General features: G+C 38.0%; 8 protein-coding genes across 10 annotated transcripts; 5 read left to right on the top strand and 3 right to left on the bottom strand.

The window, feature by feature from the left end:
• Positions 1-1804: 1804 nt before the first annotated feature.
• LOC118820522 (olfactory receptor 1-like) lies at positions 1805-2752 on the top strand. Its single transcript, XM_036588891.1, has one exon. The coding sequence runs from the start codon at positions 1805-1807 to the stop codon at positions 2750-2752; it is 948 nt and encodes a 315-aa protein (XP_036444784.1).
• Positions 2753-10379: 7627 nt separating this feature from the next.
• On the top strand, positions 10380-12334 carry LOC118820521 (putative olfactory receptor 52P1). The gene is made up of 2 exons (XM_036588890.1): positions 10380-10393; positions 11341-12334. Exons 1-2 carry the CDS (start codon positions 10380-10382, stop codon positions 12332-12334), a joined length of 1008 nt encoding a protein of 335 aa, XP_036444783.1.
• A 3716-nt stretch (positions 12335-16050) lies between these two features.
• Positions 16051-21181, top strand: LOC118820309 (carbonyl reductase [NADPH] 1-like). 2 transcript variants are annotated; one of them, XR_005008249.1, is made up of 5 exons: positions 16051-16482; positions 17520-17700; positions 18065-18188; positions 20164-20733; positions 20833-21181. XR_005008249.1 is itself a non-coding variant. In XM_036588599.1 (4 exons), exons 1-4 carry the CDS (start codon positions 16194-16196, stop codon positions 20401-20403), a joined length of 834 nt encoding a protein of 277 aa, XP_036444492.1. In that variant the 5' UTR covers positions 16051-16193; the 3' UTR covers positions 20404-21181. The 2 variants fall into 2 exon arrangements, 1 of the variants encoding a protein (XP_036444492.1); XM_036588599.1 differs by having other exon boundaries at positions 20164-21181.
• Positions 21182-21708: 527 nt separating this feature from the next.
• LOC118819847 (carbonyl reductase [NADPH] 1-like) lies at positions 21709-24731 on the top strand. The gene is made up of 4 exons (XM_036587790.1): positions 21709-22102; positions 22283-22463; positions 23057-23180; positions 24167-24731. Exons 1-4 carry the CDS (start codon positions 21817-21819, stop codon positions 24404-24406), a joined length of 831 nt encoding a protein of 276 aa, XP_036443683.1. The 5' UTR covers positions 21709-21816; the 3' UTR covers positions 24407-24731.
• Positions 24732-25735: 1004 nt separating this feature from the next.
• On the bottom strand, positions 25736-37167 carry tgfb1b (transforming growth factor, beta 1b). Its single transcript, XM_036587787.1, has 7 exons — positions 35760-37167; positions 30935-31198; positions 30447-30524; positions 29325-29475; positions 28996-29146; positions 27303-27413; positions 25736-27169 (listed from the first exon to the last, which is right to left on the bottom strand). Exons 1-7 carry the CDS (start codon positions 36091-36093, stop codon positions 27122-27124), a joined length of 1137 nt encoding a protein of 378 aa, XP_036443680.1. The 5' UTR covers positions 36094-37167; the 3' UTR covers positions 25736-27121.
• Positions 37168-37354: 187 nt separating this feature from the next.
• On the bottom strand, positions 37355-40866 carry b9d2 (B9 domain containing 2). 2 transcript variants are annotated; one of them, XM_036587789.1, is made up of 4 exons: positions 40728-40866; positions 38898-38993; positions 38644-38769; positions 37355-38554 (listed from the first exon to the last, which is right to left on the bottom strand). In XM_036587789.1, the coding sequence occupies exons 2-4, from the start codon at positions 38983-38985 to the stop codon at positions 38241-38243; spliced, it is 528 nt and encodes a 175-aa protein (XP_036443682.1). In that variant the 5' UTR covers positions 38986-38993; positions 40728-40866; the 3' UTR covers positions 37355-38240. The 2 variants fall into 2 exon arrangements, with proteins under 2 accessions (XP_036443682.1, XP_036443681.1); XM_036587788.1 differs by having other exon boundaries at positions 37364-38554; positions 38898-39050.
• A 3978-nt stretch (positions 40867-44844) lies between these two features.
• Positions 44845-45792, bottom strand: LOC118820520 (odorant receptor 131-2-like). The gene has a single exon (XM_036588889.1). It carries the CDS (start codon positions 45790-45792, stop codon positions 44845-44847), a length of 948 nt encoding a protein of 315 aa, XP_036444782.1.
• Positions 45793-53884: 8092 nt separating this feature from the next.
• On the top strand, positions 53885-58870 carry diablob (diablo, IAP-binding mitochondrial protein b). Its single transcript, XM_036588760.1, has 6 exons — positions 53885-53968; positions 54378-54507; positions 55521-55640; positions 55824-55934; positions 56121-56217; positions 57452-58870. The coding sequence occupies exons 1-6, from the start codon at positions 53931-53933 to the stop codon at positions 57652-57654; spliced, it is 699 nt and encodes a 232-aa protein (XP_036444653.1). The 5' UTR covers positions 53885-53930; the 3' UTR covers positions 57655-58870.
• Positions 58871-62107: the final 3237 nt, after the last annotated feature.

The raw sequence follows: 62107 nt of genomic DNA, 5'->3' as shown, positions 1-62107 counted from the left end.
AAAAAAAATAAAAGACATGGGGTATGAGGAGTAAGATATTCCAATAAGGAAAAAATATATATGCATGTGCATATTTTTTGTTTGTAAGCAAACACATTTTGAAGAGCAATAAGATCACAGCATAAAAAAAATCATTTAAGGAAAATGGCCTGTTCAGAGGTCTAGCATTCACATCACTCATAAAACGTTGTCATGATAAAAAGCAAGACCAGTTTACTTCCTAATAAATTAGGCCACCTTGAATTCTAGATTATATAATCTTGTTTGTAAACACAATATTGTTGGGACATCTGCCTTTTTTTGTGAATCACCAAACCAAGGCACACGTCTAAGAATTCAAACGTGGGTATAAACTCTATTGGTAAACATGTAAAATACCTGATTTTGCTGAGCTCACTGAATTAATCAGACCTCGGAAAGGATGCACCCTAACTCATCTTTTAATATTGTGGGAATGTTTGTATTGTAGCAAGGTGAAAATGGAGCCACTTGAATTGTCCCTTCAAATTGCATCTGTTGGCCTCTGCATTTCAGTCTGAAAAATTAAGAAAAAAAAAAATTGTCAAAAGTACTGAGACATTACTGAATAAAACTTTACTTAAACACTGATCAAATGCTTTGCTTGCTTAAGAGCAGACTAGAGCAGCACTACTGGCCTGGAGGCCGTGTTCATTCCCCAGCTAAGGAGGGCCATCAAACACATTTGTTTTTTGCTAAATAAAAATCTATTCCTATTTAAAACATATAAATTCAAAAATCAATACATTTGATTCAACACAGCCTAATCCCATAGCTTTGTTATTGAACCAAATGAGCTTTCAAACCCAAATACATCAAATCTATGCAGCAAAATAAACATGACTAGTGAAAAGATGTTGTGTCAAACACTGGCAAATTGTAGATGCAGGATCTCAGGATCTCAACAATTGTCTTCTGTTAGGAACTGATCAACAACAGCTGTTTACATGTACTGACATATTTCAATAATAAATGTAATGCACAAAGAGAATTGGACCAAGGGATGTTTATCAATTCAAGAGCTTCAAACTTCATAGACCCTCCCATTTCCCAGAGTTATAAAAGTCAGCTTGACAGCAAACCATTTCATTTGACCATCTCTTCTCCTGTTTGAACAACAGCTGTGCAGAGTAAAATATCTCTTGTATTCTATTATCATATTAGCTCTGTTATGTATTACTCAGGTTTAGTTACTTTGTCTAAGTAATGTTGGTGATTTAGTTGATATTGATTTAATTGATTAATTGATATGTTCTTCTTAAATTTAAAGAAAATGCACTACATGTTTGTTAGTTTAGCATAAATGTAGAAATATGCAGCACAAATCTTAATATGTTACAGAGAATTACAAGAGTCAAGATCTATGTTTAAGTTGAGATGCACTGTTTCTTTGAAAATGGAAAGAGTCAGAGATATATAACAGTGCTGAACATAATTACCAGTTGTATTAATTAGTTCACACATGTCAGATGTATTAGCCTTACAAGAAATAGTGCTTAGGGGCAGAAAATATCTAAACAACAATGCCTTAAAATGAGCTGTTTGTAAAATATCTTGAATATCTTTCAGTACTCTGCTGACAAGTGTTCCAAGTCTGCAGCTTCAGTCATGCAGATCTAGAGCACTTGGATTACCTTGCTATAAAGTACCATATGTGCAAAAGAGCAACTGAATATATATGCCTAGATATATTTGATGTGTCTAGATGCATTTATGTTTAAAAAACTGCAACATAATGTACTCATTTTTTCTTTTTTTCAGAAAAATAGAAAAATTACAAACTACTATGGAAAACATATCAACTTTTACAACATTCATTCTGGATGGTTACGCTATCATGGACCAGCAGAAGCATTTGTACTTCATTGTTTTCCTTTTTCTCTATGCTGCAATTTTTCTACTGAACTCACTTCTGATTGTAGTCATCTACTGTGAAAGGACATTGCATGAGCCTATGTATATCTTTGTGTGCAATCTATCATGTAATGCCTTCTATGGTAGCACAGGTTTGATTCCTCATATTTTATTTAACCTCGCTACTCAGCTGCATAAGATATCTCTGGCAAATTGTCTAATACAAATATTCTGCCTGCACACTTTCAATATTATTGAACTAACTATATTAGCTTTTATGGGCTATGACCGATACATTGCAATTTGTCACCCACTGCATTATCACACCATTATGTCTCAAAGAAAACTTAAGATTTGTGTGATATTTACCTGGGTTTATCCTTTCAGTTCTTTTCTGTTATATGAGTTGTTAACAATTCGCTTGACCTTCTGCGGTGCAGTTATAAGCAAGACACACTGTGCAAATTTTGAACTTATTAAACTCTCTTGCACAGACATCACAATTAACAGCATAGTCGGGCTTTTAACTATGTCTATTTTTATGTTTCCTCAGATCCTCATGATATTGTTTTCTTATGCACAGATTTTGCGAGTGTGCATTTATTCTAAAGAATCCAAAATAAGAGCGATTCAAACCTGTACACCTCACCTTCTCTCTGTCTTGAATTATTTTGTTGGAATTTTCTTTGAAATTATACAAAGTCGCTTCAATATTAGCTATTTGCCTCATGACTTTCGGACGTTCATGTCTCTATATTTTATGTTATGCCCACCTCTGTTCAATCCTATTGTTTATGGAATGAGTGGTCGGTTGATAAGGAATCATGTTCGTCGAATTTTCTTCTGTAGAACGGTGACTGTGTTAAACATCAAGTATTGAAGTTAAATATTTTTTAAATGTTATGCTTATGCTTGGTAAAAATAGAGAGACCCAGCTGAGTGTCATCTCCTTTATCAAACTCTTTATTCAAAACATGTTTAATTAGATATGTTACATTTTAGTCTTTTAAATAAACAGTAGTTAAATTTGGATTTATTTTTCTAAACTGTTGTTAATTTCCTTGTAATTGAAAAAATAAAGGACTTGGGGTAGCCTGTGCACATTTACCATTCATAGACAAGCAAATTTTAAGGTATGATACTATCACAGCATGTTTTTCATAAAAAACAAGGTCTAGCTGGGCTATAAAATGTGGTCATGATAAAAACCAGTTCACTTCAAAATAAATTAGGCCACCTTGAATTCTAGAGTAGATAATGCTGTATGGACACCTACCATTTTTGTGAACCACCAAACCAATTCACAAATGTGAGGATTCAAACATATGTTCAACATCTATTGGTAAACATGTAAACACCTCATTTTACTGAGTTGATTGAAATAATCACCTCAGGAAGGACAAATGCAAACTCATCTTTTAATTTTGTAGTGAACAGGGTGAAAAAAGAGCCACTTGATTTGTCCTTTCAGATTGCATCTTTTGGCCTCTGCATGAGTTCTAACAATTAAGAAAAGTATCAAAAGTACTGAAACATAACTAAAACAACTCTATATTCAAACACTGACCAAAGGCTTTCCTCGCTGAAGAGTATGCTAGAGCAGTGTTTCTCAATCCTGGTCCTGGATGCCCGCTGCCCAGCTGTTTTTAGTTTTTTTTCCCTGCTTCCAACACACCTAATCCAACAAATCACTTCATCAACAGCACAATACTGAGTAACAGTGGCTGTGTTAAAGCAGGAAAAGCAGTCAAATGTGCAGGGCAGTGGGTCACAAAGACCAGAGTTAAGAAACATTGTGCTAGAGCAGCACTATCGGCCTGGTGGCCGTGTTAATTCCCCAATTACGGAAGACAATTAAACACATTTGTTTTTTGCTAAATAAAAGATATATTAATATTTAAAACATACGTTAAAAGAATCAATAGAGTTGATTCAGTACAGCTGTATTATCGAAATAAATGAGCCCCAAACCCAAAAGAAGAAGAGAGAAGAGGCTGTGTCAAACATTGGCACGTTTATACTGGACCACAAAGGGTACACACAGTGACCCGACACTATCCAGATTATGGCTCCTGCATGTATGCCTGGCTGGCTCCTCACTGATGACGGACTATGGCATTGAAGCTATATGCAAAGTGCACCGATATGCATACCTTGCAGCCAAACAGAAGCTCCTGAATGGTAGTGCTGCATACCCACAAAATTAGTGGCAGATGGTGGTCCTATTCTGATGGGCAGCTGCACGGTCAGGATATGGTTAAAATGTTCCATTATAGCTCTGGAAATGCAGATGTGGTTGGTTCAGAGAGTGATATCAGCCTCACAGAGTTAAGCCCTGCTACCACTGCCAGGAGCTCTTGCTGTGAAACACAATAGTTTCTGCTTTGCTGAGCCAGTTGACTCTCTCTATCTTCGTTTTTGGACCTGTAAGAAAACAGTGTAATGCTGTTATAAATGGCATCAATGTCGAGATTTAAGTGTGGTGAGGGAACACCAACAACACCAACACAGGACCTCGCTTCAGGAGTGTTTTTTTACATTTCATATAAAACATGAGGCAATAGGATGGTGTGACAATGTTGGCAAAGCCCCTGATCAATCAGTAGTACTAAGATGCAAGACCCAAATACTTCACTTCAGTGGTGACCAGAGACCCGGTGACTTCTACCTTTTCTGAGTGTGTGGTGACAGATGGGTTTGTTAAAGAGGCTAAACATTATCACTTGCATGTGCTATAGGCCCCACTCAGGGTGAACTTCTCCAATGAGAGGTCAGTGGTGTTGTTATTGCAAGGTGGTGGGTAGACGTCTGTCTTGGTGACTATGTTGAACCGCCTGTAGTTCTCACAATGATGAAATATATCAATAAAGAGTCCTTATGGATCAGTATTACATTCTGAATGTGTGTGCACGCTCGCTCAGAAACGACACTGCCTCCAACTATAAAGACAACATCATGCTTATTTTATATAGTGATAGAAAACGTGGTGTGGACATGCACACATTGCAACTACTCTTTTATTTTTGGTGAAAGGAAACATTGCTAAAGTCTCTGAATGCATTGCCAATGAGATGTTAGGTAAGATAGGATTAAGGCCCACCTCAACTTCTTTACCTACCTGTATGCTGTGCAGTCCTCACATTGGACTGTATACATAAACAAACATCAAACTGATTCCACTGAGGACTACCTGTGTACAGTATGTCCTAGTTCAGTGAACTTGGGGTGGGGCCCTGGAGTTCTTGCTTGGAGTTATTAAAGCGAAAGAATGAGTCTTTTTACAGAATAACTAAAGGTTTATTACAGCATAAAATAGGATTTTATTATAGTTTGTTCTATTTGCAGGGGACCGTAGCATGTGCAACAGTCTTTATTGAGTTGTAGGATACCCTGATGGCAAACCTTATACTGGTGAATCCACACTTCTCAAAATCATTATTATACATAGAGGCACTGGGGAGTGGGCCTCAGTGCTGTGCTGCTGCAGAGGGATTAGGAAAGAAGACCCATGCTTTTTATCAGCTAAATGCTACTTCCTCATGAGCAACGTTACTGTGCATGGGCATAAAATGGGACATTTCTGGACCAGAGAAAGACAATAGCAAAGCTGATTTAGTTTTGTTCAATAAAGCTCCAACCAGGAGAGGGTGCAACACATGGAGACGAGTGATGAAACCAAGTTTGCACTCATCACAGAAGTGTTGCCACCTTCTCCTTTTCCACAATGGCAACAATTAACATTTGACGCTACAGACTCTCGTATCATTTTAGCACCACAAGTTGCTACTAATAACTGCAATCAAGCAATTTAAAGCATTTGATTTTGATAATATTTTTTTGATTGGTGAGACCAGGCACTGGTAACCTTGGTTAAATTCAAAATTACACATAATTAAACCAATCAAACAAAAAGTAGTAGAGATCAAGTACTGTTTATTTTATTACTCTGATTTTGATACATGTAGCTGTTAAGTGGTGCATTTTTCATGCAATATAATGGGTGGGATTAAGGGGAGATTTTGACACAGTAGCCATACTTTCACTTAAGAAGTCTTTTTGCACTTTCTACACCCCTGGCAGTACTTGGTATTTTATGGCCTCTGCTGAATTTATAATTTTCTTCATGCATCTTTCTATTAGTGATTAGCTTAGCCCAACATGTTTGTAAGCTGTATACATTGTCTGAGAGCCCCCTGTGGTTGCAGTGGAATCCAGAAGACTCCAGTGTTACAGTATGGTCCAGTTTTTTTGTGCCTGTGTCATGGACATGATTTCTATGGCTTACAAGCCTGTCCAACAACACCAAACCTGATATCTTGTCATTCCTTCTCGCTGAAGGAGTTTCACTGGCGGATTTCTGTGAGTGGTCATCAAGCTCCACACAGAGCTGTCAGATTTTCTAAACTCAGCATGGCCTCCACCCAGACTGAAAGCTTGACTATGCTAACTACCTTGCACTTCAAAGCTTTCTTTTGCTCATGCTTTTTCTGGCATTTAATGGCACCATAATATCTTCTAGAAAGAAAATGTTTATTATTAGGGCAGTTTTTTTAGGCATGCCTACTTTGTACCTGCACTGATTGCCCATTTTATTAGACACATCCAGCAGTAGCTCATTTTGTACTGGACCACCATAGGGTGTTCATCTGCTGCTGTTTCTGTAGTTACTGCTGAACAGTCTCAGGCAGATTCTTCATAGTGTCATAATATACACTATACGGACAAAAGTATTGTGACACCTACACAAGCTTATATGACATCCCATTCTAAATTCATAAGCATTAATATGGAGTTGCTCCCCCCTTTGGAGCTATAACAGCTTCCACTTTTCTGGGAAGCTTTCTACAAAATTTTGGAGTGTGTCTGTGGGATTTTCGTCCTTTAATCTTGAACAGCATTAATGAGGTTCTAGTTCATCCCGAAAGTGTTCAACAGGTTTGAGGTCAGGGCTCTGTGCTTGCCAGTTCTTCAACACCAAACTCACCCAGCCATGCCTTTATGGACCTTGCTTTGTGCACTGGGGCACAGCAATGCTGGAACAGAAAAAGGACCTTCCCTAAACCGTTCCCACAAAGTTAGAAGCATACATTTGTCCAAAATGTCTTGGTATGATGAAGCATTAAGATTTCCCTTCACTGGATCTAAGGGGCCTGCTGATGTAAGGCTTTCATGTGGTTACCCAGCCACTGAAACCCATGTCATGAAACTCCCGGTCCACAGTTTTTGTGCTGATGTAAATGCCAGAGAAGGTTTGGAACACTGCAGTTATTGAGTCAGCAGAACATTGACAACTTTTATGCACTTTGCGCCTCAGGCCTCGGCGACCTGCTCTGTAACTTTACGTGGTCTGGGTTGCTGGGGTTCAATGAGCAATGAGACTGAACGAAACACCTGAATTCAGTGATTAAGAGGTGTGATCCACATAGTCCATATAATGTATGTATATTTTTTTAACAACAGGTGGCAGCAGAGGCATGTTAAAATGACCAGGAATAGGGCTTGATCATTGAAAGCCATTAAGCCATGTTAATCTCTGACATTAATCACTAACATTCAGTTTGGTGGAATCACAGATGGGTTTGGTGGAAACTCAGCTTTCAGGCAAATACAACGTAACACACTGGCCATTATTCTTCATTCATAAAAATATATTGTGAATTTGAAGTAAATAAATAAATTGCCAATAAATTATGCATATACCATACATGTAATTTAATGTTAAAGTTCATTTGATTAGTTCACCTCAATTGTGTTGCACTGGTATGAGTGAATCAGACACAGCAGTGCTGCTGGAGTTTTTAAACACTGTGTCCACTTATTGTCCGCTCTATTGGACATTCCTACCTTGTCGGTCCACCTTGTAGATATGAAGAGATCATAGCTCATCTGCTGCTGCACAATTTGTGTTGGTCATCCGTAGTCCTTCATCAGTGGTCACAAGACACTGCCCACAGGACGCTGTTGGTTGGATATCTTTGGTTGGTGGACTATTCTCAGTCCAGCAGTGACACTGAGGTGTTTAAAAACTCCAGCAGCACTGCTGTGTCTGATCCACTCGTACCAGGGCAACACACACTAACACACCACAACATCAGCGTCACTGCAGTGCTGAGAATGATCCACCACCCAAATAGTACCTGCTCTGTGAGGGTCCATGGAGGTCCTCACCACTGAAGAACAAGAGTAAAAGGGGGCTAACAAAGTATGCAGAGAAACAGATGGACAGTCTGTAATTGTAGAACTACAAAGAGCACCTATATAGTAAGTGGAGCTGATAAAATGGACAATAAGTGTAGAAACAAGGAGGTGGTCATAATGTTATGCCTGATCGGTGTACACTCCTGTTTTGTTCCTACACTCATTGGCCATTTTAATAGAAACACCTAATGAATAGATGCACTTCTTAGGTTTACAACTATTAACTGTATGTGTTGCTGCACAATTTATCAGCCCCACATGCCCTGTCCATTAACTGAAAAGGACCATCATAAGACCACTGCTGACCAGATATTATTTGGGTAGTGAACCATTCTAGACACACTGACTTGTTAGTGTGTGGTGCTAAAACCAATTTTGCATCAACAGATGGGCTTTCTCTGCACACCAGCAAGGTGATGCTACAAATTAGTCTAAATGTTTAATAAAGTTGCATGTAAGCATACACAATGTTTAAAAACCCCAGCACTGTTCCACACTGTGCCAATTACAAAACACTTGTACCAGCGGCTCACATACTCAAATGCTAATTCCATGTCAGTGTCAGTGATGTTTTGAAAATAATCTACCACTCAAATCATATCTGGTCATTGGTAGTCCTTTCAGAGTCCTTTTCCATTGATGGATGGGGTACAGAAGGCTGTTATATTGAGCAGCAACAGATGGGCTACAGCTAGTGACCATAAACCTGCAAAGTACCTGTATTCTAAATGTTTTTAACAAAAATGGCCAATGAATGTAAGTATATGTCGCTTTGCAAAATGAGAGAAGGAAAACACTTAAATTAACCTTTGTCAGTGTTACTACTTTTACCTTATGGCCTTTTCTCTGTTTTATCACAGAAAAATACATTTGACATAATTTATCTTCACTCTAAATGTATTGATTTTTGCAGTGGAACTAGAAATTTATCTCTCCTCATAAAAAATAAGGTGACATGGAAGACCAGACTCCAATCTGTTTGAATGGGGAAAGACCTAAAAAACCAAAACTGAAGGCCAAATTAAGGTTTCAAAAACATACTTAAAATCACTCGTGAAGTCTGACAAAAAACATTTGGCTCAGTAATACACAAAAAAATGCATTTTCTAAGGTTGTTCTGGCTACTGAGCTCGCACAGATCTCCACAACTGACGGGAGGGTTCTCCACTCACGTCATAACCAGCAAGCTGATTGGCTGCAAACAGTTGCCATGTCAAAATTTATGAGCTTTTCCATTCATATTTCAACCAGTGACCTTTTCTCCTCCTTTATTACCTCTTTAGTGACATAGACTTCCATTACTCGTTAGCTACATTAGCCTTGTAGCACCAGTGCAAAACCATAGAAGCAGACACCAAAACTTCCTTTTGAGCATGTGCAGACATAATCAATGGTTTTCTGCCTGAGAACCTGTAAATTGTTTTGCTTTGGCTGATAGGAACAACAGTCCTGTTCATTACAGTTATTATGAAAATGAAAAACATAACATATATGACTATACTGTCACATTTGATGTCACTGTTTAATGCAGTGATGTTGGCTTTTCATCACTAGAGCAATGGTGGCAGATTTTAAACTTAATCTGTCTGTCAATAGGTTTGCAGATATATTTGTAAAACAAACAGTACACAAAGAAACTTGGACACAGAAAACACACAAAAACCTTGGCCTGCCCTGTTGTAAAACATTATTTTACATTTCTTGACAGCTTCACTATCACCAATTTTATATAACAATACAACTTCCATTTTGCAGTTCCTACGACTTCCTTCCTGCAGTTATTATACTGAGGACACCAGCAGATCTAAAATCTAGAACTCTACATTGCACCTGTTTTTGCATTGACACATTCACACATTTCATAAGTATGAGCATGAATTTGAATTTTCTTTGTTTTTAGCACTGACATTGAGTTTTGTTTTAATTTAGTGAATCTGTATTGTTGAGTGCTTCTGTTGAGGTATAGAATTGAAATTAATGAATGATGGTTTTTATAAGCAGGCCCCCAGTAATGAACTTTCCACTGATCCTAATAAACAGAGTGAAGAGTCAATATAAATTGTTATTTGAATTGTGACTTTTTCAACTTTCTGCATAGTTCAGTCATTGACATGTAAACAAAGTCATTCAGAGTGGTTTGATGTGAAATGATTCACTGCAGAGAACCTTACTGACCTTGATTTCTTCACAGTGGTGGCAAAAGGAACCAGGGCTTGTGAAGTCTGCAAACAAATATAGCCATTTTATTTACTACCCAAAACCAGCAGGAAACCTACATGTCTTCTGAGTTTTTATGTGTAATGTTGATGATGGTAGAAAAGTGGTAAATCTGTTCTTTGGAGACAGTTTTGCCTTACAACATTCTGCATGTACCTCTCTCCCATTAATGGACTTGAAAAAGATATTTTTGGCCCAAACCTCCTCAAAGCTATATTGAAACAGCATCTCAGACTTCAGACAGTGTATTCATGACAATTTCATTAATAAATGTCTGTGAGGGAGCTTTTGGAACATTAAACTCTTCAGACGTCTGGTTCCTATCAACACAACTTTGAAGAATTCTGACTTGATAAGTTAGTCTACAATGGAGCTTCTTGCATCAAACCACTCTGAGTGACTTTCTTTACGTATAAAAGATTTAATTATAGAGCAGTTTAGAAAAATTGGTGGGATTCCCTTTTAAGTAAACAGTGCGCTTATACAATTCTATGTAAGTTTAGTACAGTCCTATATCTCTAAATGTAATATCTACCATTTTTATGAAGATTAATATCTTACAGTAAGGCTGTTTTCATTTGATGTGTACTTGAGAATTCAGTTCTGTTTGTTATGTCTCTTGTGCTAAACATTTCATTAGAAGATTCAAAAGTAAACCTAACTAAACCGCAGGAGAGCAATGAGGCATTAAATTTTGCTCCAATTAGGAGACCATGATTTTAACTGTCCAAGGCAGACTGCGTTTAGGGAGTTGAAAAGCTCATTTAAGAGGACTGTTTCAGGCCAAGGTAAGAAGACTGATAGGAACAATAGTCCTGTTTATTACTGTTATTATCTCAGCTGCTTTTGATTTTGTCTTATAGTAGAATGAGACATCACATGGAAACATTTCATGTTGTTGGCATTATTTATTTCTTGGCTAAGACTGCAAATGCACACTGACCTGTGAGGATACTGCACTGTAAGTAGTAAGCAGATCATATATTATTGTATTAACAATGAACTGAAATAGACTTCAATGTGTCATTTTTGTGCACTTTCTTTATCTTTCAGGTGTTTAGTCTTCCACCTGCATATCCCCTGGATCACGATGGAATTTGGGCCTTCAAAGAATTTCTCCCATAATGTATTCTTTTTAACAGGATTTACCTCACTAAAAGAGTACAGAACACTCCTTTTCATTCCCTTCTGCATCTTGTTCATCTTTGCGATCTTGACTAATGCTGCCCTTGTATCAGTCATTGCAAAACAGAGGACACTTCACTCTCCAATGTATGTGCTGATATGTTTCATAGCATGTGTGGATATATGTGTCCCAACTTGTGTTGTCCCACGAATGTTATTTAGCTTCGTATCAGGGATCAATGCTTGGCCTCGCACGTTATGCCTCATCCAGATGTTTCTTGTTCACTATGCTTGTAGTTTTCAGTCGACTATCTTGTTTGGGATGGCTGTAGATCGCTACTTTGCCATCTGCATGCCACTGCGGTACAATGATGTCATGAACTTCACAAACTGTATGATAATCACGGGTGTCATTGTAGTGCGTAACACAATCATTATAACAGCCATGATTGCGCTGGTTGGAACACTTACGTTCTGTTCTTCCAATGTTCTCTATCATGTTCACTGTGAGCATCAGTTGGTGGTCACTTTGGCAATCCCCTGTGAGGACACAACAAAGAACTACTTGGCTGGTTTGATCAGTTTCTGTGTGCCTACTATCGACTGTGTTGGAATCGCTTTGTCTTATATAACTATATTTGTCATAATTTTTCGGTCTGCAGCTGGAGAATCGCGCTCCAAAGCCATCTCGACTTGTACCACACATTTAATAGTCATCTGCATCACTTACTTCTCCTCCATGGTGGCCTTCCTGGCCTACAGAATCCAGTCGGGCCTTACTCCCGACCTGCGTGTCCTTATCAGTCTCATGTATCTTCTTCTTCCTGGTGTCTGTAATCCAGTCATCTATGGCATCAGGACTAAAGAAATACGGGACCAATTTATTAAACTTCTTCAGGTTAATAAAGTTAGTGTTTCCTGATTACTCTCATAGGATGACACCAAGAAATCCATGTATTAAAGTAAACAAAGCATGATATACAAAGTGCTATTTTTTTAAGACCTTGGATCAACGAACATGTTAATGATTAGCATAAGTAAATCTTTGATATACATTGTGCATTGAGAGGATTTTTTTTGGCCAGTAGTGTCTAAACTTTATGTTAGAGCTGTACTGATCCATCACAAAGAGTTTCAGTCATATGCAAATGTTTGAGTGGCTCTGCTCCCTGGTGATGACATGTTTTCTTGATTTTCTAAGTGCAAGTAAGTTAACACATCCTCTACAAAGAACACACACTTCTGTGCATCTTAATGCACAATTACTGTTTATTAGCTGAATTTAATACATTGGAAAAAAGTAAAAAACATAAAACATTGTATGAGCAGAACTTATAGCACATTTTAAATTAAACAGCAAATAAATAGAAATTGTGCACTACAATTAGCAGACAAATGTCATATGTGTGTTTTCTGTAGAGCATGTTAACTAATTTGCACTTAGAAAATTTTTAGAGCACTGGTGTTCAAACTCAAATGTACTGTCTAACTGCACAATGTAATAAATAAGAGTTCGATTAGAAATTTGCCTCTAGATGTAAAACTCCACTTTGTATGATTTTAATTTCCAGTTTCAGTGAGAACCACTGATCTCATTCACACATTTATGTGCATGCCTCTATTACACATTAAACACTGATGGTATGATATTATTTGACAGCAGTCACTGCTAGCTCACTGCAATGATTTGGACCTTTTAAAAAAATAAAGAGTGGTGAAAACTGTTCATCTTGAAAAAAAGGCTTTTATTGAAAGGATTTAATGCATTTAGAGCTTCAGTAAGAAAGAAAAGACATTCTGAGGACAAATAATATACAAAGTGCTGTTTTTAAGACTTAAGATTAACAAATATGTTAATGATTAGCATAAGTAAATCTTTGATATACATTGTGTATTGAGGGCAGTTAAACCGTTTTCTCTGCACAGTAATGTCTAAACTTGATGGTGGATCTATATTGATCCAGCACAAATATTTACAGTCGTATCTACTCAGTGAGGCCAATACACACCTGACACACATTCTCACCTGACTAGTCCCTACAGTGATAATGTTCAGAAATAACATTTAATAGCATATAACAGTTTCACTGCATGTAAATCACAGCTGAACGTACACAGTGCTCAAAATGCATACCATAATATCTACACCAGCACATCTACACTAGTTTAATCAAAGCACCCTGTCACTGCGAGCTTGAAACATGAAGCCAAAGACAGTATCTGTTACTGCTTTTGAAGCAGACTTAAAAAACCTTATTAGATCCTTAAGATACAGCACAAATAAGCATAATGACTGATTGAGTGCTGTTCAGCTTCACCTAAAATAACAGCAACACATTATCTGAACAGCCCCCTGTAGATGCTTTGTAGAAGCTGACTTTGCCTTTAACTTGCATTAAACTAATTATCGATAGATTTACCTTAATTTCTCCCAACCCTAAACCTAACATTCACTCTAACTCTGACCTTAACCTCAAGCCAAAACCTAAACCTATCCCCAGTCCTAAAGCCTAATCCTAACACTGCTGAGAAACAACTGTTTCACCACGCAGTTTATTAACACTATTTTTGTGTTTGAACAAAAGAAAGAACAAAGGAAAATAGCATAAAGTCCAATGTACATAAAGTCCAATGTACAACCAAACACAGGCAAAAATATCATTATTATATAATCTTCCATAAATGAGAAATTTTCATTGAAAAAGTTAAGTATTTGCAGCGCATCTCACAATGTTTATCATCACCCTCTCCAAGATTATATGATGAATTTATAAACTATTATCTATCGATTATCTTTTTTGCATCCAAACATTGTGCAGCTCACTATAAATATGATAAATAATCTAATAAATAAGTGTCAATCACTGAGGAACAGGTTACAACGCTACATTTTTGGAGGAACATGCATTAAATTGATTTGTCATATTAACTTCTGACAAATATCTGACTAGGTCCTTGGGTATCGACAGACATTCTTCCATTTCTGAAACAAGATCTATCATATAATGTATAACCAGTGCTGAAATTCACTGTGGATGTTGGGTTCTCTTGGATTTTAATTCATCTAACAAGCTCATTAAATGCTGGCACCTAATTAGAGTGTATCTCCAATTTAGTCTGCCTTTGGGGATAAATGTTGTTATCCCCGAAGGCTTAAACCAGAACAAACACTTCCTATTTGGATTAAAATGGATTAAAATGCATTTTGACTGGTTCTGTAAATAATGAGTTAATTTAATTGGTTCCTTATGGTATGGTATAATTGAGCTTTCTGTAACAACATTTTTCCCAGAGGAAAAGTGATAACATGCACCACATCATGAAGCTGTCTAAGTTTTAATTACCTGTTGTCTCTTTTGTATCAGAACCAAAGACTCTGAGACTTTGTAGACTTACTGATTAACAGACATTTAAAAAATGAGTACATACAATAATGTGAAACACTGGAATACTGATCATTGTTACTAAAACTCATTTCTCAAATGATGAAAAACTACTTTAGTGATAGTGTTTACATGGAGGATAAAAGAGAGCTCAGAGTCTAAGATTACACCCAGGTTTTGTATATGAAGCTAAAGAACCAAGCTTCTCTCTGGGTTTTAGTACCAAGGATCAGTATTTCAGGTTTTTTTGTGATTTAGCTGTAGAAAATTTTGCAACATCCACTGAGAAATATCTGACACACAGCTGATAAGCCTGTCTTGCTTATCAGAAGGAATGGAAATGTATAATTGTGTGCCGTCAGCATAGCTATAAAAAAATTGATATTGTTTCCTAGTAACATCACCTAGAGGCAACATGTACAAAGAGCAAAGGCCCTAAAACTGAACCTTGTGGGACTACACAAGAAATGTTACAAATTCTTGATGAATGAAGAGAAACCATGTACTGTTAACAAAATTTATACACTAAAATAGTAAAATTAAATACTAAACTTTAACTAAATATGATGGCATACTCAGTATTCAAGACAGTGGATGAGAACCATGATCAACAGTATCAAAAGCGGTACTAAGATCCAATAAGGCCAGAAGAGAAGGATTTTGTGCATCAGCGCTGAGCCTGGGGTCACTCACAACACGAATGAGACCAGTGCTGTCTCAGTACTACAGCTAGAACAAAAACCTGACTAAAGCTTCTTGTGAAACTTGTTTGATATTAGATATGCTTTTAACTGTGTGAAAACTTTTTTTTTTTTTCTTTAGAAATTTCACTAAAAAGGCAGGTTTGAAAGGTCTAAAATTATTTAGCAGGGAAGGATCCATGCTACTCTTTTTTAGCAGAGGCTTCACCAGGGCAGTTTTAAGCGTCTGGAAAAGCACCTGTTGACAGAGAGCAATTTACAATAGTTAAAACATCTCTTTGAACATGATTAAGAAGAGAAGTAGGGATAAGGTCAAGATCATAAATCAAAAGTGTGAGTGTCTACGTTATGCAACGGTCAGGCTAACGTGACTTTGCACATTCTTCTTTTTTCCTTCTGCTGCCTGCGAGTCCGAAGGAGGGCGGAGCTGAGAGCACCGTGCACTTTTACACTGATCCAGGATCCGCGACTCCAAACCCCAACACGCCTGAACAGCGATTAAACAAACTGCCTGGCTGATCTCAGATCACCCAAGATGGGTCGGTTGTATCAGCGCCGCATTGTTCACACAACAGGGTGCAGGGTCAGGTCAAATTACACTGAACACTGGTGATAACTAGACCAATTTAACTTCTGCTTTTCCCGTGCAATTCCGTGCATTTGGTCTAAGAAACTCGGCCACGACACAGGAGAGAAAATGTCGAAAAAGGTCGCTGTAGTCACCGGAGCAAACAAAGGCATCGGCCTCGCTATAGTGAGAGGGCTCTGTAAGGCAGGATACAGCGGGGACGTGCTTCTCACTGCCCGCAACGAAAAGCTGGGGCTCGAGGCAGTGGAGCTGCTGAAAGCAGAGGGTTATAAAAATGTATTCTTCCACCAACTCGACATCTGCGACCAGACCAGCTGTCTGGCGCTTAAGACTTTTTTGGAGAAAAGCTACGGAGGCCTGGATGTGCTCGTTAACAACGCGGGAATCGCATTCAAAGGTCGGTTTTAAAGGGAATTAGGTAGATTTGTCAAAATGCCCGCACAGGTCAGCGCTGAGCGGTCCAATAAACGATTATTCACTTGAAATGCTGCGTTTCTCGCGTTTGCTACTTCGCTGACTCCACAGTATGCAGAGAAAGCCATTCAAAGCGGTTTGATGTGAGAAACTCAGACCTCTTTACAGTGGTTGTGATAGGAACCAGACGTCAATGCCTCTAAAAGCTTCCCCATAGAAAGCACAGACTGCTATTACCAGCTATTACGAAGGGATTACGAATAGCTTGCAGTTTAGATATTATTTTAGTTTTACGATAAACGTTTGGCCTAAAACTTATTTTAAGTATGCAGAGTGAAGTCACATAAGTCAAAATAGCCATCACCACAACTGAAAAGAAATTTTCACTCGGTACGATTCTCTACAATGCACTATTTCAGCTCAATACAATGCTCAAAAATGAGTTTTTTTTACCTCTCAATGACTGAATTAAGCAGGAATTTTGAACATTTGCCGGAATTGCCCTTTACGTGTTGGACAGAAGCTGTGCAAGGAGAGGCCACATATGTCCCACATTTTCATTCATATCTTCCCAGTTTAGTATAAAAGGTGTCTTGCATGTTTTTAAAGGCCTCATATTCTACAGAAATCCTCGAGTTAATGTACCAAACACAGTCATAATTCATATTCACATCACCTTTCCAGCCTCTCTTTCTTCCTTAGAATTAAATAGATTGTTTTTGTGGTTGTGCACTAAAGGCTGATATATGTAAATGTTCTCTGTTCTAATTGGCTGTCCTGTATTCTGCCTCATTTAAAGGTCTAGACTGAAACACCACAGTAGGCCAAATAGGCAAATATATGTAAATGCATTTATTTTCACAAAACAGTCAACTTGATACAGGCAGTTTTTGCAGTTTCGCTTCTGTATGTAGCCAGTATAGATTGCAATAAGAACAAAGCAGGCTATTACTGAATTGATGCGCAGTTGTTTGTCAGAAATGAATGATGTTTCTTTCTTGTTTATTGTCTGCCTTTTAGTAAAGGCACCAGAGCCATTTGGGGAGCAGGCTGAAGTCACCATGCGCACCAACTTTTGGGGAACACTTTGGGTGTGCCATGCTCTCTTGCCTCTGCTGAGGCCCAATGCCCGCGTGGTTAATGTATCCAGCTTTGTCAGCAAGCGGTCACTTAATGAATGCAACCCTGAACTGCAGGCAAAGTATGACTCCAGTTAAAAATTCACAGTTATTAATTTCTTTTACCTTTTCCCATTCAAATGGGAAATCTCAAAAGGCCAAGACACGTTTGATGTCTAGTTTGCCTTTTTATTGTTGCTCTGTAGTTAGGAGGCTATGTAGCTAACAAGTAATGGAAATATATGGCACTCAAAGTATGTTTGGGTGACAGACACTTCTTTTATATTATATAGCTCCATAGCAATATCAAAGAAGCAGACTTTACACACCAAACACGTCTTGACTGGTCAACTTCATTTGGGACAAAGGGGATCGCCACGTAAATTAGATTTTTATAGTGAATCATTCCTTTAAGACCCAGTGTGGTTGTATTGTTTGTGTTTTCAGGTTTAGAAGCACAGAGATTTCAGAGGAGGAGCTTTGTCTGCTGATGGGGGAGTTTGTTGTTGCTGCGCAGAATGGAGAGCATAAGGCTCAGGGATGGCCAAGCACTGCTTATGGCCCCTCCAAGGTACAGTTCATCTGTAGATAAGACTGTTACAGACTTGTTTTACAGAGTAAGCTCCAGCTAGTTCAGAATGCTGCAGCCCATGACCTTATCAGGATAATGAACATATTACATTGATCTTATTCAATGTACACTGGCTTCCTATTATGTTCCATTTTGAAGTTTTTCTAATAATGTTTGAAGCTGATTCAGGATCAGATTATTTTTAATCATCACACAGCCATTAAATATTAATTATACATTAAATACAATACTATACAGACTGTCTTCACAATCCACACTGCTCACTTTACATTGCCACAATAATTAGAGATGTTGTACAATTGTATGCAAAAGTTTGTCTACCCCTGGCATTTTTTTAAAGTACAACCTCTGTAGCAAACTGTGTGTAAAATAAAATTTTCTGTGGATGTCAATGCACACATGTTTGATTAACTGTATTTAATACACTAGGTACAAATAAAATAGTGATTTTGGCATGTACAGAAGTTTAAACACTCTTCCAGTTGTACAGTCTCAGCACTTAACTTCCAAAAACTCAAAATCCACCATGAGCTACCTCAGTCTCCTGACTTGAACTTCATTAAAAGTTAGATCTTAAACTCACTGTCCATGTTAGACACAACTAGAAGAATTCTACAAGGAAGAGTAGGTGAAAATTCCTAAAACAAGAGTAGAAAGATTTTTAGTTTGCTACAAAAGCTGTTTGCAAGCTGTGGTACATGCCAAAGGGGGTACTGACTTAGCTGGGTGTCCAAATTTTTGCACATGCCATAATTACTGTTTCAGTTTTTTTAAGTTAATCAAATAAAAGGTAACTAAGCATGAACATTTGCTGAAAATGTTGCTATTTAAAATGAGCAAAATAAAAAGTTTGCTGCAGAAGTTGTTTACTTCTTTTCACTTAAAGTCAACAAAATATGGAATTTGGCCAGGGGGGCCTAAACTTCTGCATACAACTGTAGATGACTTAGTCAAACAAATAATATGACAAGTACAGTTCATCCTTGATGCGTAACACAAGCCATAAATTCAGTTCATAAATTAAATTATCCAATGAAATTCAGTGTATTGCAATGGGAAGGAAGCTGTTTTTAAAACAAGTTGTTTGTTAGGCAGAGTTTTAGATCTGGCACATATTTCCAATCTTGAAGCACGAGAGCCCACCCAGACCATGTCACAGAGCAGAGGCTGGCTCACTACCCTCTGGTATAGTGTGCTAGAGAATATTATGAATGCAATCTTTAAAATCCGGATCAGAATATATTTGTTTAGGCTAGCATATGCCTAGTTTAAGAAGTCTGTTTTATGTCCTAGAATTTGTAATTGTGCTTTTATTTGACGATAAAAGGCTGCAGTTCAGTTCCCCACCCAGATGAGCACTACACACTGTCGAATATGAGTCATAGTGATGTTACACTTGCATACCTCTGTAACATGATTAAAATTGAAAGCGTTTCTGGATAAGAGCACCTGCTAAATGCATAAAAGTAAATGTCCGTCTAGGTGCTCATGCACAGGTACTGACAGATGGGTTTTCCATTTCTGAAACAATGTTCAACATATAATGAGTAACCAAGGCTAAAATTCACTGTAGTGTACTGTTATTTTAATTCTTGAGCTAACAAGCTCAAGCTCATTAAGTGATAGCACCTAGTTAGTTGATCCGGTGTAATATACATTATGGAAAATTGTAGTTATCCCTAAAGGTTTAAACCAAAACACTCACTTCTGATTTGACTGTTTAATATAAACTGTTTAAAATATTTTTTTTTGCCTTTCCAGCATTTTCCTTATCTCCCTGTGGAAGAAACATTGAGATTTTTGACTATTATTATTAGTAGTAGTAATAGTATTATTAGTATTGTTATTAAATACTTCTTTTTGTTGACATCATTGATATAAAACTGTCTACAGAAAACTGTCTGACAGAAGGACAGAATAAAGAATGGATAATTTGTTGTTCTGATTCTTTCAGATCGGTGTGACGGTGCTTTCAAGGATCCAGGCTCGTGTTCTCAATGAGACAAGACCCGGTGATGGAATCCTCCTCAATGCATGTTGTCCAGGCTGGGTCAGAACAGACATGGCTGGACCGAATGCCCCAAAAAGCCCAGAGGAAGGAGCTGAAACTCCTGTCTACCTGGCTCTGCTGCCAGAGGGAGCCAAAGAGCCACATGGACAGTTGGTTTGGGACAAAACAGTGCAGGAGTGGTAGCAAATGAGAAAATGTAGTAACAGTTATTCAGGAATGTTAAACTGGCCAAAATAACAATACATGCACGTAGGTGTAACCTCTAGACCCAGCAAGTGTGAAATTCACAGCCTCCAAACTTTATAAATTCACTGGTAGTGATACGGTACATTTCCACCATTACAATCATTAGTAACACCAGCAGTTTATCCAGTTTTGATTTTCTTTACTGTGATATACTTCTTTAGTAATCTTTTTTAATTATTTCATACAGAATCATGAATGTTTTTTACTTAATTTGATAACAACAGTATTTCTTACATAGTTAAACACACATACAAACAGTGTCAAATGGTCAGAGAGAGAGAGGGAGCAGAAAAAAATCTGATTATGTAATATTATCTGTAAGATGAGATCCTAATGCATTTTAAATAAGTTCCAATTACTTTTTAGGCTGTAGGGTGTAACAGAATTATTGGCCAGAGTTAATGGAAGTTTCAAGTATCCCAGGATTAAACAATGGTATAAACTCAAAAATTGAGACAAACTGTATTTTATATGGGTAAATCATATGGGTTCACACCTATGAATGCAGTGTGTATGAAGTAAACCTGAGTATAGCTGATCCTGCATGGAATGAATCCTCCTTTTCATTAACCATGCTGGAGATAATATTCAGAATGAATCCATGAAAAGTACTAAAAACAAAATTATTTGAGGATGAACAGCAATAAAGAGATAAATTAATTGCTCCAGTACCTGTTGTTATACAAACGTTTAATAATAAAACATTTGCATCTAATCACCAATGTCTCTGTTTATGATTTGACCTGGTTTCATGCAAGCTGATCATTGACTCAAGCTTCCAAATGCTGAGTCAGCTTACGTGTTAAGCAATAAATTCTTTTTGTATGCTACAGTAGGCTCCACAAGCTTCTGATGATCAGTTATATTATTTGATGCAGAAGTCTTTAAATCCAGACCTTTAATTCAGATTCTGGTCCTTTGTGATCACTGAACTGTTGATGTAACTGAATGGCTAGCTTGTGTCATACTTATCAGCGATTACATACTTATCAGAAACTAGATTCAAAGTCTGGGTGTGAAACTGGTCTATTGCATCAATTATTATTATTATTATTATTATTATTACAGAATAAACAGAATTTGACATGAATGTGACTTATTTGCGCAGCCCTAGAGCAGTGAAATAACTGGCAGTGCAAGATGGCTGGATCTGCTCCATGTTTTACACCACACCCATAACACTCCTCAATGACTTGCAGGTATTCAAGTGTTATGTAACGTCTGGCTGGCCTATAACAGCTAAACAGAAACTGACAGAACAGGAAGTCTGCGCTGTTCGAACTTGGTAGTTGCAGTCTTTTTTTTCCTTTATTACATTTGACAGTTAAAGGAGCTGCATCTTTTGGCACCATGTCTAAAAAGGTAGCAGTTGTTACTGGTGCAAACAAGGGAATAGGATTTGCGATTGTAAAAGGTCTGTGCGAGGCTGGATTTGCTGGAGATGTAATCCTCACTGCACGGAATGAGCAGCTTGGAAGAGAGGCAGCGGAGAAAGTCAGATCTGCAGGACATCATGCTGTTTTCCACAAACTTGATATAACCAATCAAAGTAGTGCTCTGGAGCTGCAGAAGTTTTTGAAGGAGAACTACGGAGGACTTGATGTTTTGATAAACAATGCTGGGATTGCCTATAAAAGTAAGTGAATTTCAGTCAGCAATCAGCTTTGATGTATGTAGAATTTTATTTAATTATAAAAGTATTCTATTATGAATTAATTTGATTGCGTGAATCTAGGTTTATCAGAACAATATTCAGTCTTTTTATGTATCTCTTTTACCTTCATCATGAAATAAATTATATGTTTTTTTTTGTTAGGTAATGCCACAGAGCCTTTTGGGGAGCAGGCTGAAGTCACTATACACACCAACTTTTGGGGAACACTGTGGGTGTGCCATGCTCTCTTCCCCCTGCTGAAGCCCAATGCTCGGGTGGTCAATATGTCCAGCTTCGTCAGCAAGTGGTCCCTTGCTAAATGCAGCCCTGAACTGCAGGCGAAGTATTCAAACTTTTAACATCATCATTTGGCAGCATCTTGAATTTTTAAATGCAGTTTTAGTATGATTATTGTAGTAATTGCTGCAGTTATTTATATGGAACAAGGACAGGCAGATAAAGAGCAGAACAGAATGGACATGTTTGAGCAGTGGTCAACAACCCTAGTCCTTAAGACCTACCTGCTCCAGAAGTGCTTAATTGGCTGGTTTAGATGCATTGGTATTAGGTAAGGACTTTTACAGCCATGTGAAAGTCACTGTGTAGATGTACTTGGCAGCAGAGGGCAGCAAAGGACAGACACTACAAGTATTTGCTTTGGGAACTAAAATGGTATTTATTGGAAAACATATTTATTTGAGGATGTTATGACACTGTTGTCTGTTTGTTCACTGTGATTTCACTATTGAATAATCTTGGGATATGGCTAATAATTTTAACTTTGAAAATGTCTCACTCACATTGTCACATTGACAAAGCTTCTTTAGCCGACTCATGTTGACTATAATTGCTACATCATAATTATTGTAGTATTTTGTAATATTTGTAAGGATTTCACTAACAGTGTCACAAACTGTTTTATTATTATTACTCTAGGTTCCGTGACCCTGCATTGTCAGAGGAAGGGTTGTGTTCGTTAATGGATGAGTTTGTTGCTGCTGCACAGCGTGGAGACCACGAGTCAAAGGGTTGGCCAAACACTGCTTATGGCACCTCAAAGGTACTATTGAGAATTTTCTCTATCTGTGCTAATACAGACAATACAGAAATACTGTCACTTTCTCTCTCTCTCTCTCTCTCTCTCTCTCTATGTATAATGTTATGTGTTTATCTACCTATATACATACTGTCCCAAAAAGTTGGTATTCTGTTTGTCCTGTATTTAACTGAAAATGGTACAAAAATAGAATATTTGATGTTTCCCCTTATTAACTTCGCTGTTTTTTTTTATAACTATATGCGCATTCCAAAATAGGAGCATGTTTACCACTGCGTTACATCACCTTTCCTTTTAACCACACTTAATAATCATTTGGGCACTAAAGACAACAAATGATCCAGTTCTGAAAGCATAATTTTTTCCCATTCTTCTGTTATACAGATCTTCAGATGTGCAACCATACAGGGCCTTTGTTGTTGTATTTTGAGACCTTTCAAATAGGAGACAGGTCTGGACTGCCGGCAAGTTAGTCTAGTGAATGCACTCTCCAATTATGTAACCATGCTGTTGTAACACCTGCAGAATGTTTCTTGATGATGTCATAGGGAAATATGCATTAACATCCCTGGTAAAGACGGCATCTAAAAGGCAGCATGAGTTGCTCCAACATATGTTCAGCATTAATGGTGCTATCACAGGCAAGCAAGTTACCAATTAATACCCCTCAATACCATGACAGACCCTGGCTTTTGAACTTTATGCTGGTAGCAGTCTGGATGTGCATCAGTCCATTTCAGATGAGTTTGAGCCCAAAGACATCAGCAGTGTGTCTAGACACTGTTGATATATGACTGCTGCTGTGCACAGTACAGTGTTTATTGACCACAGCTTTTCAAAGTATTTAAGTACTGAGATGGTTTTTTGAACATTTCACAATGTTTCCCCTTTAATTGAGAAAATGTAACATTCCTTTTAAATGTAAAAGTAACATTCAGCCTAAGGCTTTAAAGTCTCATTGTTATCTGTTTGTTTTTTAATCATTACAGATTGGGGTGACTGTGTTGTCGATGATACAAGCACGTGCACTTACAAAGGCAAGAGCAGGTGATGGCATTCTTGTAAATGCATGCTGTCCGGGCTGGGTGAGAACAGATATGGCTGGCCCAAATGCTACGAAGAGCCCAGAGGAAGGAGCTGAAACTCCTATGTATCTGGCTCTGCTGCCAGAGGGAGCAAAAGAGCCACATGGATGTTTTGTGTCAGAAAAGACTGTAGAAGAATGGTAGCTCTATTGTTTACACCGTGGGTAGAAACTCACTGTGACTTTGCAGTTCTCAGTAAACTCCCTATGACTGGCAGGTACCTTTTATAGTTCAGTCACTGCTGCTGCTGTCTCCTGGATAGCAATGGATGCCTTTGATTTTTACATGATCACCTCATTAATTTCAGCTAAATGTTTTTTTTATTTCAGAAATAGGGGTATAATTGTTTGAGTATTGATTGGGGTATGAATAATAGGTGTATTAGTTGTACTTTTTTTTGATTTGTTACACTACATTTGAATGGACATCTGCCTTAGAAGTAGAAATAAAAGTCTGGTTTTTAGCCATATCAGGTGCAGTGGCTCAATTTTAATATTATGAATGAATGAATGGTCAAATATTACCTTCAGTATGTGCATTATGGTAAAAATAATAATGTGGTGGTCCAGGCAAAAATCAACCCCAAATGTAGTCAATCAGCGAAAACTTGTTTGGTGTCCAGAGTTTTTATCTTTAGTTTTGCAGTGGAGCTACAAAGCTAGTGTAGCTAACAAGTAAAGAGCCTTACAGCTGCCAGGTTAGCATAGTGTAAACTGTGTGCTTAATCTTCACATATTTGTGTCAAACCCATTCAAGTTGTTGAATTAGTTTCTAACACTAAAACTACTATAAATGGACAAAAGTGCATTGCTTAGCTAACAATAATAGCAGCAACTATCATGAGGCCTGAATTTTGCCAACACTTGTGTCAGTTTTTATAGTTAGCAATATGCCATACTGTACCAGAAACCACACAAACAAGTCAATCTGAAACTACTTGATGTGTAAGTGATAATTTATTCATGCAGTTTGCCGGAAGCCAATATGTTCACTTCTGTTAACTACGTTAGCCTCATAGCTCCAGTGCAGAACTAAAGAAGCAAACTTTGGACACGTCTTGATTAGGTACATTTGGGGTTAAAAGGAAACTTGTGTACATTTGATTTTTTGCCAAACCATCCCTTTAAGGAAAGCCCCTTTCCATTTGTCCTTGGTTATTTAAGCACAGCACGTCCACCGCTGTGTGTTTGCTAAGTCTCCAGTCACAAGACAACATGTTGACAGGATATTTTCTTTCCTGAACACCTGGAACAGACGTAGGGATGAGGAATATAATGCTGTTTGTTTATGATTCTCTACAAGATGGTTCTCCAATAACATAACAGCACTCCCTTTGATTGCTTATGTAATATGTCGGGTGGATTTGATGAATTATTCATGGAGTTCATGAACCATCACAAAAACACCAGTTTGAAAAGGAAGATGGAGTACAGTGAGCACAGCAAAGAAATCAGATGATGAAAAGAACCTCAATTAGTGTGTGTTTGTTTATTTTACTCGTATACAAATTTAGCATGTGGAATGGCTTTAATGAACATGTGTCTGAGACCACTGCCCCAAGCAGAAAAGCTTTGGTCAAAATCAACAGTACAACCACCTTTCAAAGAAATGTTTCTGTGGTGTTGTTATGAAGTATAGAATATTATTGCTTACAATGGCTTCAAAAAAAGGTAATATCCACATGCAAGCAAAGACAAAACACTTAAATGGGAATTCTACTGATTTTCTAAATTTCTCCATAATTCAGCGGCTGAGATGTAAACAAAGCCATTCAGAGTGGTTTGATGTGAAATGTTTCATTGTAGGGAAAAATACAGACAGACAGGTTTATTTACAGCGGCCATGATGGGAACCAGGGCTCATGATGTCACACAAATGTAGCCATTTTATTTAGCATCCAAAACCACCAGTGAACTCACACATCTTCTCATTTATTATAAATAATGTTGATAATGGTAAAATAGTGATAAGCTATTTTTCTTTGCAAATCCCTGCATGTACCTCTCCATGATAAATTTATAAAGAAGGCTTGGACCAAAACCTATTATCTAACCTACCGTAAAATAATGTGTCAGGCTTCAGGCGGCATACTTGAAACCATTTTGTGTGATAACTTTCTGTGAGCTAGCTTTTAGAGACATTAAACTCTTCAGACATCTGGTTCCTATCATCACTACTGTGAACAATTCTGACTCAGTAAGTTTCTCTAGAAAGAAGCATTTCACATCAAACCACTATAAATGAGTGTGTTTACATCCGAATCATTAATTACCCAGAAAGATTGTAAAATCAATGGAATTCCCCTTTAACTCAGCTAAGCACAGAGCTGCAAAAACAATAATCTCACATATGGGGGAGTTTTCTGTTTTTGCTCAAATCAAACACAAGCAATTTGCTTTGATTATGCAAACACAAATGCACTCTCAATGGCGTAATCCCTTTTAAACATACATTTGAGTGCTACCAACAGAGTATCAATATATCAGGTCCAGAACCATAAATTCATGTTCATCTAAATAGTTCCAATTATTAAGATAAACATAAAGTCCAGCATTCAGAGAATTCTTCAGAGATGGAAAACATGGAGACAATGAATGGTCCACATGGACAAAGTATACATATGACGATAAGATAAATTTTCACTTTATTACCTCTATGGGTCATAACTGTCTAGAAAACACTGAACTCATAAACTGAAAGCATAAAAATAAAGTCCATGGAAAATAACACAAATGTCAGACTTATTAAATTGTCCATAGATTAATGCTTTTCTCTTGTACCTATGGCTGCCTTCTCAGTATGGCGCTGTCTCCTCTCCACTCCGCTCAGCAGAGAGACTGTGAAAACCATGTGGTCCATTCAGCTACATTTGCAAGTCTTCACAATCATATTTGACAGTTGTTCTACCTGCGGTAATACAGTTTGTGTTTCAGTCAAAAAGCTCAAAATGAAACCCACCAAATTTACATTTTTATTTTGTTAGTGTAACTAAATGAGGAGGGTACTGTAGCAGTGTGCCATATTGTGTTGTGGTACTAACCTTATGTTGCCTCCCCACATAGTACAGGATGGGTAAAGGATCCAGGACCTGGGGCACACAGCAGGGCTGGGCTGACGCTCCAGGATTATGATGTTTGTACAGTGCCAATACCTGTCACAACCATATAAATGCAGTGTCAAACGTGCTAAGCGGTGGAACTAGAGAAAGGTTTATGCATGTATGCATACACCACTGACTTGTTATATCAAGCTATTATCACAAACCTCAATTCAAAAAGAATAGGACAGTATATGAAATACCAATAAAAACAGTGATTAGTAAATTCTGATTGACCAACTTGAAAAATTTGATGGTTTACCTTATGAACTTTATTGTTATTATATTTTTTAGTAAATATACCCTCATTCTAAATTTGATGCCTGCAACACGTTCCAAAATAATTGGGACAAGAGTATGTTTGCCTCTGTGTTATATCACCTTTCTTTTTAACAACACTTAATAATCGTTGAGTACAGGGCTTTTTTTATTGTATTTTGTGCTTCATAATGCACCACACTTTCTCAATAGAAGACGGGTCTATACGCACATTCTCTGATTACACAGACATGCTGTTGTATCATGCACAAAGTGGTTTGGCATTGTAATGTAGAAAAAAGCATGGCCGTTCCTGAAGAAGAGGTCATCTAGAAGGCAGCATATGTTGCTCCAAATCTATGTATATATTTTTCAGCGTTAATGGTGCCTTCACAGATGTGCAAGTTACCCATGTCATAGGCACTAATACACCCCCATACCATGACAGTCCCTGGCATTTGAACTTTACGCTGGCAACAATCTGAAAGGTGCCTTTCTTCTTTACATAAACAATCTAAAATTAACTCAGTAAAATGCAATTCATGTTTCCACTGTGGTTTCCACTGTGCATCAGTCCATTTCAGATGACCTCAAGCCCAGATACGCTGGTGGTGTTTCTGGACATTCTTGACATATGGCTTCCAGTACAGTTTTAACTTGCACTTGTGTATGCTGCAACCATAGGTAATTATTGATAATGTTCTTTCAAAGTATTCCCGAGCCCACGTGGTAATATCCATAAGAAACAAAAAACAATTAATACAGTAAAACATAAAATACCTTGTTTTTGAATTGTTTTCAAATACAAATCAAAGTGGGTTCGCACTGCTTTTATTTGCATTTCACATACTGTCCCAACTTTTTGGAACTGGCGTTTAATTTGTAATGTGTAGTGTGTAATTTACCAAACACTCCTGATAATCAAATCCTGTTACTACTGTGGAAATTGGCTGTTCTTTCAGTCTATTCATTGATCACAGTTACACCTTTGACCCTTTGGGATTGGTTTCCCAGACATGGATTAAGCCTACTCCTATAGTACATATTTACTTTAAACATTACGTTTATGACATTTGGCAGACACTTTTATCCAGAGTGACTTGCAATTTGATCATTTTTTTACACAGCTGGGCAAAGGCAGTGTTAGGAGTCTTGCCCAAGGACTCTTATTGGTATACTGTAGGGTCCTTGCCCAAGCAGTCTACAGTATAGAAGGCAGAGATGTTAACCACTACTCTATACCAACCACCACATTAACAATGTACTGCCCAATTTCAGCTATTTTACGAAGCCCGGACCTGTAATATTTGTATATTAATAATGATATTTCATATCTTACTTGCTAATGCAAATAGAGTACTTAAATAAGCTACATTACCTGTGAATACTTATTTTCTGCGTTCCACACATAGGAGCAAGAGCCAATACAGTAGTTGGCATAATAGCCAGAAGGTTCATGTATCCATTTCCAGCCTAAGTCCTTCCGAAAGTCTATATAAAGTCTCCTCACACAACAGTTCTCTGACTGCCTGGATGAAATATAGAAATGTTACATGTAAGAAACAGTGAAGCTTCTAAAATGAAGAGAACACAGTTGACAAAATGCAATACAGAACAGAAGAGATTAGACAGAAAATTAGCTTTTGTTTCTTTGTGGTGTGATATAAGTACGTGCATATTTTTTTAAAGAAATTAAAAGGCCTCAACTCAGAACAAACTTCTTCTGCTGCAGCTTGCCGCTTCCTCCTTGAGGTAAGCTGACTGTGGCGCTCCACAGGAAGTGACATCACTAGAATGTGTGGCTTCTTTTGCATTCTGGACTGTAGGATTGCTCTGTCTCCCCTTTCAGTGGGTATGCCTGCATGTGCATAAGTCAGGACTGGTTAGTGGTTTAAGGCTATTAATTGTAGATTTAAAAACTTTTTTTAAGAACTTAAAAGTAAAGGTAGGCGACACGGCAAAAATGTAATAACGTGATATTTAGCAGCGACTTCACGATACACAGTACAAAATGTACTCTATATTCAAAATTTTAGTTTTTCTGAGGTTTGCTGATAAGTTGGACAAAAGGCACCAACAAAATATTAATGCCAAATTAAAATGAATTAAGTAAATAAACAATTAACTATGCTACAAGTACACCAATTGTTATATTTTATTCAATGTAGCGAGAAACAGGAAGAAAAATCAGGCAACTAATCTAAATCAGTCACTATACAGTGTTTATTTTAGAGTGGTTGTTATGTACAAGCTCTGTATAATCGGTCTAAACCTGTATTTTTTTTATTTTTTATTTTTTTTAGATGTTTGCTACTAGACCTGAGCCTGATGCCTACTGAGGCCTAAGAAATGTATCTAGTAGATTTGTTTTTTTTTATTCAAGGGAATATTTCTAGTATGTGTTCAACAAAGCCTAGCTAACAAAGTCTAGCTCACTTGCCATGGATGAATTCATTACATCAAATAAAAAGCATACTGGTCAGCTAGTGATAGTATTTTGAGCTATGATAGAAGGATGACTAGCAAATTGTCTCTTTGCAGCCGTTATGCAGCAGAGCGAGCATGTTCGGGTTGACTTCCAGTCTCAAATTAACCAGTCGGGTTAACCAGTTTCAAAGTAGCAGGTATGGGTTGGGTTCACGTTCAATTTCATGCCAAAGCAGACCTCTTTTTTTTAAATAGACTAGTGCTCTAGAAATATTCACAATCCCTGCCATATGCTCAGAAAAGTGTATTATGTCAGAATACATCACAATAATGACAACATATTGTCATATCACCCACCTTTACCTAAAATTACTATTCTAAATGTGACTTCCTATCACAAACCTGATATTTGGAGGCGAAAGTCTTTGGCGGGTTCACCACAACCACAGTGCAACTTTACCTGGAATGCTTGTTCCTTCTCTGTGTCAGAAACAGAAGCATTATGAGGATTTCTTCACTAAATAATTTTACTGCTTTTTTCATGGCATTTTTACTCATTTCTGTAAATAATTTTGGAGATTGGTATAAAGCAGGGCTGCTCAAACTGTGGCTCATAGGTCAAAGCTGACAAATGAGGATGTTTTATTTTACCATAAAGTAACCCCACCCCCTCACCCGATGAAAGAACATACATAATTTTAGAAAGCTACCTACTGTATATTGTCTTGTTGGTTCTCAGCCTGCCACAAACATTGGGCATTGGCCCCCAAAAACAAAAAGTTTGGGCACCCCTGCTATATAGCATTAGCCTCTTGACCTTATAGTAGTTTGTGATGAAAACTAAATATCACATACTTGATGACGATCTTCCTTTAACAGTTGTAACTCACCAGGTTTTTTGAGCCAGTCTTTTAGAGTATGTGTTACATCAAAGGACAGCCACTTTCCGTTTAACTCACTGGTAATGAAATGTGAATTCAGATAGCGAGCCTTGTCTCCGGCACCCTGGTACAGCTCTAACCTCTGCTCTGTATCAGGAGGTAATTTAGTGTCCCTCATATGAAGACGTAGCTCAGCTTGGGAGACCATACGGTCTAGGCCAAAAACGTCCTTCATTGCTGTGATGTTGAACAGCATTACTGTGTTATTTGGATCTGAAAAGACAGCAAAGAGCAAAGTCAACAAGTTCCTTACTCCTAATGACGCACTATGTGGCAACAATCTCAGACACTCCATGTAATCAAGATCTTAAAGCTATACAGTTACAGTTACTGTTTCAACCCAAAGCCTTTTAGTATGACTGCCTCATCTGATGATCTCAGTGTGTCTTTCACTACTCTGCAAATCTAGAAGACCTACTGCAGAATTGGCATCATTCACATTGCATTTGATTCCATGTATTTAGTGTAATGCTTAAAACACTACCACTGACTTCCAGACCTCTGTTATTACTGCTTCTTAGTTCAGCAAAACTTCAATCATTCAGCCATTCATGCTTATTTTACATAATTAAGCTGACAACAACCCCAAGTAGGCCTACTGTGCATCCAGAACGGGATGTCAGAAAACTGTATAAACAAAAACAGTTGTCTTAAAATGGAAGACATGGAGTCTGCCAATGTAGAAGCAAAAATACCAGAGGTTTCAGCATTTGGTGATGCGTTTTACACATTACACACAAACTTCAGCAACTCCCTCTATGCATGAACCTCAGCCCAAAGCAATGAAAGAATGATCCATTCACTCCAGGTCAGATACAGTAGAGCTTTGGGTTTAAATTTAGTATAATATATATAATATAACTTTAATTTCATATGAGGTCATTGTGGGATGTTCTGGTAGTCATGAAAGTTATAAGATTCAGTTTCCTTTCTGCTTGATTGTGTTTAATTGATTCTCAGTTTGAAAAACCATGTATGAAAGACGAGATTATTTTGCATAAACAGTGAAAAAGAAAATGGGTGAGGTGGGGACATCAGCATTAGCAAGCGGAGAGTGGAGAGACAAATCTACTAGACATGTTTCATTTTGGTTTGTTGTATTTAATTATAGGTTATGGCTTACATTGTGTCATTCATTGAGTGCTGTACAGAGAAAAGGGACTAAAAGAGAAGTGAGAGAGAAGAAGGGAAGAGAGAAAGGAAAGTCCTGGCTTTGTTCATTAAAGGCCCTATAACACTGGAAAACCATTTTTGTATTTGTGGTATGTGTTTTTGAAAGATATACAATACATATAGTATGTAAGCAATGTTAAAGTTCATTCAACCTTGAGTCTGTACATATGTGGAAACTAAGGTGCAAAATCGTCCCCATTTGAATTTGATGTTTTTGTGATGTCACCAAAACCAATAGATAGTTGCATGCAAAAGTTTTGGCACCCCATGTCCAAATTACATATTTTGTTCATAAACGCAAAAACTGGAAAAAAACTCTCAGATAGAACCGGTTTTATGATGGCCAGAAAGGCAAAGCAAAACCCCCATATGACAGCAAAGTACCCGAAGGTGCAAAATATAAATTGCATGAAAAAGCCGTCAAAAGGAAACCTTACTTGCAACCTTTTCCAAAAAGTCAACAGTATGCAAAAACACCTTCTAGATAAGCCAAGAATAAACAAAAGTATGCCTGGAGAAAAAAGGGAACAGCAATTGATCCAGAGAACACCTTGCCAACTGTTAAGCATGGGGGTGGATCTATTATACTTAGCTTGGCAGCTAGTAGCACTGGAAACATTATATGAGCAGATGAAAGAATGCATTCCACTAAATATCACCAAATTCTGAAAGCAAAAATGATGCAGTCAGTCAAGAAACTTAAGCTAAAATGAGGCTGCCTTCTATCACAGGACAATAATTCAAAACATATCTCAAAGTCAGAAGATGGACTACTTCATGAAATGCAAGCTTAGGCTTTTTTTAATGGCCCTCACAGTCACCTGACTTCATCTTCAAATCTATGATAGATCTTAAACATCAGCCCAAGAATTTCACAGAAGTGTTGTGCACGGAAGTATGGGTGAAAATTTGTAAAACAAGAACAGAAAGAGTGCTAGCTGGTTACAAGAGGTGTTTGCAAGTTGTGATATCTGCCAAAAGGGCTGTTACTAAGCACAGACCAATTTTTGCACGTCACAATCACTATTTAACTTAATCAAACAGTAACCATGCATTGAAATTTGTTTGCATTGACAAGTGCATTTTGTATGGATTTTTTAGATTGTTGAGGTTTTGTTTACTTCTTTTCACTTTTAAAATCTACCTATTCAGGTTACAACAGTTTATCTGTACCAAATTATGTTGAAGTTATAAGGAGTGTTTCAGGCTGGACTAATTTTTGAACAAGGCAACATACAGGGCAGCCAATCAGAATCAAGATAATTTACATATAAATATCAGTATTAAACGTACAGTAACAAGAAGTTATTCTAAGAAATAAAGTGAGAATGGAAAATGGTCATGTAAGAATGAATTATGACTGCTTTAGATACATAAAAGCATACAAATGACGTAAGTGAACACCAGTAGCAAAACCAAAACTTTAGGAAAAGCATTTTCGTTGTAAGCATGCTGCAAAAAGGTCTGTGTTTAAGAGATAAAGAGGAAATTCACCAGATTTACCAGATTCACCTTAGTCTAAGTTAATATGTGCAATGGCCAAATGGCCAGTCTCTGCACTTAAGTTCATTTAATTTTCAGAAATAGGCCAGAGGTGATGGGTGAGGTTTAAGGTCTGGCAGCATGCCCGCTGCTCACCGTCTCTGCCAGTCTGAGCCAGAATTATCCCTATATCTGACAGTAATTATACTTTGGCCAGCCCTCTGAGAAAATGATCCAGATCATACCACACTGCACCACCGCAGAGCAACACACTAATCCTCCCCCTTCAAATCTTAAATAGGAGGGTTTCCGTGAGTCTACTGTACTGCAGCGTCTTAATGCAAGGGCACAAATTTTGAGAGGCTCACTGTAGAGACACGTAATGATAGGAGAGGCAAAACAGAACATGAAAGCAGAGGAAATTATAAGAGTTGGTGGAGAAAAGCATGCAGGCAAACTCAAAGGCTGAGAAGTGAATAGCTGACACTGTCGGTGGTTTTCGAGAGTTGTCAGTTCAGAAAACCAACACCAAAATAACCCCACACAGACCAAACCAAGTCTAACAGTCTAAATTACACACATCCTAAAACAACCTTGCACAATAAGCCCTAAGTCAAGCCTCTAAATGAGCCTGCATTATGAAAGGAATACTAGGCATTTTCTTGATATGACACTTCAGTGTTCAGGCACTTTACTGCAGTTGAGGCCCTGATTATGCCTACTAAGCTGAAATAGAAGTGGCTTGACTGAAAGCTTATTACAATGAAAGTAAGAGGCCTTTAGTTCTGCACAATTAAGCATATTTTAATTGTATGTGTTAAAGCATGAAAAAGTAAATAAGATTAAAAAGCATTTTTTGTAATTCAGTTGCCATGTTTGCAACTTTTAACCCATTTAACTTTAATACATTGACATTTCTGACATAAAGCCTACGCAAATAAACCCCCTGAACATGTCAAATGACACTGAGCTGATCTGTCTCCTGAGTTAAAAAAAGAAAAGTTTTCAAAGAGCAGAAGTTGTTGACTAGAGTAGAGGTCCCTGATAACACCATTTAAGTACAACATTAGAACAGCTTAGAGAAGGAAGTTTCACCTCTGCTCTCTCATTTCCTATCATGAAGGCTACAAATGAATAATACAGAGCATCACAGCATGGCTGTAAGAGATAGTAAAAGGGGGATGGATCTGGGCTCAAAGATAGAGAGGTCTAGTTGGCCAGAGGATGCTCAATACAGGACCTGAGTCACTTGCTGGAACACTTCCTTCCTGTTTGTGGTCTGCTGACTGGCACACACCCTCCAAAATAAAAATAAATATCAACAAACTTTTGGCTTTCTATAATTTATGGTAACTCTGGTAAACTTCACCTTTTCATTTGTCATACAAGATGAAAACATCAAACCTTATAGACCCATCGATTATTTATGGACCCTTCTTTTCTTTATGTTATTTATGGTAAATTGTACATTTTTTCATTCATCTTACAAGTAAGCAGTTCTTCTAATTTAGCGCCTGTCTGGCCATTAATTGGGTAGGACAGCCTCAATTGTAAGATCCAAATGGCATTTCTTTTTTCTCCTGATAAAAGTCATGTGTACATGCAATAACATTTCTTATATTATGATCAGGTGTGTAAAATACTTGAGTATTATATTGGACGATTTTTACTTTAATGAACCTGAATACTTTTACTCAATTACAATTTTCTCCTTCCATTTTCATTTAGACCTTCAAAGTACTAGTTACAAACCTCAAAGCAGGAGATTTTGTTCTTTTTCTTTTGCTAAACATCCAACCAAATTCACATCACTGTAAAACAATACTTCCCATGACTATGCTAATTTGTCTTTGTGCAAGGACTAGTACTGTCCATTACTCGCCTTACCGCATCACCAATGTCAGAAAACTTTGTTAATTTTTGTTAAACCATTGACTTTTTTCCTATATATACTTGAGTATGTTTAAAATGTAGATACTTTGTAACTTTTACTCAGGTATAATTTTGGCCCCATGCATTGTACATTATAAAAATGATTTCACATAAGAACAGTTTCTCTGTACATTTTCCGCTCCTGATTATTATATATGCAAACATGTGGTCATCAAAACATACTCACTCGTGGTCATATTGAACTTGTGAACCTCTTTGGCATAGTATGCCTCCTCCTCTGCATCTGGAGATTCAGGGCCCTGTATCACCTCATCACTCAACTCCACCGTGCTGTTGTAGACAGACAGCACATCTGCCGGCACCTCGTCTTCCTCTTCTTCTTCGGCCACCTCCGGCTCCTTGTTCATCCGCAGCTTGCTGAGGATCTGCCCTCGGATTGCCTCGATACGCTTTCTCTTCACCAGCTCCAAGTTCAAAGTTTTGCAAGTTGACAAAGCTCCAGTGTAGGACATGCACTCCAGCAGGCACAGCAGTGCCAGAAACAAAACCTCTGCCTTCATCGTCCTCAGATGGTCTTGCACGGTGTTAAGGCCTGAAGAAAGCTTGAGATGTCGAGAGTGAAATGCTCTGCTGTAGGCTTAAAGCGTACGCACGTTTAATGCTGGTTCCACTTCAGTATTCCAACCAAAATTTCCATTGGCCAGTGGCGCCTTTGCTTGAGTTCCAAACTCCAGGGTCAGAATCAGAGTCACTACACCACTGAGAAATTGCTGCCCATATCTGTCTTGCTGGCAGGCAGCCTTGCTGGATCTGACAAACACGCAAACTCCCAAATGCAGTCTCAGTGATCCAGCATGCTGCCACACAATAAACTAGAGACAACCTCGGAATAAGCCTCACTGTTACCACACATTATTTACAGTATATGTGGCACATGCAAAAGCTTTTATCGTTCTGTCCCCTATGACTCCAAAATTCAAATGCATGATTCTACATGGTTGGACCTCCTCTCCTAAGGATTGCTTCCTGACTTCGTACGCCTCACTTTGGTCTAAACTTAAGGAGTGAAAGAGGAAAAGGAAGCAAGATAGCTTAACAAAATGACACAACACTTCCTTCACTCCAAAGCAATTTCCCCATCAGAGCTAGCCCACTGTGCAAAACCAGTCTTTAATAAGGGGGTCTATTCTGCCACACAGATTGCTGGACAGAACTGCAAATATGCTGCATACTTGCACTCGCATCAAACCAGCATAGTTTCCAGCACTACAAGATGTGTTTGAATGAAACACAAAACCAGTAGATTGAAAGGGCTTATCGATAATAGTCTTTAGAGAATTCACATGACTTAAGACCAAAATCTTGCTCACAGAGTACTACAACACATGCTGTACAACTTATCCCGTTACATTACCACCATCAAAACAATTCAATCAAATCAAATTATTTCCATTCAACTTATCTGTTAATGAGGCTTTCCAAAAGTTTATAGAAGGCAGATGCCTCCCCATGGGGAGTATCCTAAATTCAAGCCGAATACAGTAGTCTCCCAAGAAAGCAGAGGTTTTCCACAGCGAATTAGTGGAGACACCCAAACATTACGCCAGCTGCACACACACCAACATGAGCCCTCTGCTTAGAACAGCTCTCTCCTTCCCTCCCTCCCCTTCTTCTCAGCCATTGGTTCAAAAAACTAAGAGGAACGTAGATGTAAACAGGACATGATAACAATGCACCACAATGCATTACCATAAAGCATCTAAAATTGTTACTTTGTTACTCAAACAGGGTAATTTCTACTGCCTTAATGGTAAAAAATGCAAGCCTGCTCTTGAAAAAAGGTGACAACGCTGATGCAGCAAAAGCCGTGAAGGTTTCTGTGTAGACTATTTTAAGGAGGTTGTGCGTCAGTCTACTTCTTTTGCTTCACATGTCATACCGCTTAACGTCAATCAGACATTGTTCCTTTTTTCTCTCTCACTTGTCTCTGCTTGCCTCAGACAAAAATGATTTGTGAGAGCGTAACGTTCCTTGCAGGATAACTCAGCAAACCACAACTGTTTCTCCACTTTCTTTCACTCTACTATAACAGCGAGACATTTTCCACGCAGGAAATGAGCATACTGAAACATCTGCAACAGATCAAAAGGGTGACTTTCCTCTCATCATCATCAGAACATAGTAGGGTTTACACATGCAAAGCAAAAAGGAAACCAATCCTATTTAATTAAACTGAACACAGTAGGTCACTAAACACTGTCTAAAACACTCTGTTGTAATGTATGCAAGTCCTGGAAAAGAAAATAACAATTTTTCACAAGAAAGTAGAATATAAGAATTCAGATTTACTCATGTTAAAACATAAGACATACTCCATCATAAAAACCACATATAAAATAGGTAGTAGAAAAATAAAAAAGTAATAAAAGCACTGAACTTTAACAGTCATGGAGAGGTAAAAACCCAGAACTTATCACTGCATTCCTTAATACAAATTAAAGCAAGACGTTTCTCTTTTCTCCAGAACTGTGGTCTGGCTATCTTACAAACCAGAGCTCAAACGATACATTTATGTTCACTCTTAAAAAACAAAAGTCACACACGCACTGCATTAGTAACTCCACTATAATTCAAACATTTTCTGTATCAAATGTCACTGTATTTTTCCATCACTCTATTTTCTATCTGCATATTGGAGGTGTCACTCTCAGCTCTCCACACCGTATCTGTCAAAATGCCGCAGAATGACGCAGAGCTCCAGTTCTACGGTGCCCATGGCAACGGTGTGAAGTCTGTATCTGTCTGCTCCACTGTAAATGAGGTCAGGAGAGCGAAGCTGAGGGCCTCCGCCCACAAAAATCTGAGCTAGCTGTTCCTGCCAGGTTCCCAGTGGCCTCCAAGTTGCACACTGCAAACGATGCTGTCCAGGGCTAGAGGGTATATGGCAGTAACCATAACCATACAGCTGACATCTGCCAAAGGAGTCCTGATGCCAAACCTGCAGGTGAAGCTTTGGCCAACCTGAAAAAGATATTCAGCAAGATGATTAAAATCACTGCTTCCGAAGTACAACTGCATTTTGGCATTTTATCAGGACATTTCATGTATACCTTGAAGACCCTTAGTGGTGTAATGCAAGTCAATAGGATGACTCCAGTAGGCCATGTCTCCTATCTGGGGCATGTCCACTTGTGTCTGTCCCTCCTTGAGTCCAGAGAGGAGCCGCCATGCTCCTCCTGATATGAGTGGCAGAGCAGAAAGAAGGGTAAACTACACTAGATGCACACCCAGGTGCAAAGATGAAAACAAAAGCCTTGCAAACTGAACTGATGAGGATGAATGACTAGGAGATAAGATTAGACACCTGTGTGAACTCCCCACTTGCAGAACAGGCTGCTTTGAGGGAAACCACTGGCCCCAACGATCTGTCCGATTATATGCAGCTCTGCCATAAGATGTGCTTTTCAGTACAAAAAAAGGTAGATCTGAAGACAGCAGTCAACAGCAGGCACATAAACTAAAAGAAACAACAAATGATAACAGGGTCAAATGTGTAAGTGGTTAAATAGCATTCAGAAAGAAACAAGCATGTATTTAATATTAATATAAATGTTATCAATATCAGTGTATTTCAAGAAACCAGAAAGAAATGGCCAAGCATTTAAAATGAATATGAGACCAATGATCAAAATCAATATGTATAAAACTTGCTGCAGTAATTTGTAATAAAACTTTGTCAATTAAAATTTCACTCCAGTCAGACTAGAAAAACCTCCTTCTGATAACATATCTTGAAGGTTGGAGGGACTTCAAAAAAAAAACTACACCTACTTTGGGGTTGACTTTTGGGGGTCATACAGGAATCATGCTCAAGCTGCCTTATGTGCATTTGAAAAATGTGTTTTTTTTTCACTAGCTGGTAAAGAAGCTCAATATTGTGACAGCACATTTCAAAGAACCTGTCCCAAAACATCCACCTCAAATCAGTCAAAGTCCTTCAAAGGTTCCTCCAACCTACAAAATACAACACCAGAAGAGGGGTTTTCAGTCTGGCTGGAGAGTCTCTTTAAATAAGGTCTCTGATGTAGAATATCTGGACTTCAGAACCGTAGATGGAAGCAGCAGTACAGTCTGATGAGTCATCTCTTTTTTGTACATATGGAAGGGATTATTTTTTAAAGTCTACTGAAGCCTTAAACCCACAAGTTTGTTCCCAACAGTCACATTTGGCTGCATCTAATTTCTGTTTAAGAATATCTTCTCTGTCCTAAATTCTCTCAGGGCAGCTTTTCAGTGATTTGATCCTGTGTTTAAATGGTGTTTAAGTGAACAGGGGCAGAAGTGAATATCTATATGAATGGAACACCACTGTACTACGTTCACAGCCATGTCCTAAAGCAGGCCAAACTATGTAAAAGAAGCAGCTCAGTGATAAGTAGCGCAGGCAGCATGCATTCACTAAGAAGATGCTTTGGAGAGACTTTTTTTTTGGTGGAGAAGCAGAATAGTGTATGCACCATTGGGTCCATTTAATCACACATTTTACATGGAGATTTCTCAGAATTAGTTCAGGTGAAGTGAAGATTTAAAAAACCGAAACAGTGCAGAGCAGGGGTGGGCAATATGGTAAAAACATAACATCATGATACTTCAAGGCATTATGCATAACAATATTTGCTTTTCCTGTTGGAACAGAAAAAAACAGTGCCACACTTAAAAATACAGTTATCAAAAACAATGAATACTGACTTTTATTTAATGTTTTACACATTGCACTGCACCTAACCAGGACTAATTACGCTCTCTTTGTATTGAAACATGCAGCTGGCCATTGTTATTTCATTACTGATGATATTCACATCATCCTCAGTAAACCATAGTGTGGCATAAAGTGATGTAACAGTTAACTTATCACGATAGCGATAAATACAGTCATATCGCTCACCTCTAGCGCAGAGCGGCTGATAATTGGTTAACATGACATGTGCTAATATTCACAAACTATTCTAGCTGCGTATAAATTATTAGCTCACGCAAGGTCAGTAAGTCTATAAGTGCTAGTTAGCTAAAGGTGGCTATGCTAACTATGTAGTTAAGTTAGTCGCACAGTTAGTTAGCTAGTTAGCTAGCTAACACTTTCATCCCCTATGTCGTTATTAAACACATACAAGGAAATTACAAAATGCATACATACCAGAGTCAGTTCATTAACCAGCGATATCGTACTGGTCTAAACTGTGATGTGTTTCAGGTCGGCTAATCCTGAGCTTCAGCAGCGCTCAGTGTTTACAGGGCGCTTCTCTCTTCTCGTCGTTAAGGTTCTCACTTCCTTAGCAACGGCTCTCTCACTCTGTGATGTCTGAGGAGCTGAGCAGCGGCCTGAGAGCTCTTCGGTGCCCCCTGGTGCTCAGTGCCCAACTGAATTAGAGAAAGTCAATAAAATGCATACGAACTTAATTTTTAAGTGATAAATCTGTTGTGTAATTAAAACAGTGTTTTTTTATATACAATATAAACCATCCATCACCAAATTGAAACAAATTGAAAGTTAAATAATATTTTATTAAATATATTTTTTTATTATTTTAAAAAATGTCAGCGTCTTGCAGCATCTTTCAACATTTAATCGTTTTTGTTACTTGGCTTATTCATGGTTTAACATTATTTTATTAAAATTACTTTTGTTTATCATTTCACATTAGCACATTTTTGTTGTTTTCATTTCTCACCTCTACATGATATTCAGAAAGTTCTGCGCGTTTACTCTCAGTGAATCCTCTTAGTGGCACTTACTCTTAACCTTTAATGGGGTTTAAGCTTTGCTGTATGTAGTTAATATGTTCTATGTGAGCACCCTGTGGCATTTGTGCTGACCGGGACTGTGTGCATGGCCAGGGACTTGGCTCAAGTTTTAGGTCAGTGGGGATGATTGACCTTTGAAGAGAAGGCTATGTAGCACCCCGCTACTGATTGGCGCTGGCCTCTATATGCTTGTGACGCTAAGCATGGCAGTGCCAGGAGGCTTATGGCACGTGTACGCCCTTCAGAAAAAGGACTTAAATATTGTGTATGTTGTTGTTTGTCGGTCAAAGGTATGTGGTATGTGTTTATTCTATTATTTTGTGTTTGGCTGTGGGTGTTTTGTGTTGGATGGTTGGTCACTGGAGTGGAAGTAGTTGGCTAGCGGTGACTTCCCCCATGGGTTTGCGTTCCTCTGTGTGCCTTTTTGCCCTGATGTTTAGTAAAGAGCGCTTCTCATGGTGGAACCACTTAATTAAGTACATCTGTTTCTACACTTACTGTCCATTTTACCAGGTCCATTACCATATTGTTGCGCTTTGTAGTTCTACAATTACAGATTGTAGTTCATCTGTTTCTCTACATAATTTGTTAGCCCTTTTACTCTGTTCTTTAGTGGTCAGGACCTCCACAGGACCACCACAGAGCAGGTATTATTTGGATGATGGATCATTCTCAGCACTGCAGTGACACTGATGTGTTGGTATTGTGTTAGTGTGGGTTGTGCTGGTACGAGTGGATCAGACACAGCAGAGTTTTTAAATGTCTCAGTGTCACTGCTGGACTAAGAATAGTCACCAGCCAAAAACATCTAGCCAACAGCATCCTGTGGGCCACATCCTGTGACCACTGAAGAGGGACTAGAGAATGACCGGCATAACTTTGTAAGAACAGATGAGCTACTGTCTCTGACTTTACATCTACAAGGTAGACTAACTAGGTGGGTGTGTCTCATAGTGTGGACAGTAAGTGGAGACAGTGTTTTAAAAGCCCCAAAAAACTAATTTTGTAAGTAAGCCTTGTTGAGTCAAATAATCATTTGCATGCCATTACTGGAAATGCTCAGTGTGTCAAATGCCAAAGTTTAGACTTCAAAGCAGTGCAAAAGTTTCTCTAGCTGCAGAACATTTCAGTGGGGGTGCTGTCCTTATTCAAAGCCAGCTATTTTTGAAAATATTAAGAGGCCTGTCAGATGCACCAATTTTGAATTGTACTGTAGTGGAATTAGTGGCAAAATTCATTAGTACAGAATGTTTAAAATGTAGAACTAAGTCTTAGACATTTTATCCTCACCTCAGCCACAGCATCCTTTTCTCCATGGCCTGTGTTCCACTCTGCTGCATGCCAGTTCTCCATAACCATGTTTTTCTAATAACAGAATGATACGCATGAAAACAAGAAGACAATGATAAATGTTTAATGTGATTCTTAAAGGCAGGATGGGGGAGCTGCTCATATGGGACATTTGTTCAAGCCCTTGGGATTTCTGCTGTACTGCAATGTGGCATGATGTCATACAGATCTTTATTGTTAGCAAATACCTATGTGGTACATATTCACCTGTGTAGAATGTGTGGTTTACTCATGGCCTGGGTGTCCATCGTTCAAAGAACCTTAAAAGAACAATAGTGGAATCTCACTTCTCTTCCTTATGTTAACATGGGTATAAATAAATGTATAAATAAATGGAGAAACTTGACAAATGTAAATGCTTCCAGACAGGTGTAAAGCATGATACAACCTGAAACTTGATTTTGGATCAAGATAGTAAGATAAAAAGATCTAAGAGACTTTGAAATATGGTTCATTATTGGGGCGCAGATAGCAGCAGCTTCAGTCACAAGGACTGCCTCAATGGCTAGTTTTTCAATAGGAACAGTGACTAAAGAGACACATGTACTTAGATAAATAGGAAAGACATCCGTAAATAGGGTTGGAAATTGTGGTCCAAAGTACACCATGATGCTCTTGCATTTGTGCAATATGTAAGAGAAAACAGAAGAGGAAGAGTTCCTCAGGTGACTGAGACTGTCAATACAGGGCATTATCATACTATGTCAGCAAGCAGAGGGGAAACTTTGGGGCCTTTGAGAGCCTTAAGAGAAGACCTATTGACTTCTGTGAAATAAAAAATACATGTCTGAAAATGTATGTATGTGTATAATCATGCTTGTTGCATTTAAACAAAACAAGTATTGCACTACTACTCTTATTTCATTTTTAAGTTTGGTTGAAAAAAAAAATTGCTGGCCTGGTTTGGGTCCACTTGTCCTCTTTGAGGGAAGAGTCACTGCAAATCAATACAATAATATAAGTTATTCTGAAAGATAACCTTTATCCTGTGATGAAACATTTCTATCCTGATAGAGGTCACCAAACTGTACTGGAATCCAGCCCCCAAGGATCAGAATAACTATGTAAATATGGATAAAATGGAGTTTTGATATGACAGCAGTACAACCTGTACAGTCTGATGGCCTGCTGAATATTGAAATGTTGTGCAAATAATTTTTGGTGGCAAAATATAAAGTATATCATAGCTTGGCTAGAACGTCCATCTTGAGGAATCAAACTCTTGCATGCAAACACACTTCTGTGTTTTATGTACAGCGCTGTGCAAAAGTTAGGAATCTGAGAACATGATGTGGCAGTATAGATTGTTTGTTAAATAAAAGCACTAACGTTAATGGAAATAAACAATTCATTGTGATTTTATGTCTGTCAGTGTGTTAGATTAACCTGAATAAGCCTAGTTCACCATCCAATACTTAGTTAGCCTAGTCAATCCTAGAGTAAATTAAATAACGTGTGTTGTCGATGGAATTTTAATAATCCATGCAATGACAGGAGTGCACCAAGAAGTCAGGAACCAAATTGTGTTCTTCTATTTGTATTAGTCTCTCATAGCTATTAATAATGCATAAAGAATGCTTATTATTTTTACTGTATTCATGTTTACTTGTATTTAATCAAATGTTGCTGGCAAAAACAGTTTTAAAATAGCTTTAAACAAAAACAAGGCTTTTGAGAGTGCTGTAAGATTGTAATATTCACTGTTTCACTGACTATGGAGCTGGGGCCATGGAAGAACAGTAGATGTGTTGGTCTGACCAAAATAATGTTACAGTTTCCTTTTTTCCGTTTTTTAGCATTTGAAGTTTGCTTCTTTGGACAAATTTATCATTTTGTATGTGAAGTACATCAAATATAATTTACTCCTGATACTTTATTTTGGCATTAGATACAGCTTTCATTCTGACATAAAAGCAAAATAACTTGTACTTAATCAGGAGGTTGTGGTCCAAACACCCTACAGATGATATATATGTGTTTTCAACACCCCACAATCACAAAAATAACTCTGCTCGAGTGAGCCTTATTGTGCATATTCTCTTGTGAAATCATCTACTGGGATACATGTATACATTTTCATAAGGCACAACTTCAGATCTGCACAAAATGAGCACAACATGCAACCCACTCTTGTCTTTTCATGAACATTTCCTTAAAGTCTATAGAGGTTCAAGCTTCTTTGCACTACAGAACAGAACATATTGTCTGAACAGGGGCCTAAAGGTCTCATCCCTTAGGCCGTAGATGAGGGAGCTGAGGCAGCGTGGCAGGATGAGGACCATAAAGAAGTTGAGGAAGCGTAGCTGCGTGTAGACAGGCAGCGGGAGGCTGCCCAGCAGGAACTCCAGCTGCACATAAAGGAAAGACATGAGTGACAGGCCTAGCTGCAGCGCATGTAGCAGCACAGTGCGCAGGGCTTTCTGCGCCGATGAGTGGTCAGTCGAGGCAGCCCGTGCCTGCTTCAGGATGGCCACGTAGGTGTAGAGTAGCACAGCCATCACCGCCACAAAGAGGAGGGTGTTGAGGGCCACCCCTTTGCCCCGCTGCCAGGGAGCCACCAGCAGCTGCTCGATAGTGCAGACTGTATGTGACAAGTAGAATGACGGCTCTGCGAGGAGGAAGAGAGCAAACACATCGGTTAGCACATTGAAGACGCCAAGCGCCCAGACCACCACCACAGCCACTCGAGTGCGCATGGGCGTGGCCAGCTCGCTGTGCCGCAAAGGGAAGCAGATGGCCGTGTACCTCTCCAGAGACATGACTGCCAGGTTGAGAGGCGCGTTGATGAAGGTGGAAGCAGACATCAGTACGATAAAGGCGCAGATGGCCCGCACTATCACCAAGTAGAATGCCCCGAGCACATAAAGGACCAGGCCGACTACCAGGTGAATGGTGTCATTGAGGAGCATGTGGGCAAAGAGGATGTACCGGGACGTCTCCCGGAAAGTGGCCTTGGTCCTGAGTGTGAACAGCATCACTATGTTGATGTAGATGAAGACAGCATGGGTGGACAGCACCAGGAACATCTTAAAGATTCTCTCCTCTGTGATAGCCAGTCTGATGGCTTGCATCTCAACAACAGTCAAAGGTCCAGACGTGTTAGCCATGTCAACGATTAGAAGTTTTGTAGAAAGAGTGCAAAAGAGAGAAAATGATAACAGAACCAGAATATAAAAGACAAAATCACCAACTTTTTCAGGACCCCTAGTGCTCTAGACACCAGTGTCTACACTTTAAGAGAATGTCTTTCATTGATTAAACTAGTTACAGTTACAGTTATAGGCTAGAGTTACAGCTGCAGCATGATTCAGTGCGGCAGTTACTGAACAAACTTTTACAGCAGTATTCAGATGATCAACAGATAATTTTTGATGCCGGAAATACATGTTCAATCAGAGCAACAACAAGAGGTTAAAAGGAGGTGAGATCTGAAACATTCCTATACATTTACAGGAATATGCAAAATTTCAGTTAAATTTTCCATCTTAAGGAGTTATTATTATTTAGTAAATATATATATAAAAATAATGCAAACTGTTTATTCTTAAGTTCTTAAGTCTGGAACTGCCAGTGGTTCCGTGGAGTTAATGAGGTTAAAAAAAAATAAGCATGATGGCAGCATCTAGGGATCATTTTTTAAAAAGAAAGGTAAATTACAATGCACAATAAATCCTTTTTCTGTCAGCATAAGGCATTACAGTCCAATAAAGCAGTCAAAACAAAACAGTCAGTGTAAAGCATTCTCCTATAACCACATCAACAACACATCAGATTGTACAACATATTTAACATTGATTAAAACACAAACAAAGAGAAAAACTGATGCATATCAAGAGATCCAGTCTGCATTTAGGTGCTAAGTTGTATAGCCATCACTACCCTGCAGTATTTGGAAATGCAGAAGTCATATACAGTATAGTGTGCTTTACTGAGCTTCAGACCTGTGAGCCTCAAGCCCAGATCAGTCTCTGGGTGATAAAAGCCTCTTTTTTATGTCATTTCTGTCTCTGACATCATGGAGTCTAGAGAGTTTTAACTACCACAGGTGTCAATCAACACTGTTCCCTGACTCACTGCTGTAGAATAACATTAATGAGGAACTATTGTGAAGTCTGATAAGTTGAGGATTTAAATGTGTTGTTTTTGTTTAAGTTTCAGTGTTTCGAATGTCTGCTTGAATATTTATTCTAAGACACATTATCAAATGTTTTTTTTTCATCTGCAAATTTGCTGTGTTTTTAGTTGTTTTTCATTCTTTTTTTATTATTTGAGAGAGTATTTGATTACTCCTGACAGGAATACAAAATTGAAGGTTCTAGTGAAAATGATGCAGGGTGCTATAAGAGTTAAGATGTGCTAATTACATAGTGATAATTAACTAATTGGCTTAATTAACATATTCCCCAGTGCAGACCCCTAGGACAGCAGTGGCAGATCTGGGGGAGTAGAGATGCACTGATATGGGAACTGTGGGCCAAAGCCAATGTTCAGTATTTTTCATGTACATTTCTGCTAATGCTGATACATAAACATTTATAAAATGTAATAATTGGGACTAGATCCATCTTGATTACTATTACAAAGTAATATAATATTTCATTTCTATAGGGTTACAAATGCAGAGTACAATAACTATGATATCAGATATTGACAATAAAAGATTGTTTTTGTTTTTTAGCAAATATCTGCCGATACTGAAATGATGCCGACGTCACAATGAATGTGTGCAACAAGTAGACCAACAGAAGGAGACTGTTTTATTGCTTTAAGATTTGTTGAGACAAAACATCAGTGCATTTGAATCATTTTCATGCTTCTTTTCATGCTTCCTCTTTTGATGCATGAATGCATTTGCAAATAGGCACAAATGTCCAACTATATAAATATAGACATTTCTGATATGGCTGAGTAAATATTGTGTCTGATTGAGGTACACAGAAAGTGTTTTTGATGACTGATTCATATGAGCACAGTAAGATGAGCATGTATTACATGGTGTATGATGAAATACAGGAGGGAATATACCTTCAGTCTGTTTCATTACCTTTTTCCTCTGTGATTTAACAGAGCAGCTGTCTTTCATGACCCAGAATCTCCAGGGTGAAGTTAAAAAAGCCTCCAGGACCAATCTCATTAATTATTTAGCTTTTCTTGTTTGCTGTCTGATTTGCTTTTGTCATTGTTTTGGAACAAGTGCTCTGCTTAAAATAAGACCACATGTCAATCACATCATAGTTTGTAAAGTTTGGAGCTGCCGAAAGTAAAGACTTAAACATAGTTTCTGTACTTGAGCAGTGGCATGGCATGGTTTTGCCAAGAGAGAGGCTGGTCATCAATCTCACACTGTGGTCCAGTCTCATATAGCACCCCTGCTGCTTTTTTGCCTGTGGTCATCCACAACCTAGCTGATGAAATGAATGTTCCCCATTTCGTAAATGTAACTGTTTTCTTAACTGTTCCATTCTAATTATGCACACAAAAACTACTTGAGTGGTAATAGCTCTCCCCTCAGTCTGTTGAACTGGAGTGTGAGTTTAATTAATAAATCAATCAACCTTTGTTTTGACTTGGAAATATATTGAGAGTGAGCCTCATTTACAGTGTAGCCGAGCAAGTTAAACAGGGGTTGAAAAAAGTTTAAATAAAATGTATTAACTAAAACAAATTAAAATCAGCAAGATAAGATTTATAAAGAATATCGCTGTTGCCGGAAGAAAACCTCGTATCTCCAAAATGGTAACTTTACAGGAAAAGGAAAGAACCTACTTTTTACTTTTAATGTAAGTCAGTGGAACCAGACTTTTTTTTTTCAAGTCATTTTGGGCTGTTTCTTGGTCCATTCTTCATGAAATTTACAGATGTATATATTATGAAAACAAATTAAAAGTAACCAACTGCCACACATCCCTCCCATCCCTCTTTGGGAGATCACATGACACACAAACCTCCACAATCAGCCAATCACCATTCCTGTTCATCTGAGTACTAACCTGTCTCACCTGTTATGTGTATCATAGGACTAGATCTAGCTTAGTATTTAAGCCCGTGCTTTAGTATAAGTTCTTTGCAAGGAATTGCTTCTCTCTGCAGAGCTACTGAGCGTTTCTGTTTGTGATATTGCCTTTTTGTTTTCCTGAACATAATTTTGGACTTCCTGACTTTGCCTTTTTGTCTTTGTCCTTTTGGATCTGGTTGCCTGATATCTTTTTGTTATGTTTGTCATTCTCTGTATTTTGGCTTTTTTGGGTTTGACCAATGCCTGTTTACAGACTACAAGTATTGTAAAATCCTTTCCAAGTAAAGCCTCATTTCCCCTTTTTACCGCGAGCGTCTGGCTGGTTCTGTTTTGTTACACCAGATAAGATAATAAGGAATAAGAAAAAAATCTTAGAAACAAAATTATTTAATAATATAATAAAACAGTTGCAATAAAATGGTGAAACAAAATAAAATAAAATAGAGCAGAAAGGAACTAACATCAAATAAAACAGCTGCAGGCAGAGTGGAGGTGGTTAGAGATTTAAAGTCAAGTGACACCAGTGAGCAGAGTTTCCTGTAGTGTATTCAAGCTCGCTTGTGCAATGTAGCTAAAAGCAGATTTTCCCAATTTAGTAAAAACTCTCGGAATCTGACAAGTAATCCTGTCATTAGAGCGGATCTGATAAACACCATTATTTACAGAGCATATAATTGACAAAAGATGACATGTGGCCAGAGAGTGTCCTATAATTAAAAGCAAACCAATATAGATTTGATATGAGCTGACATGTGGCCGGAGAGCACCCTATAAATAAAAAACAAACCAATGAGTTTCCCGCCACATGGCTAGAGAGGACCAACCAACTTTTTCATAGAGTGTGCAGAGATGAGTTCTGTACGGATCTCCAGTGATGAATCTCAGAGCTGAGCGACAGACTGAACTTGGTGGTTTAAGGCTACTGGTAGAAGCATGTCTATAGATTACATCACCGTAGTCTAGGATAAATTATAAGGTTGTCTACATGATCCTCTTCCTAGTATGCAATGGGAAACACATCTGGTATGAATATCCAAGCTTTTGTCTACATTTACTGACTAGCTTATTAATGTGATATTTTAACATAAATTTATCATCCAGCCAAATGCTGAGCTATTTAAATTCTGTGACTCTCTCAACACTGGATCCAGTCAGGGTTTTGATATTCACAGTGTTGAAATCAGTACTGTGGGCTCAGGAATACAGCATGAATTTTGTTTTCTTTGCATTTAAGACTAGCTTATGCTTGTACAGTGCTGTAAGACATTGAAGGAGCTGTAGTTGTTCTACTGCTTCACGAACAGAGTCAGCTGAACAATACAGAATTGTGTAATCTGCATACAAGTGAACTTTGCAGTCAGAGGCAGAAGCAGCAAGATCATTAATAAATAAATTTAATAAGACTGAACCAAGGATTGAACCTTGTGGGACCCCTTTAGTAACAGGCATTAAATTTGATATGTAGTAACCTAGTGCCACACGTCTGTTGCCTGTCAGAGAGGTAGTTTGGGGCCTAATTTATTGCATTTTTATCAAAACCAATTGATTGTAAGCTATTTAGTAAATAAAGTGAATGATCAACTGTGTCAAAAGCTTTGGTCAGATCAATAAAAAGGGCAGCACAGTGCTTCTTTGTGTCTATGGCTGTGATAGGATCATTTAAGGCAAGTGTGGTTATAGAGATGTGGCTATATGTCAGATCAATGAATAAGATAGAATTTCATAAAGTAAGCTGGGTGTGTACTAAAGATTAAAAAAAATTAGCTTGATCAAATACCTCGCCTCCTTTGCATAGGGGAACTGTAATATGAGCTGTTTTCCAGACATAGGAGTTCTGCAAGATAAGGTGGAAAGATTAAAAATGCATGTACTATGTTCTACAATTACTAGAGTAGCAAGATGCAAAAAATGGAGGTCCAGTCCATCCTCCCCTGTGGCTTTTCTGAGGGTTAACAGCAGTGAGAGTGTTAGCCACTACATAGAAAGAAGGAACGAAGAGTGAAGAAACCATGGCCATGGCTAGCGATAAAGCTGGTATCTGGTTCATTCAGCTGCAGTCTCAGGTAAACAGCACAAGACCAACTAAACCCCTTCATAACAAGCCTGTACAGAAACACAATCAGCGCAGCAATACAAAAATACCACTAACTATATGAAGTCTTCAAAACAAGATAATGGAAGTCTAGCAAAATGACATGCTAGATATACCTTTAACCACAGAACTGAAAGAAAGATCATAACAACCAGAATTATTAAAATACATACAGCAGTAATAAACTTAGTAAACTGCTAATGGGAAAATACTGTAGCGTTTACTGCTATTAAAAAAAACAACACATTTTTCACAAAAGTCATGGTGCTTTATTCTCCAGCCTAAAAATTAACATGCAAAAGCATTTCATAAACACACTACAATACTATAGCATACAATTATAAAAGCCCTTTGGGGGTACTCACCAAAAACTATTTAAAACTATAAAAATATAATATAAACTATAATGGGCAGCACGGCGGCGCAGTATGTAGCGCTGTCGCCTCACAGCAAAAATGGCCTGGGTTCGATTCCCGGCCGGGCAACCAGAGTCATTTCTGTGTGGAGTTTGCCTGTTCTCCCCGTGTCTGCGTGGGTTTCCTCCGGGTACTCTGGTTTCCTCCCACAGTCCAAAGACATGCAGTCAGGCCAATTGGACATGCTAAATTGCCCCTAGGAGTGAGTGAATGTGTGTGTCTGTATATCTGCCCTGCGATGGACTGGCGACCTGTCCAGGGTGTATCCTGCCTTCTGCCCAATGACAGCTGGGATAGGCTCCAGCACCCCACCGCGACCCAGAAGGATAAGCGGTTTAGATGATGGATGGATGGATAAACTATAATTTTTTATCCTTTAAACATGAATGTCTGCTTAACATTTTTTAAAATAAGTTCTCAAACTTCAACTGTATTAGCATGTTGTGTTGTGTTATGTTAGCCATGTTTATTAAACATGTGCCTGAAGCTTTTGATAGAAAAAAATTTGACTAATCGTTTTAAAGCAATGTGTTAATTTTGCCTAGAAAAGAACATATGATTGGTCAGTGGCGTTTTCTCCAGCGCTCTCAGTCAGTGTTTATTTGGGGGAGGGGGGGCTGCTGATTGACTGAAGAATATGGAGAGATCCTCAGAGCACTGTGACCAGTTAGCACAGAGACAATAATAGTGACAGCTTCCAGAGAGCTTTAAAGACATATATCAAACAAAAACATAAACATAAAAAGAGTACTTAGTAGAAAAAGGGTAAAAGGAACATTTGTTGTGGTTGTTGCTTTGTTGTTGTTGTGTTGTTGGTTATTAGTTGTGTTAATTACAGTAAGTGTGTCAGAGGATAGTTGGCTTTGTAATGTAACTAGTGGTTAGAAGTGTTCACCATCCTCAGATGTCATGTACCCCCTCCCTATGTTTTGTGTTCAGGAGCTGCCTATTGAAATGCCTGCTCAAAATACAAGAGCATTTGCCAATATGCGCAACGTTGTTCTTCTTAGCTGACACTACACTGGTGTCGGAGAACCACTTTGCAAGCTTCTCATGGCAGCAAGGCCTTTGGTGGAAGCCACAGTGTAATAGCTTATAAAATACACTACATGGACAAAAGTATTGGGACACTAATAATAACTCTAATAATAATTGAGTTCAGGTGTTTCAGCCACACCCTTTGCTAAAAGGTGAACAAAATTAAGCTTATAGCCTTGCAGTCTTGATAAACAAACTCTGGCAGTATGAATGAGCTTAGTGACTTTAAACATGGCACTATCATAGGATGCCACCTCTGCCACAAGTCAGTCTGTGAAATTTCTGCCCTGCTAGATCTGCCCCTGTCAACTGTAAGTGCTATTTTTGTGAAATGGAAGCACCTGGGAGCAACAACAGCTCAGTGACGAAGCGGTAGGCCATGCAAACTCTCAAAGTAGCGCTGCCGAGTGCTGAAGTGCACAGTGCCTATCCTCTGTTGAATCACTCACTAAAGAGTTTCAAATTGCCTCTGGAAGCAACATCAGCAAAAGAACTGTGTGTTAGTAGCCTCATGAAATGGGTTTCCATGGCCGAGCAGCTACACACAAACCTAAGATCAGAATGGACAGTGCCAAGCATCGGATGGAGTGGTGTAAAGCACGCTGTCACTGGACTCTAAAGCAGTGGAAATATATTCTGTGGAGTAACAATGGAGGAGTCTGGGTTTGGTGAATGCCCAGAGAATGTTACCTGCCTGACTGCACTGTGAAAACTGTAAAGTTTGGAGTTGAGGAGGGAAAATGCAGTAGGTTATTTTTCAGGGGTTGGCCTAGGGCCCTTATTTCCAGTGAAGGGAAATCTTAATGCTTCAGCAGACCAAGATATTTTGGAAAACTGTATGTTTCCAACTTTGAGGGAACAGTTTGGAGAAGGCCCTTTTCTGTTCCAGCATGACTGAGCCCCAGTGCACAAAGCAAGGTGGGTGAGTTTTGTGTGGAAGAACTTGACTGGCCTGCACAGAGCTCTGACCTCAACCCCATCGAACACCTTTGGGATGAACTAGAACAGAGATTGTGAGCCAGGCCCTCCCATCCAACATCAGTGTCTGACCTCATAAATGCTCTTCCAGATGAATGAGCAAAAATTCCCACAGACACGCTCCAAAATTTTGTAGAACCCCTTGCTAGAAGAGTTGGAGCTGTTACAGCTGCAAAAGAGGGACCAACTCCATATCATTGCCTAATTTAGAATGGGATGTCATAAAAGCTCCTGTAGGTGTAATGTGTGGGTGTCTCAATACTTTTGTCCAGAAGGCTTAAAAAATCTGGGGAATTCTCCTTTAAGATAAGAGATAATAAGAGACTATTATTACAATTAGCCTATTATTATTAGCATATCGTCACATAAAAGCGTCAGTATTTGATATAGAGGTTATTTGATATTCTCCTGAACGCTTTATGTAAAACTAAGCCTTTATGAGACAGTGGTGACTCAAACCACACCAGTACGAAACACAAATCAGCATGGTATTAAATGTCATTCTGTTCTATTCCGTGTACACGAGTACATGAGAGGCAACAAATGACAAAGCACTTGTAGGTTAGAAATGAAAATGAAAATTGAGCTCGTTAAAGAATGTTGCGCCCATCAGATATTTGTTAAGCAAATATTCAAGCAGCGGTTGCGCTTCTACACCGCAGGGGGCGCACTCCCCGGCTCGGTTGACTGTTTTGTCCAGGCAGTATGGCGCTATTCAGGAGAAAGACATTTGCTCTTGGATGGTATGTGTTTGTGATCCATTTATTTAAGTGAGAGATCTGTGTGTGCTGTAAAATTATATGATAAAAACGTATATAATGCTGTGTCGACGTCAGAACTATGTCATACGTAGATACGTGTACGGCAGTTTGCCTTTAAATCTAATCGTTCATTTGACTTGACGTTACTTCCTGTTTATGTTAGTATTGTTTTAATACAGGTCTCAGATGAAGCTCCTGAGTTTTATTTTGTAACAGCAGTATCTGTCAGCAGTGATTTATGAACGAATTTAGAAGCGTTTCTCTGTGCTTTTTGGCTCAGTGTGCCTTATTGATTACACACACCACAGTATATATGAATATGAATTGTTTTGTTTGACTAACCAGAGCGTGAACTGACAATCAAACATTATTCTTTATCCTTTAACTACAGCTTCGCAGCAAGCTTGCTGAGCACCACCAGCAGAACACGCCACACACTTGGCTGGCTGCCTTCATTAATCAAGAGAAACTGGATTTCTCTAAGTGTCTCAGGTGGCCTGTGTGCTGTTCCCTTTGTGCAGGTTTGAAAGGTTTTCATGATTGCAGTGTTAATAGAAATCTTTCAGAATCATGAAGGACAGCACAAAATGCTGGTTCCTGGTGCTACTAGTTGTTAAAAATACTGTACACTCTCAGAAAAACGGTATGAAACTGTCACTGAGGTGGTACCCTCAAGGGTACATCTATATACCTTTAGTCAGGGAACATAATTGTACCATAATCCATTGAAATTACATTTTGTAAGTTGTACTGACTCCACACAACCCATCTCGTATCCAGGCTTTTTATTTAATTGTTCTGTTTTAAAACATTAGTTTATAAAAAATATACAATAATACACATTTTTCCACTGGGGGGAAAAAAAAACTTATTTAATGTACACAGTTGGACCTTAAAACCACTGTTGTACCTTTGAGGGAACATTTACATTATTTGTACTTTGATGAATGAGAAATGTACCTGCACAGGACCTTTATTTCTAACTGTGTATAATAATGTGTTGATGAAAATACTGATACTACAGGGCGAAACACTTTTGATACAGTATTGAAAAGTCTAAAAAATTAACATTCAACATAGTGTATTGAATTTTCATACTATACAGCAGATATGCCCCTCAGTCTTTCAATGGGCTCTCATAAGTCCTTCTTTGGAGAAAGCACTGGGAGTGATTAAAAACTGGGCGTCTGGGTGCATCCCGTCTATTTCTGCATCATTTATAGCTCAGTTGTACTGTTTTATCATATCTGTGTTTTTCACAGGGACTTGCTATTTTGCAGTCTTTTGAAATTAATGTTTATCTGAGCCAAACCTGTGAGCCAGTCTGTGTAGTGCTACACTGTGTAGTGTAGTGCTTAATTAGAGTAGAAGTTTTTTAACACTTAAAATACAAGAAATAGTATCAAATCGTTAGAACAAAATCAAAATTCTGTTCACTTTCTAACTGAAATTGTTGTTGTCAAGAAAATAGACCTTGATATAGGACAGTCCATCTAAGCATTCTCTTTTCAATCAATATTGTGTTACTGTACAGGACACTGCATCACATGAGGCCTTGATCCGCAGAGCATCGTCTCTGGTGACTGACAGTGCCAACACTTACCTCTCTCAGACCACTCTGGCACTAGTGGACTCCCTCAATGAGTATATCAATGTAAGTACTTCTGTGCCAACACACAATCTCATTAAGCTTTTAGAGGATTTAAATTAGGTGTTCCATACACATCACTTTCAGTATTTGTCAGAATGAGGTTACCTCAGTTATTAATCTGTAGCAAAAAGACATTGGCATGAACAGAGACAATTTTTGTGTTTTGTGTGTACTTTCACTCTCCAGGCAATACATACCCTGATAACTCTTCACAGAAGTTATGTTGCCAATATCAACAAGTTGAACCCTACACAGGAGAACACAATATGGCAGATGATAGTCTACAAGCGCCAGGAGGTAAAAACACTCAAAATAGTCAGCAAAGGTCAAGAACAATGTCAGTTAGTATTTTAAGTCACAAGCCATCCTCAAAACATTTGTCTTGTGTTTTCTTTGTCCCTTAATGAGTTATCAGATGTGCATGTATTCCAGCTACACCTGATTTATTATTTTAACCTGAATTAAAGTTTTGGATTTGATTAGATCATTGACCGAAGGAAGGACTGGAAGAAATTTGAAACAAGCTGGTTGACTGCAATTGACCTCTCAGAGCTTGCTGCTGAAGCTGCTTTTAATGCAGGCAAGACATTTTACAGTTACTAACACAATGAACACACTGAATTGCAATTATGTGCACATTAGCTGTACGATAACCATCTGATTTTGGTAGGTAGCAGATTATTCATGTGGCCATGCAAACAACATACCACGATGACATTATAAAGTTGAGATCAATGGAAGACATATGGATTTTACCCAAATAATAAGGTTATTCAGTGCATGTATACGCAGGGACGTTGGAAGGTGTTTTAAATTGGAGCGCTGCTGAATTTTTTTGTGAAGCATGTACATGACAAAGACTGAAGTTGTGCTTGTTTTTTTTCCTTTTTCAATTAAATTGTTTGGAGTAGGATGACAAAATACAGCTGTACTCAGATAACCAACACTGTAACCGCAATTAATGCACATCCTGCTGACTCTTCTCTCTTTTTTCCTGGATGAACTTTATGCACATAAGCAGTGTGAGAAATGCTTCTTTCAAACCCATGGTCAAGCTACAAATGCATGTCTAGTGGGAGATTATTACATTAGTTAAGCTTTTAAACAATATTAGGTCTCTTCAGGGCACAGAAATAGCCCACAGCTCCTGCTTGTGTTTTAGCAACGTGCTCAAGTCATAGTCCCAGAGCGGCCAACAGTTGGCAGGGAAACGATTTGCTTCATTTAAAACTTTAACAGCGCATGGCTACTGCAGATTTGGAACATAAATAAATGAAACGAAACAAAAATGCATACTCTACCCTACAAAAGCACAGAAAAGGCACATAGTTGGCTATGCTTTGTTGTTTTCCATTATTTAACAATCCTGAAATCTGGGGGTGCTACAGCATTCATATATTTTTCTAATATTTGATTTTGTACAAAACCTACACAATCACATCAGTCTTCTTTGGTGGGTTTATTGGTGGTTTTCAAAGCAACTGGAGCAGGGCATACTTTATACATTGTAAAGAAAGCAGGTATTGACAGATTGGTGTAGAACTAGAGTTTTCCTAGTATCATATTTCTTTGGTGAAAGTAAATGGGTTAAATGAAGTATTGCCAAAAGATTTTTTTCTTTTTTCTTTTTTGCAATTTTCAGCATTTATTTATATTTATTATATTTTGTGACAATGTATGTGGCAGTGCTGGAAACAGTAATAGTACACGGATACAGTGAGTTGCAGGGAGTGTGGTGAGAAAATATTTGCTTTATTATCAAGCACATTTTAGATTCTCCATGTGATCTTAATTTTGCTATGTCTTTGCTTTAGGAGCAGACCAATCTTCAGCCGCAGCCCAGACTAACCTACAGATGGCACAGTCTCAAGTAGAGCAGGTTCGACAGCGATCACATGAGGCAGAGAAACAGCTGAAAAACAGCAAGGCAGAAGACAGTGAAAGGCTTCAGAGATCTCTCACCTCAGCAACACAAGAAGAGGAGGAAATTCCAGAAGCCTATCTGAGAGAGGACTAATCAAGAGTTGCAGACTTCCAAAGACATACAGAGCTCCGCACAGAATCTCCACCATTCCAATGTTAAGAACCACACACAGTGAACAATTTTTGCACAATATTTTTGTAGTAGTTTACCAGTGAGACAAAGTTCAGCAGTTATACTGTTGTCAGACAGCACTACAACAATTGACAGCACAGTGCAGATTGAAATTCAAAGGAAAGGAAGAAAAAGCATTCAGAAAATACTTGTTTAATCCCTTTTATTATTGAGATCCCGCATGGAACACTAAGTATCAGTTAATTGAAACCTTTACAGCTTGTACCTGTGCCTGAATTAGGTAGTTTCTGGCTGCTGTGGACAAGTCATTTGAAATGCACATGACTATATTTTTTTTGGAATGCTGTTGATGCTGTAGGGTGGTGGTCACCAACCCTGGACCTGGAGATCTACTTTTATCTCTGCAGAGTTTAGTTCCAACCTGCGACTAGCATGATTCCCCTCCCCTTTACCTGGTCCCAGTGTATATGATCCAGCCAAACATGGATTTCTCAAGAAGTGAATTAGCTGGAGCGTGTGTTGCAGACTGTGGCTGGAACTAGACTCCACAGGAAATTAGATCTCCATGATCAGGGTTGCTGACCACTGCTGTAGGCGTACAACTGTGCCTGGCCTAGTTCTAACACATGGTTCCAATATTGAGATGCTACTGAAGGCCTTGTTTAACTAGATCAGGGCCTGTAGAGTTAGAGTGCTGATCTAGGATCTTTTCCTTTCAGGAAATCATTGTAAATAAGGAATTTGGTTCTAGATCAGCACTTACACTGTGAGAAGGTTTATAAATATGGGTCCAGATGTGTTTGATTAAAAACTAAACTGGGTGGTAGATATTCAGGAGCGGAGTTGGACAGTCCAGTTGTAGAAGAATGTTTTCACTTGTTGCAGTACCACATTTATTCATGAACATATTAACATACCTTGTTTAAATTCCATGTAATTTTCTTTTCAAAAATGTACTCTGAGGAGGTTCTTCTAGCAAGCTGTTGTCCTAATATGCACGAATCACATGCTCACTATGGATGTGTGGATGATTAATGGGAGACGTCATAGAATCTCTGACTAATACTTTCAGTCGGACATTGGGTTTATAAAGGGGGTATTTAAGAAAATCTTTGTTAAACCTGAAACAAAGTGTTCTGCCTTTGTAATTATTACAATATAGAATTTTTTTAAATTATTCTTTGTGATGTTTTAGTCTTTCGATTTTACATTTTACAAAAGTAATGTGGTATTTTAAGCACTGTTTGCTGTTCTGTGTGGGGCTATTTTATTGTTTCAAGTTTAAATTATACTCTTTTTTTTTTTGCGTCCAATAAAGTTTAAGACCTTAGTCAGCCAGTGAGCAAGAAGGGGTCATTCTATTGTTGCTGGGGCAAATGGCATAGTACAACTTTGAAGGCATGATTAAAGCCATTATTAATTTGAAACTATTAATCCTAAATTAACCAACAACAAAAAAAACTATTATAATTCTTTACATTCTTATTTAAATGATTTTTAATTATGAAAAATAATGTCACAGTGATCTCACAGATGCTGCAGTATTATTTTTATCTGAAATAACAATTCTTATGCTTGTTTTTCAATTTAAATTGTAGAAATTGTACTAAAATTGTCTTGTGTTTTTTAAGAATAAATGTAATGTTATTTTGATGGCTTAATTTGATAGATTTTTTGTCAGTGGTATTACAGGAAGGTCTATGTCAATTATTAATGGACGTCAAAGGAAGGAAGACTAACTATATGAAGTCCATGGTGAATGGTGAGATTTCCTGTTTCTGATTTTAAAATAAAAAAAAAAACATGAATGTAATGTCATTTTTGTACATACAGTGTGACATAAAATCTAAAGTCAGACTGTTTGTATTTTACAAAAGTTCAGATCTGAGTCATTTTGTCAGTGTTATAGTCAGTGGTGTTACAACTTTGCCAGTGTTCAATATAAGACTACATTTTACATTTAAATTATATTAACATTCATACCCTTTTTGCCACTGCCATGATAGAATAACCAAAAGGCATTTTAGACATCCAGTGGCCAATTTACGGACCTAGTGGTAAACTGTGGACACTGACCCTCTTTGGGTTGACTTTACTACTTAAAAACAGTAATTCCTAGACTTAGTTTTATCTTTTAATGGTGTGTTGTACATTATCATCACCAGGTTACACAGCTGATTCATCTCATAAAAGAGCTTATTAGCTGATGAGTTGAAGTGTGTTCTAGAACATAAATCACTGCAGTGCAGCTCGGCCCTTAACTGGAATTGTGAACAGTTATGTTTAATGTATTTCTATACAGCACCATCTGCTGGACTGATTGTTTACATAATGAATTCACAATCTAAACAGCATCATATGTTACTCTAGGTGCATATCCTAACTGTGTACTGTGTGGCTGCAGTGGGACTAATTTTAAACTACTATCCTCATTAATTTCACATTTCCTTGTTACATATAACTTCACGTATCTGGTTATTCATCAAGAGACTCCTGCCTAACCGCAAGCTTTTCAAGACAAACAGTAAATTCCTTTCAGTTTTGTTCATTGTCTACTTGTTTTTATCAAGGTGCTCAAACTCATCTGTCCACGTTCCTCTGTTTCTGTTTTTTTTTCTTCTTCTTCTTTTTGACTAATCACATTCCTTAGAGTATTTCACCCACATCACTTCACAAACCTTATTTCTTTATACTGACAGAAGAAAAATCTGTGATACTGCTCATATATCAAATAATATTAATACCAGAATAAACAACTCCATTAAAAACACTGCAGTATTTTTACAATTGCTAAGACTCAAAACTCTTTATACACCCCTCAGCAGAGATATGCACAGCAGTTCATTTTATGTCCATAATGCTCTACAGCTGTAAAAACAATGCAGAAACATCTCAGAATAAAAAAAAAATCATCAAAACATGAACTCCAGTGTTTTTGTAATAGGAATACTTATAAGAAACTATGAGAACTGTTGCCTTTAAGGTAGATCCACTATTTTATGCATCTATGAAGTAGTAAAGAGCTATTTGCGCTGCAGTTATGTTTTGTATTGTAATTAGTTTATTATTCTTGGGCTGATGATGTAAAGCACACTCTAAAAAGTGATTCTGAAGTTGCTTTGAAGTTTTAAACTGATTAAAAATGTTCATTTTGTTCATCTAAACTAAAAATTTGCTTTGCATTGTTTCACTGAAAGTATCTATTTGGGTTGAATAAAAGCAGTTAAATTGTTTTTTACCACATTAAATAACAATTTTTACAGTGAATAAAAAAACCTAATCACATCAGAAGAACATTACAAATCGGAATGGTATATCTTTATTGTATAGGAACAAAAATAGAAACTAAAAAATCCAGTACTTTACATTGTCTAGCAAAGAAGAAAGTTGCCAGGTCTGCATTATTTGGCTGCATTCTCATCCACATCACAACTAATGAGCTCTCTCTTGTATATAAATGTACAAATAAGCATTTGAGCTATTAATGCACTTATTGTTAACAAAATAACAAGAGAACTCTTTTAAATTGAAGTTGAAAAACAAACAAGAGCAGTAAACAGAGTAATGTGTCACTGTTCTTGTGTGACTTTAAAATGAACTTGAGCATGTAGCTGCTAAAAGATGTGCTCACACCCCATTGGTATTCTATTGTTCTGAGTCTGGATGGGTTTGCGTGAAGGACATATGGGGTGATGAAAAGTGTTAACTCAGAGAGCATATGTAGTGGTAAAGAAAGTGATGATATTAGGTGGCTACATCTGAAGCTGTCTGCCTTTTTCTAGACTGGAGTGTCCTTTGAGTGAAAGTAAAGGTCATTAGTTGTTTGCATTCTGTTTTTTTCTGGCCTGCATGTTCCACTGGAGGTGTTGAAATGTCATTAGTCATGAAGTTATTGAACTGTCTGGGCTTCAGAACTGAATGAAACTTATATTGTCTATCCTTATATACCAAATATTCAAAGGTATTTAGATTCCCCTTCTAATCAGTAAATTCAGCTGTTTAAGTTACACCCACTGCAGTGCACAAATAGCTTGTATAATCTCTAAAGAAAAGCATTGCCAATAGAATCTGATGCTCTGGAGCAGCTGCACATGAGCCTAAGTTCACCTTGCCAATGCAAGAGTTGGTTAAAGGCATATAAAGCCCACCAGCGCTGAGTTGTAGTGCAGTGGAACTGCATTCTCTGGAGTGATGTCTGTGTTCCAGACCTAATCATCCAACATTAGAACCTGACTTCACTAAAGTCCCTGTGGCTGAAAGCAATCAAATCCTCACAGCAATATATAGTGTAAAGCCTTCCCCAAGGAGTAGAGGCTGTTACTTCAGCAAAGAGGAGGCAATTAACATCCTTGATTTCAGAAGAAACATTGGATGAGCAGGTGTCTACAAATGTTTGAACATTTAAGGTTGGTTT

Source organism: Colossoma macropomum, unplaced genomic scaffold (assembly GCF_904425465.1).
Source record: "Colossoma macropomum unplaced genomic scaffold, Colossoma_macropomum, whole genome shotgun sequence".
Taxonomy (NCBI): domain Eukaryota; kingdom Metazoa; phylum Chordata; class Actinopteri; order Characiformes; family Serrasalmidae; genus Colossoma; species Colossoma macropomum.
This window is presented reverse-complemented; position numbering and strand designations above follow the sequence as displayed.

Coding starts and splice junctions, on each gene's coding strand:
- LOC118819847 (XM_036587790.1), top strand. CDS start 21,817: ATGTCTAAAAAGGTAGCAGTTGTTACTGGTGCAAACAAGGGAATAGGA. Junction 22,103..22,282: donor TGCTGGGATTGCCTATAAAA/GTAAGTGAATTT, acceptor TTTTTTTGTTAG/GTAATGCCACAGAGCCTTTT. Junction 23,181..24,166: donor CTGCTTATGGCACCTCAAAG/GTACTATTGAGA, acceptor TAATCATTACAG/ATTGGGGTGACTGTGTTGTC.
- LOC118820522 (XM_036588891.1), top strand. CDS start 1,805: ATGGAAAACATATCAACTTTTACAACATTCATTCTGGATGGTTACGCT.
- LOC118820520 (XM_036588889.1), bottom strand. CDS start 45,792: ATGGCTAACACGTCTGGACCTTTGACTGTTGTTGAGATGCAAGCCATC.
- b9d2 (XM_036587789.1), bottom strand. CDS start 38,985: ATGGCAGAGCTGCATATAATCGGACAGATCGTTGGGGCCAGTGGTTTC. Junction 38,770..38,897: donor CAAGTGGGGAGTTCACACAG/GTGTCTAATCTT, acceptor CACTCATATCAG/GAGGAGCATGGCGGCTCCTC. Junction 38,555..38,643: donor CACCACTAAGGGTCTTCAAG/GTATACATGAAA, acceptor TATCTTTTTCAG/GTTGGCCAAAGCTTCACCTG.
- tgfb1b (XM_036587787.1), bottom strand. CDS start 36,093: ATGAAGGCAGAGGTTTTGTTTCTGGCACTGCTGTGCCTGCTGGAGTGC. Junction 29,147..29,324: donor GCAGAAGAAGTTTGTTCTGA/GTTGAGGCCTTT, acceptor TATTTCATCCAG/GCAGTCAGAGAACTGTTGTG. Junction 27,414..28,995: donor CAGAAAATAAGTATTCACAG/GTAATGTAGCTT, acceptor TGGTTGTGACAG/GTATTGGCACTGTACAAACA.
- diablob (XM_036588760.1), top strand. CDS start 53,931: ATGGCGCTATTCAGGAGAAAGACATTTGCTCTTGGATG. Junction 53,969..54,377: donor AAGACATTTGCTCTTGGATG/GTATGTGTTTGT, acceptor CTTTAACTACAG/CTTCGCAGCAAGCTTGCTGA. Junction 55,641..55,823: donor CCCTCAATGAGTATATCAAT/GTAAGTACTTCT, acceptor TTCACTCTCCAG/GCAATACATACCCTGATAAC.
- LOC118820309 (XM_036588599.1), top strand. CDS start 16,194: ATGTCGAAAAAGGTCGCTGTAGTCACCGGAGCAAACAAAGGCATCGGC. Junction 16,483..17,519: donor CGCGGGAATCGCATTCAAAG/GTCGGTTTTAAA, acceptor TCTGCCTTTTAG/TAAAGGCACCAGAGCCATTT. Junction 17,701..18,064: donor AACCCTGAACTGCAGGCAAA/GTATGACTCCAG, acceptor TTGTGTTTTCAG/GTTTAGAAGCACAGAGATTT.